We start from the raw sequence: 65,655 nt of genomic DNA, 5'->3' as shown, positions 1-65,655 counted from the left end.
ACCCCTAGATAGTGAAAATTCCGGTTTGACTCTTAATTGATCCTCGAACTCTGAATTACATTTTGAGTCATCCCTGAACTGTGAAACTCTTAATTTTCCACCTTAAAAATCCTATTTGAACTAGTTCGAGGCCTAATCGACTCAATGGTACCATTTGGGGCAATATCATCATTTAACGTATTCTCGAACTTCCTAAATATACCAACATTTATCGAGCATGTAAATGACGTTATAATTATTTTACAAAGCAGGGTTTGACATTGTATTTATTTATTTTGGTTACTCCAAGGCCATCCTTTCTGTTATTTCGAGTTTACGTCCTTCATTTTTTGGTTTGTATGCTCTGTTGTTGGTGATTTCTCCCTTTGAGTTTGGCTGGTTTGCTTTCCTGTTTTCTGTGCTTTGTGTCTTTCTATGATTTGATTTTGCATTTTTCTTCTCAAGGGTTTTCCTTCCATTTTTGACTACTATCTATCTTTTCCCAGTTTTGATTTGTCTCATTTTTTCTTCTTTTCGGCTTTCATTGTTGTTTCTTGATTCCATTATATATATAAAAAGAAATTTGATTACTCCCATTTTAGTTTGGGTATTTTTAAAAAATTATTTTTCCTTCATTCCATTATTTATTTGTATAGTTGTGTTTTTGTGTTATAGTGATAGCCATATCTCTCAGTTGTGGTGGATGAATGAGCCATTTGATGCTTTTTTTTTTTTGTTTACTATCATCTTTAATCTGTTGAGAATAAACTCTTATGGTTTTTTATTGGTTGTTTATTGACGTAATCATGAACGTAAGAATGTTGAATATGAATTACTGAACAATTTAAATGGATGTTAATTATTTATTTTATTTATATTTATTATAAGTAATTCCATTTGGATCAGTCCCTTGAAGATCTATCTTTCTCATGGAGATATTGATTTGACAGCCTTTGTGGCCTAAACTTAGAGGAGGCTCTAGCCAACGATGTATGTTCTATCCTTCAAAGAGAAGATCATAACAGAGCTGCAGAGTTTGTGGTCAAGGATGTCCAATTAATTCAGGCAAAGGTTTTTAACTTCAACTTATGTGTTTCTATATATCTTTGCTCAGTCAAATTATTTGTTTGCTGCTTGCCTAAGTGACAAACCTATTTACATTTGTTTTAGTCATTCTTTATTTTTTTGTTGACATTTACGTTTATTAGCATTTTGAATTTGATGTTCCGAATGATTGCTTGGTGATGGGCAAAGACTGGTGAAGCATTAAAGCAAACAGTTTAGTGCGAAGTAAGAGCACCCAAAAAGAATTCCAGGTAAAAGTGATTAAAATATTTCTCTTTAATCTTTATCCCACTCCTCTTAATTATAAGTTTCTATTAACTACCAAGTTACACGTCCGAAGACAAGGATTGTCACAATTTATGATAATATTTTTTATGATCACATGTTTCTGATTTCATTGTTTTTATTTATCATCAGGTTTTTATTTTTTGTCTTCGTAACAATTGCTTTTTCTCTGTTTCTTTCCTTTCTATTATTTTTGCTTGCCTTATCTTATTGTAATTTTCAATTTGTTTTGGTTCCTTATTTGTTACTCATTGATAATCATTTAGTTATTTTATGACCTTTTATTTGCGTTCATTGAGGTTTTATATTATAATCCATGGATTATTGATTGTAAAAAAAGATTTATACAACATCTTAATTTAATGAATATCATGTGCAAACCTCTCTTTAGTTTCTCCTTCTTTCTGCCATTAATAGTTTTTTTCTTCTTTTACATGCTCAGGTCAAAGCAGCTAGCACAAAAGAATCACAAACTATTTATCAGTGTGCTGCTATCCTTATTAGTCTTTTTAATATGACAACTATGTAATTATTTCTATAAATAGTTTGTAAGAAATTTATTCACAAGAGCACATGAAAGTTACAAAATTGAATCTGATATGGAGTTGCTTGATATTTTTTAATTAATTTCTATTTTGACTCCTTATGTTTATTTCTTATCTTTGTATTTGAGCAACTAAAAATTTTTGTTTTTTTTTCAATTTATTTTTTTGTATGTAACTTATTTAGATATTTATTCAATTGTGTTCGAATTTGTTAGTTTTTTTTATGAAAAATAGGTTACTTTATTCTTAATTAAGTTAATATATAACAGTAATGTTGGGAATATATTGGTCAAATCATTATACTCTACTACTCTATTAAATTTAATAGAAACTGTTGAAGTTACGAAATTACTTTAATAGCTTTTATAGTAACGATACAATATAATTCCGATTCATAACAGTTTATATTTTATCTTAATTTTTTTTCATAAGCATTAACTTTTTGTAAGTTAGTTGAAAATTAATACATAAATTTGTGAACAACCATGTAATAATTATTCGCTTTGTGGTTAACTTTACAATAATTTTTGTGTATAGATATTTTTACAAACACATATTTTAGGACAAACAATTCTAACTCAAAAGTTTCCTATCCAACGAAATAAATATTCTTTCATTTTGCCGCAACGCAAAGTAGGGGTTCAATTCTAGTTATGCTTAAAAATAAACCCAAAACAATAAAAAAAATTAATAATTTATTTGAACAACAGAAAAATATTAAATTTTATTATAAAATAATTTATGCAAAAAAAAATATTTTTACAAGTTATTTTTCTAGCAGATAATCCAACAAAGAACAAGGAAAAAAAAACAGATACACCCAAAAAAAATGTCGTCAATTTTCGTTCAAAAACTTGCCCGTCGCCCTTTGTCAACCTATCTGTCTCGTACACTCTCCAGATACTTCTCCATCGACTCGGGATCTAATAACTCAGTGGTTACTGAAAGGGCCGAATTGACTCGGGTGCCAACTCTGGTGGAGGGATGCGACTATGAGCACTGGTTCGTGGTTATGGAGGCTCCTAAGGGATACCCACTTAGAGATGAGATCGTTGACACCTACATTAAGACCCTAGCAATGGCTTTAGGAAGGTAAAAACCCTTTCTTTGTTTCCTTTTCGCAGTCCAAAAATGGTTTTTCTTGTTTCATTTCTTTGTATTAATACGCAGTGAAGAGGAAGCTAAGAAGTCTATATACTCTGTCTCCACCAAGTATTACTATGCATTTGGTTGCAAAGGCCCGGAAGATTTGACTTTTAAACTTAAATGTAAGCTTTTCAATCTTATTTTTGTGTTTACTTTCCAAATTTATTCCTTTTTAAGATTGTGAAGTAGTAATACAGAATTGTGTTGGTTGCAGCTCTGCCTAACGTGAAATGGGTTTTACCAGATTCTTATTTGGTTCACGGAGACAATAGCTATGGAGGTAATTTTTCTAGCTTTGCATTGTCTTACTTGCTCCTCATTATGCATTATTATGTTATTAAGATATTGATTAATAGATTTTTTTTAGTTCGGCTTGTGCTTGATTTCTGGATAAGAGACTAATAAGTTCATTTTGTTTCTTTTGAGGATGATAGAAAATTGTTTGAAAGATAAAAGAAAAGGCATGAGAGAGAATGCAATTAAGTATTTATGATGATGCATCTATAGTTGACTACTTCTGAACTCCTTTCTTGTATTACTACATGTTCAACAGTAGTGATATTGCTCAGTTCAGTTGTTCACATCATTAGAAGTTAGAACTTGCGTGGGCTACTGTTGTTTCTTAAACCAAAAGTTGGAATACTTTCTTTGGCTTAGGAAATTGAGACATGGAAGTGAGGTAGTTCATGTACCCTGAAGTTTCCTATTCATTAGTTTGGAAGTCAATAGTTGATGTTTATGTTATGTCTTTATATAGCTAAGCAAAACTCCTATTGTGTCATAATCCAAACTCTTCTTAGATGTTAAGCTCTGTTTTACAGCAATCAGTATCAGTAAGGAGAACTTTTCATGCAATGCACTTGATGGATCTGAATGATATTGAATTCAATCATATTTATGAAATGTGTTATTCATGAGCAATTCTTCCTCTCTTTATAACAATTGCAGCAATTCCTTTCTGCAGTTGGATACTTCTCTTAGCCAATTATCAGTTTTAGTTTGTTCTGCTAATCTGCTTGGAGTTTCTTCCTCAATTTCATGTTAATACCATTCATAAACAATTCTTCCTGCCTTCTTAACAATTGAGTGTCAAGCATTGTTGTGGTCATTTCTACGATTAGAGGCTTTTCTTAAGCAATTATGAGCTTTTCATTTTTTGTGTTAAAATCCATTTGGTTTTTCCAGGAGAACCATTCCTTGATGGGAAGGTTGTTCAGTATGATGACAAGTATCATTCTGACTGGATCCGGGTTCAAAATGATGATGAAAGTAAAGAAACTCATCCAAAAAATGAAAGGGGAAGACAAAAGAAAAAGTAGCATTATAGAAGGCATGCTGCTGTGCTTTAGCTTTCTCTTATTTGGGTGTTAGAAGCTTACCCATTATTTTAGGAGAATTAAATGAAAAGAAGCAAGCACACCAGAATCAGATGTTACTTAGACTATCTTGTCAGTGGATTCTTAGATATTTGTTTCGCTTATGCGCTGTATAGAATAGTGCCTTTGGTGCAACTCATGGTCAAAATGAATCTTTGCATTGCTGGTCAAAATTTTGTAGCATGGGCACAACGTGGGCTTGATCCTGCAATTACAAGGACCAGAGGGTCCAATCACCTGCCACTGGGTTTACATTGGCTTTTACTGAGAGGGGGAAAAAAAGGATGGGGCACTCAATAGTGGAAGCATTGCCTTATGCAACAAATGTTCAAGATTAACACCCAGTTGATATTTAGAAATTGAAAAAGCTTTCAATTGTATTTGATCCGAAGGAGAACCCTTTTAAGGTAAGACTGCTTAGTAGTTTTCTTTGCAAGATTGTAAGGAGAGAAAGAGCTTAATTTTCCAGCTATAGTTTTTCTTCCTTTTCTAACTTCATGCCAGCTGTAACTTGAATTACCATTCGACTAGATGATTGATTTTTTTCTTCTGTTATTAAGCTCCTTTTATATTTTGACATTCTTATAAGCATATTTCAGCAATGACTATTATTAGAAGAAATTCTCATACAACCTGTTAGGTATCTAATTAGAAAACTCAGAAAAAATTCAACTATATTGAGAAGAAATAATTTTTCAGTAATTGCTGAAATATGTTTATAAGAATGTCAGCCATACGTTGGAATTACATCTGCTTTGTGGAAGTTTGTATGAGAATTTTGAGAGTTGTTGTACCAATTTTTAATTTCAAAATGTCTTGAATAATGAATCATTGTTTCATCACCTATCTGATATTAATTCAATAATTGAAGCGTCCAAGCATAAGCTGTACAGTATGAATGGCTAACGGGGTGGTGTTGTGTGAGTTGAAATTCAGCATTGGCCTTTACCAATTCAACGTCGTTAACAAATTTATTTAATATGCAAAGAGTTCCTTGAGGGATTTTTATTTCGTTTCAATGTTTTCCAACACTACTGCGTCGCTTCCCCCTTATGCAAGTTGTGCAGAGTATGAACATCAAGCATCTTGAGGGTGTGCGTCTAAGCTGAAATTTGTCTTTTATTTTCGAATAAATATAGAGTTTTAACTGTTTGGGTTTGTATTGATTTCACACTAATGGTGGATAACAACTGGCGAGTCGTGCTACTAATGCTTGTTCCTGGCCTCATTTTTGCTACATGATGCCAGGAAATTCTGGTATGACTTCTGGTTCTACTAAAGAATTATAGCAATAAAGAGTTTTTAAGTTCATATAATTTCTTCTGTTGCCTAACTTTAAACCAGAAGGTGGTGTTCAAAACGGGGAAATGCTAAAAACCGTGCGCTGTATCTGGCCAGAAGGTGAGGATAAGGGGGTTGGTGGAGTGGTGGAATTGCAAAGTCTTGTGTGGTAGTCTAGCACGAAAGAATTTGTAGCTCAGCTTTTGAAACTCTGCAGCGGACTCATGGGAGGAGTCATCTCTTGGTTTGCTAATAAGACTTTGAGCATGGGAGGAGTCATCTCTTGGTTTGCTAATAAGACTTTGAGCATGTATGCCCACAAGCTTAGATTTTCCAGTTCATCTTATTATGGAATATTGACCATTCAAAAATATCACAGCAGAAGCCAATGAAGATTTAACATTCAAATCCACAAGAGTTTAGGTAAGTTTGCACTAATTAACAAGGTCCCAGGAAAATAAATTGCAGTCAATTGCCTTCAAGAAGGTTCAGGGAAAGTCAGAATTTATATCCTTTCTAACATAATTAGCATAATTGCAAGAAGGGAATTGGCTGCTGAAATTATTGTGGAAAAACTGGAAACGTATGGTTAACTTGTATTATCGTACATTATTTGTCGTCAAACCTAATCCTTGGCCCACAGCCTAGGCTAATCAAAATTTCTGGTATAATGAATGAAAAGCAAAGAGAGGGTGTGTGTTTTCAAAGCAGAAAGAAAGCATGTATTTTATAGGAAAAGCCATGGAGACACAGGAAAATTTGCATCACGGTTCCGGACGTATTTGAATCACACGTATATCCTATGGAATAAAAAAAGCAATAAGTCCAACAACAAGCAAATGGAAACTTCTAAAGAGATAGACAATGAAAGGAAGGGAAAACAAAAAATCTCATTGTACAGTCTGATTATACTAAAGTATGCTTGTCTGCCTGATTGCTTCTAGTGCTTGGGACAGTACAAACTTGTTCCAAGAGTTCTATACAAATAAGTGTCTGAATAGACAGCCCGAGACCTTGATGGTTTCACCCGACGTCTACGCCCGCGACCTTTCTGGCGCGGTAGTCGACTTTTCTCTTTCTTTTCACCCCGTTGTCCACCATTTTTTTCAATTTTTATCTCATCATCACATTGCTTTTCCTCTCTTCCTTCAATCTTCTGCACAATAGGCTCATCGTTCTTGCCTTGAGTTGGAACTATGTATACAAAGGGTCCAATCGGGATGTCAGTTAAGTCCAGGAGAGGCTCCAAGGCCTTGACCACATTGCTCATGGTTGGTCTAGATTTGGGGTGGTTGCTCAGACACTGATAAGCTAATGCGGCAGCCTTCCTAGCCCCCTCAGTTGAGTACTGTCCTTCAAGCCTTGTGTCCATTATTCCATCAAGTTTGTAAGGGTCCTTCAAAAGAGGCCGTGCCCATTCCACCAGGTTCTTCTCTCGACCAGGTCGGGCCTTGTCCACGGATCGCCTCCCCGTCAGCAGTTCTAAAAGTACTACTCCAAAGCTGAACACATCGCTCATGGTCGTCAAATGCCCTGGAAAATCAGAAATGGCATTATCTCGCGTCAACCATTATTAAATTAAGAATGATTTCAGCAAAACTAAGATAAAAGTTCTAGTACCGGTCGTTATGTATTCAGGAGCTGCGTAGCCTTCTGTGCCCATGACACAAGTGGTGACATGAGTTGCTTCTCCTTCTGGACCATCCGTTGCCAATCCAAAATCAGAGACCTTTGCGTTGTAAGCCTGACAATAAAATAAACCTTTGTTCCTTCAGTTTCTCTTCAGTCTTTACTGATATGTGAAAACGAGTTGGACAATTTAATATTCCTTTTTTGGTATTGGGTCAGGGGTGTTTTTACCAAGTCTAACAAGATGTTTGAAGTTTTGAAATCCCGGTATATGACTGGCTTCTCTTCTTCATGGAGAAAAGCTAGACCTTTTGCAGTTCCAACTGCAATTTTGAGCCTGGTTAGCCAAGGCAATGGCGGACCATATCCTGCATTGAACGCAAGAATTAAACAATTTTCAGTCATGAGTACGAAATGTTCAAAATTATATTAATTCCAAAAGAGGAGAGCAAACGAACTTTTAAAAAGTTGGTCTTCTAAGCTGCCACGCGCCATGTATTCATACACCAGAAGCCTGTGCTCCTGCTCATAGCAATATCCGATTAAGTTCACCAGGTGGGGGTGCTTTAATTGCCCCAGGAAAATAACTTCAGCCTGTACAAAATCAGAATAACTGGTCTTTTTACTATCTTCGACTCAAACCTCATCAGGAACAGAATTGAAATGGTAACATATAAATGCTCACCAGCCACTCCCTATGCCCCTGAGAGCCATCCAAATCGAGGACCTTCACAGCAACAGATTGAGCTTTGAGGCCTGGCCTGAGATTGTCATCAATGAACCCTTTGTATACAGGTCCAAACCCACCCTCACCGAGATAATTACTCTTGGAGAACTTGTGCGTTATCAATTCTAGCTCCTTGAGGGTAAAAATATGAAGGCTTATTAGGGAATTTGACAGATCGCTCAGTGACAGTGGAGAGCCAGGGTGGCTGATATCAGAGAGTGATAGCCTTTGGCTGGGACTGTGCTTGGAAGCATGAACTTTAGGCCCTGAGGATGGGTTGTTGGATTTGATGCAGCTGGGGAGGATATTTTTCCATGACAAATACCTTTTGAAGGCCATATTTTTATTGAAAGTTTTGTGTTAGGCTTCCAGTTCAAGCTCAAATGCGGTTTATATAAGGCTGAGCAGGACAGGAAACAAGGAGTAGAATATGATTGGATAAGAAGACGAAACCAAACCAAGTCTATGACCCTCCTCTTCCTTCTCGCCCAATTTTCGTATCTACTGTGCAGCAAGAAAAGTTTTATGGCTCGTGGATAGTGAAGTTGCATTTAAATAACGAGTTTGGAATCCTAAAGTCCGTATACTGGCCAGAAAGTAGTTTGACTTTGGGCCAACCTCAGGACTTGCAAAAGGTTTTATCAGCAGAAAAACTCTTGGATGGTTTCATATTATTAAAATTAAGGTCATTGGCTCTTTTCTTTTCGTCGTATGCTTAGTTTGAGCCTTCTATGTAGCTTCATAGCTGATTTCTTGGGGACTCTGAAGCGGCTGACAAACTTTTCCGAATGGTTCATATTATTATAAAATCCACTTCTGTGCCTATGTGGCTCTTCCCTGCCCTTGCGTGTGTCGGTCGTGTGGGATCATGAGTAGGAAAAAGAAAGCTTATAGAAAGATAACTGCTTCTTTAATAAGCCATAAATGATTCATTTCTTCAGTAGTGTCACACGGTTATTGCTATCAGCCAGTGGCTCAGGGGTCCAGTGGCACCGGCCTCCTCTCATACCAATTTTATTTTAAAGACAGAAAATTCATAAAATTGAAAGGAAAAGGCAATATGGTATACAAGCTATAGTAATATGCGAGCAGATTGCCTAATTGACCATGTCATTTCCATTTGCCCCATAATCATCGTTGTCTTCAAGCTTACAACCACATTTTACATTTACTTTAGCTAATGCCTAGAGTTTATAATCTTTTTCTTGATTCCTATCTACCTATACATGCTTTAAAACTCAACAATACGAAAATCCAACTTTTCAAATATATATCTCTATTTAGAATCTCAAATTCAACTCTCACGAGATTCATTGATTCTATATACTCTCCAATAATTAAAATAAATAATTGGTGCATAGAATTTTTTTAATATATTGAAAGATATGTGTACGGTTTGTGCTCGCATTCACATATGTATATTTCCTTGATCTCTACTATTATAGGTACAATTGAAATTGAAGTACAAAATCATACAAAACAAAAGTCAAAACTTCAGGATTTTTCCACAATTTTGAACACCAAAATAAATGTATATGTCAAGATTATCAATATGGAGGTATTAATGGCTATATATCAAAATCATGGAAAAATTTGCTTTTCATGAGGAAGCATGAAAGCAGAAGCAAGGTTGTTACTAGAACTAATGCATATATACATGTCTTGATCAACTACCTAATAACCTACCTAAACACTTGGAATTTTCTCTGAAAACAGTCAACAAGCACCTTGTAATTAATAATGTAATCCTCAAATCCAACACAGGCTCAAAGAAAACAACTGCAGTACTATCTCACCAGGGCCGCGGTTTCATTGAGCAGGTTTTTAAGCTGGCTAGCTATATATTTAAATCAATTGCTCATTAAACTATACATAGCCTCTCCCTTAAATCCCTGTCACCGTGAAGAAGGACAAATCCCTCTCGCTTCCAGGAGCTGGGACTGCATTCCTAAGGTAATGAAGCTGATCAACTTCAGCAACTTTGGCTATAACAACATGATGAAAGGGCCCCCCACCCCAAAGTTGTACCTTCTCCATTAATTGTTTGTTTTGCAAGTTGCTAATGAAAAGATATTCTACTTTCTCCATTTGTCTCGAGGTTACTGAGGATATTTTTTGAGTCCCACCATTTTTTTTTTTTTCAATTCCTCATGGATATGTATGACCAATATATTTCAATTCCATGACTTAATGACAATGTATAATGGAGATGATCACCACCGCAAGTTCCTGTATACCAATATATTGGGTGGAAAAGTCTCCTTGGTACTTTTTCTTTTCCCAATTACAACGATTTATGATTCAAGCACACCACCCACCCCTTTGCTTTTTCGCAAGGGGAGACGATGGCACTAAGGATGAAATGACCATTGACTGCTTTTTGGTCTCTTTAGATATCCATTTACCTTTGCTTCCATGCTTTCTTTTTCGATCCAACCTTAATTTTCTTCTGTGTAATTGCGTTTTTCATACCTATTCATCAATCTTTACCATAGAACTGATATCTAATTACAATAATAATACATTTCCAGCTAGCTGATCAGTTTTTGAGATTAAATTTTAGTTGACTTGATTAATTAATTTGAGCTCTGTTGCTTAATGTAGAAGTAAATTTTGGTTTTCTTAGCAGTACCCAGGTGAAAATTTCCAAATTTATTTATTCTGAACCTAACTTCTCAGAAAGACTTTTGGTTTGGTACATTTTTTCCATCCTAATTGAATCACTAAGTCACTCATATTAGTTAATAAATTAAGGCCACCTTTAAACGTCATAGTAGATTTTTTGTGAGCAGCACCAAAATGACTGCAATCCCAATTAAAGCAAAATTTTAGCTGTTGATATAATTGTTGGGAGTCTGTATTTTATTGACTCTGAATTCCCCACAAAGATAGCTTAGGGTCAATGAAGAAACCATTAAAACCCTTGAATGCTACAAACTTTGATAAAGCTCCTATGCTTTTTACACTTAACAACTGATTTAATTCTTTATAAATATATATATGTATATATAAGAGGGAGATATGGATCTAATAAGATTACAAAAAGAAATCTTACATGTATGGCGTTGTCCAAAAAGGTTGAGCAATTGTCGTGGAAGGGTTGAGTACCCAAGACAGAAACTAGGGCTGTTTCAAGTCAACCTAAAATTTGGAATGAAAATTCAAAAATTCTTGCTTGACGGGGTACAAAAAGAAGGGAAAGGGGAACATGTGTAGTTATCTTTTTAACATTACAGGGCTTTTCTAAATCATTCCAATCAAAGTCTTCGGTATAGATGTCAGCATGGTCCACGTGGTGACATTTCACGCTGGTGACTCCACCACTCGTTTCTACGGCTCTCGTGTTTTTGCCGATGTCTTTTAAGGAACATTCGCTCGCATCCTGGAGGAATAAAGCAGGAAGCTTCCTTAGTTTATGTCACCGCTGCACCAGGAAACAAAGTAAAACCCTTTTGGGAGGTGGGCAGTCCTTTCCTTTGCGGTCCAGGGACAATATTTATGACTGAACAATAAACCAATGCCCACTTAAAATTAAATGAAATATTTCAAATGACCCAAGACCGGTAATTAATGTACATAATTTTTCCTTTTCTCTTTTCTCTTTTGGAACTTTGATATAAAGGAAGCAATAGCATTCAAGTCAGGGTTTTTATTAGGAGAGATACTTATTTGACATTAAGAGGCAATTGCAGACTCCCAAGACAACTAAGCTTTTTCATGATGAACCAAAAGGAAATTTGGTCGAATCGTTACCATAAATTCTTTGTAATTAAACACAATTTTCACTAGGGTCATGATTAATCATGCTTTATGCATTCAAAAAGGTGAGCTTGTATGTAGGTCTAAAAATGGTTTTATTGACTATTTAATAACCATTTTAAAGCAAGGATTATTTCAGAGGTTTCAATCGATTTTACTTATTCATATTTGCCAAAATCTTTGAAGGGCGCACTCAGCCTAAGGATCCTAAATGAAGAAGGCCGTCTTGACAAATGGTGCAAGAGGATTTCGTATCAAGAAAAAGTATAACCTATTCCATTTTCATACTAAGAAAGAACATTATTGCGAATGAGAAACAATTGCTGCATCAAGATCTCCTGGTCTGTTTCCCATTCAAACCAAATCTTTTAACACATTTTTGGCCAATCTACCAACCACTTTTAACTTCTGATATTTCACACTTGACAAAGTACATTTTTGGATAGAATCATGTTGTTGTTCCCAGATACTACCGACTAAGTTTGCTTCTCCAGTCTAACTAGTCGAAAGTCACTAGATTTAAACACTAATCTCAACTTAACTGTTTTAACCCTTTTTAAACTAGAAGTTTATGAATAAACACTCCATTTTACCATTGAAATTTAGAAAATATCACAACGGAGATAGAGAAAATGAGCCACTGGGAAATATTTTTGTTAGTGAAGGTTGGTGTTGGAACATGGTCCCGCTTCTTCTTACCCTCAAAGAAAGAAATACACCCCTTACCAACATCTTGATCCCTTCACCACATTAAGGTGTAAACGTGTTGACCCTGGAAGATGTTTAATTCTATCATTTCACAATCAAATACCTCATCAAAACACAAATGATTCAAGAAATAACCACTCCATGAATCGCTTTATCACTGATTGAATAAGATTTTCAGCAAATAACTCTCATTTCTGATATAGAAATTAACTATATCATCGTCTCCGGGTCATATCAACATCTCATCTACTGAAATTGGGAGTATAATGCCAGTTTGAATTGACCATATAAACTTGCCAACAAACACGACTGTATAAAAGCAATGAACGAAACGAATGTCCTATAGTTATTTTTTTGTAATAATCTAGTCACATACACTCGATTGGAGATCTAAATGAACCAAGAAAAATGTATTATAAAATTGGAGGGGAAAAAAAAAACTATGAACAGCTCTCACAAAAACTTTCATCCTACTCAGCATGTTGAAACTGAAGGATTTAACCAAACTCGAAGATTAAAAAAAAGGCTTGCTTCCGGAAATATACAACTGTAGAATCCATAAAAGAAAATGAAAGAAATCAGCCACATATTGCCAAAACATAACCAAAGAATAATTTCTGCAACTTAAACAGGACTGGGGTTTAAAAATACCTCGTTGTCCATGGAATAGGCACACAAATGATATTTACATAAAGAAACCTGCAATATTGATTTATGATAAGCAAACATAAGCAAATTTATCTAAATGAGGGAAAACAACACAATAGCAAGATGTTAGGAACCTTTGGTGAACAATAAATGGAACGCCAAAAAACTGAAAAAATTTTGGACCATCAAACTGAAATAATCATTTGGCCATCTTGATGCTGCTATCTGAAAACAAGACTTCCATTCTGTTGGAGACGTAAATTTTCAATAAGCAACTGGTAAAATGATCTCAATGCCTTGATGTCACTACCCTGCAAATACAAATAACCAAAGCATAGAGAAAACTAAGAGCAGCTCCAGCAAAATTCATGTAATTTAAGCTTACAAATCAACTAACCAGTTACAAAATGCCAACAATTAGGATAACCAAGCCTAGGGCCATAAAAGCATGGTCGCAATGAAGCAAATTTAAATGTAATGAATTCAAGTATAGATTTTAATGAATACAATTAGTGTGACTTTGCCTTAGCATGTGCTTAAGTGTCAAGCGTTTCCATCCTTGAGATGGGTTAGAATTAACATTCTACTACTATTATAATTTTGTAAGAAGGCTTTTATCAATTCTGCAAGACATATTACCCATATCTAAGGTTCAATCCCATTCAGTATTAAAGGCAGTTAAGAGAAAAGTAACTCATTATAGTAATTTTCTGTAAGGAAAAGTTATCAGAAACCAGGTTCTCAGGCTGTCAAATGCAGGCTCTAACTTGTTGTGTCTGTCAGTTTATCATATTATCCAATAATGAATTAAACCAAAGAATATAAGTAGGAGCCATACCTACCAATAAACCAGAGAAATGATATGAATGGAAAATACATTATAAATAGATTATAGAAAATAGTACCTTCAATTTTTGACAATACTGCTCTACCAGATTTTGAGGGCAGTGTGCAGATGGAAATCCTTTTGATACAAAATGAACAAGAAAATCATCCCCAAACTTCTCATACATCACCTTCTGAGCCAACACAATTTCTCCAAATAAAATAAGCTGACAACAGAGATAAAACAAAAAAAAAAACAAGAGTAAGCATGAAGAAATGAGCATCAACCCTCAGCACATCCATTTCTGTAAGTAACATTGTCTATTCACCAAGCAAAGCAAATAACACTCATCACAGGCCATGCAGAAAGAAGATAATGATTTTTCAGCCCATATAACAGGCAATAAAAGTTCTTCTACTTTTACTTCATTGCACACCTTAGCATACTCTAATGCAGCTTTCACTTTTTACCATGCATTGTAAAACATTCAATCAAGGGTAAGTTCCTAACAACCTGAGAAAGAATGTGGATGCAAAGATGTAACGGTCCAGCATATGAAGCTTTTTTCTTTAGTAAGTAAAAACCCTCAAACCATGTTCAACTATCATGCTGGAATCTTTTTCTTTTTTTTTTTTTGTAAATATTTATTTAGATCTCCTTTATGAGATACAACAACAATGCACAACAAATATGTAAAGTAGTTCATATTGTTTTACAAGGCAGAATAAAGGTTATTACTGTAAGTCTGTAACAACATATCATACATAAACACCAACTAATGCAAAACAAAGACAAAATAAGTGAATAAAGATTATTCTTACAGTATTTGCGTCACCAAATTCGAACGATTTATCAAGCACACTGTACAAACAACAGTTTGTCGCAAAGGTCTCTATCATAAAACTTTGGAAACCAGGTACCTAAAAATATTTAACCCCTTAGAGCCATAAATATAATTAAATCCACACAATAAAGCAAAGCATGAAATTTTAGAAGGAAACAAACCTTTTCTTCACCATAAGGCCGGGCACACCAGTCTTTAATTAATCTAATAAATATCTGTACACAAGCCTATCTCACAGAAAGCAAAAACAGCAAGTTAGATCCAGTTCCTGTTCATACTAGAATTTTGGAATGTCCAACCCTTTAGGTAATGAATAATCAAAGCTATTAACGCACCTTTCTTGTATTAATATCCTTATGATGGCAAGATGTATGTAACAGCAACTGCATAATTGAAGTCAAGTAGCCCAGGCTTTTTGGGGAAAGGAAAACGGAAGACAGATCATGCGTAGTTATCACATGAAGAAAAGTATATAATGTCTTTTGAAGTTCTAGCAATTCACGAATTTCCTACAACAAAAAGAAGTTTCAATGAACACAGAGAAAGAATTGCACGTGTACCATATGCTTGCAAAGACTCATGATATGTGCTATTGCAGTGTTTCACAATTGAACTGGGAAAAAAATTCTTTACTAATCGCATAGAGAACTTTGTTAACTGTGTAAATTTGGACAACCAACATAGTAGCAAGAACATATCATGAAATGTAAATTTGAGTTGAACTCAAACCATAAAGCAATACAATGACTGCAACAGATAATGCTAAAGATAAAACTCTATAGAACAATATATCATAATTTCAAACTCAGACGTGGGCCTAGGACCCAAAAAATTAGTTAAAGTTCTGAAATTCCTACAACTGATGATTATCTACCTCAGTATTGGCTTCAGGTCCCGAAGAATCAGCAATCCTTCGGATGGCACTAAATATCCTACCAGCAATAGCCGGAAATACTTCTTCCAATATATCATGGACCAAGGTGCTGAATTTGCATATAAGTTGATTGAGCAATAAGAGGAAACCAACCATTTCCTTTGGCTGCAAAAGAACATAATCCAGAATCAAATAAATAAATATGAAACTGAAATACATCAACTTAAGCTCCTTTTTATGCATTTTTCCATGTATCAAGGTAAAAGCTTAATCATTTCCAAAAGAGCTTATGTTAACACCCAATAAGGAAAAAACAGCACATTCGCACACCCAGAGAGAGATCCCACAAAAACCCAAGTAAAAAACCCGAGTGTAAATGTTTGAAAAGTAACTCCCATTTAGATCACATTTCTTCTTGGTGTTGACAAATAAATATATAATTAATTAACAACTCGAACACAATATCAGATAATACTTTTGACGAGAAAATTCTGTGCCTATTTCCACATGCAGTAACTACACATATTCCCAACACCCATTGGAGGTTTTCTTTGATTAAGAATTAAAAGTTATTACCTCAATGATTCTCCTTTAATGGCACCTCTTTTCCTTTAAAAACCAGAAGAAAAAATAAAAAGGCTCAATTATAACTGTTATATACCTCACTTTCTGCAAGTAATTGCTCCAATGCCTTTGGAAGGTAAGGAAACACAGATGCACCTAAGGTGTCCACCATACGGTGTATGAATGATAAAACCTAAATACCATAAAGATTAGCGTTAGGCAATGTGTTTGATACCACGAAACCAAATATGTTCAATATTCGGCCTTGAACTCTTACCTTAGTCCGCAAAGGCTCCACCTTTGGAAATACAACAAGGATTTGGAGAAGAACATCCAATGTCTGGATCAAAAAGTGATAAGCTGGCTTTAATAAAATTAAAAAATAAATAAATAAAGATAACACAATGGCATGGTTTCTTTCCAGCACATCCATGTAATTAATTTATAACAAACAATCAAAAAGATACATTATTAACTACTGGATAATGATGGAAATTTCTCAACTGTGAGCATGAAAAAAGGTGCACTTAAAGTACAAATAAAATCATCTACCTTAAAAACTAACCTGCTTAAACATGTGACCAATCGCAGGGCGACTCGCAGTTGCAAGGCGCTCACTGAAACCCTGAATTACAAATAAAATTACAAGGATAAACTATGCAGGATCAAAACTCAAATTATTAACAATTAAAAGATAGCTTAGAAAGCATCCTCAATTACAAAGGACTAGGCAAATAAGGATTTTTTACATCACAATAATGAACAATATGCTATTAGTAAACGGCTCAACCATCACCGATTGGATATAAAATGAAACACAATAATGATAAGGGAAAAGCTTCTAACTCAGTAGCACATTAGAAGATCTTATGATGATAGTAAAATAACTGGTGACTGAAGATTCTTTGAAAGCAACCAATGTTTAAGGGAAAAACTCTTCACCAAAGAGCATATTAGATGATCAAAGAATAGAAGAGTAACCTTGCTTAGAGCATTAATTGCCACAATTATTTGCTGGATATTGGCAATTTTTAGAGGATACTCTTCTGGAGTCAATATTTTTGCATTCATCAGCATTGCCTCAACCTGCCATATAAACCATATGAGTAAACTGCTGCAGAACACATGAATCAAACATCAATTTGCTCATAAACGGGGCTGCATGAAGCATGCACTAGCAAGAAGACTACCAAAAAAGTTAGATTCACACTACAAATCAAAACCTGTTGACAAAGAGGAGTTAGCAATGAAGAGAGATAATCAGATTGCTTTTCCAGCGGCACATCTTCCATCCCAATCAACAGGCCAATTGCCTGTGAAAAATCACAGAAAAAAAAAAGAAAAGAAAACAAATAAAGGTCATCCCTTGCCAACACAAGGAAGGATATTTATGAATGTCTATACATGTGAATGGAAAGAGTGGGAATACACGTGTAAATGCACCAAAACAGGAGGGGTGGGTACTGGGTAGAAACATAAGAATGAGATAAATACCTCAAAAATGTGAGCACCATCTTCAGATGCAAAATTCATACTTGTAAATCGAGCAACAACATCTTGCAGGCTCTGACCATCAACAGAAGAATCCAGTTAACAATTTTAGAAATAAGGTGGCACATACACAGTCACAAACATTTACTAGGAAAACAATAAAACATGGCAACCTAAATCATGATGACAAATAGATAATTTGGTACCTGCAAAATCATCTCTATGAAAAGCAGAAGCTTCGATTTCAGCAATTTTACAACCCTCATGAACAGATAACTTGCCCTGCGACTCACATTGATGTTTGGATGGTGTATGCCTCTTTCATCATGAAAGGCAGCCAATACCAAAGGAATATATTGTGTATTCTCCTGGACAAACTTCATATACCTTGTTATCGTCTCCAAGTACACAAGGGCAACTATCCTATTGGAATGGCATGGAAATCTTGTTGATAATAGATTTGTCACCAGTTCACTCAACAGTCCAGTTCCTGCCCTCATTGCCTCATCAGTCATAGACTCTCCAAGTGCGTACAAAAGGGAAAGGGCAGCTTCTACCTCTTCCACATTCCTGTCTGACGAAGATGCAATAGCACTAGCAAATGAATTCGTGATAAAGATCTGAGTAACTTCAGGTGCTACTCGACCTACGTTCCGTAACAACACAAACAAATCCTTTCTAAACTCCACCATCCTGTCTTCTTCTTCCATCCCAATCTTATCCAATATATCAAGATTATTGCGGTACATGGGATCATAACGAATCTGTGTACGAATCACTTCCAGTATCTGACTGATGTGAAGCATTTGTTTCTCTTGCAAAGGAGAAAGGGTTTTCATGGTGGCAACATAACCTGAAAGAAATTGGACAATACTAAATGCTGCATCCATCTCACAATTTTGCATTACATAGAACACTGTTGGCAAAACTTCATCTAAAAGCTCCATCGAAACCACCTTAGCATCTTCTGAGTTCAGCCGCTTGGAACACTCTAAAACCTCCACTGCATACCCTGTTATTAAGGCTGCTACTTTCAAAACCAACTCAGAATCATTATCATCAGATATCAAACCAAAAACTCGACTTATTTGAAGACTCTTCAAAAGAGTTAGTTTTGACTGTGCATCCATTCGTTTAGAAACTACTGCCAAAACACATCCGGCAGCAGCACCACGAAGTTGTTCTGATAAACCATCAAGCAAAATCAACTCAAACAGTAGCGGAATAAACGCATCATTCACAATCAACCCAATGTCAATCCAGGAAATATACCTCCTCATACAATCCAAAACAGTAGTGCAAACTTCAGGATCAGAACTCCTATACATAGACACAATGTCATACCATGCTCTAACAATCTGAGCCACACACTGTTGCCTCATTGCATCCTTAACCCTTCCTGCAACTGCCACCTCTTCAGGTGTCCGTGGATAATCCAAACTAATCAACTCATCATCCAATGCATTCAAAAGCCGAGAAAACATATCGATCAACACAGCCCCTTTACTCAAATGAGGCAGGAAATCAACAAAAACTGATGACCAAATCAAAGGGTACTCAAAGTAAACCAAAATAACCAAAACCTGAGCAAGCTTGTTTTTAATAAATGTAGGACTTTCCAAAACAGCACACAACTTACCATCGATACGTTCTAAACACGCCATCGAAAAAACTGACTTTCTGATAAAGTTCTTCTCTTCCAAGCTCATGGACCCATATTTTACACTAATAACATCACGTAAAGTTTGTAAACACCAAAACTGAACCTGAACGAGCTTGCAAAAACACAACTTCTCAATACAAAGGCTACATATTGACGGGGTTTCTTTAATTCGCTGACAAAAGTTCACTGCCTGTGATTTTAATCCTGAATCTAAGGTAACTGATTCATCAAAGCTAATCAATATTGCCTTTTCAACATCATCCATACTGATTTTTCCTTAAAATTTCTTTTTTCGTATAGATGAATTTCCAAAGCCCAGTTTGGAACTTTATTTGATTTTACTTCTGGGGTTTTGAACAGATTTTGGAATATACAGGAAAAAAAAACGAAGGGATTTTGAGATATGGGTTATTGAGAGCTTACCTTAAAGGTGAAGAGATCAAATAAAAAGGGATGCTTTTGTTATATAATACAATGTGAAAGTGAGATTTTATAGCCAGGGTTTTTCTCTGTTCGTTTGCTGCAGAGAGAAGAATAGAGGAAGAAGAAAACCCTAGGGTGTGTTTGGATTGGGGTTTTCAATTTATACGTTTTTTAAGTTTTCTCATCAGAAGAGGAAAAAATATACATATAATTGTGAAAACGGGTAATTTACCAGGGCAGAAGGAGAGGGCGGTGGACTCTGGTGGTGATTTTAAGGGATGACAAATTGACTACTTTAACCCTGTTGGTGACAACGGGGAACATACTCTGACCTTTTTCGAGTCTTTTTCACTGGTTTTTGTCGAAGCTTGAAATTTTGTTGAGGGTATTTTGGGAAGAAAGGAGGAGACTGTGCCTACTCCTTGAAAAAATTGATAGCCTATATAGGTCGAAGAGACTTTTACTTATTAAGGAAGATGGGAGTATCTTATACTCAGATTAGGTTGTAAAATTTTTATAGTATAATATTTTAAAAAGTTTTTGAATTATTTAAAAAAATTTTTAAAAGTTTTATATTTTTATTTTGTTCAATTAAGTTTTAGTATTTATTTGAGCATTATACCAATTATTATCCATTATAGGATGGGTTGGGATAATATTTCTAAGGTACTTACTATCTAAATCTAATTATAAATAGTGATTTTTAATATTAAATTTTAATTTTTTATATATTACTTTTTGTTTATAATTCTTTTATAATTAGTGCAATATTTATTAAAATTCATGATATATAAATTTAAACTTTAATTATTTTTTATGAATTAATTTATTAATTTAATTTTTATTAATAATATACATAACAATTGATTTCAAATTTATTTTAATCGAATATTTAATGGGTATAAGTATTTAATGAGTGGTGTCTAAGATATCTAATTACGAATTCGAGTAATAATTTTAAAATTTAATTTAGTATTTATAAGATTCTGAATTCTATCAAATAATTAAGTTCGAGTTAAAGTATTTAGAAAATAATAAATACTTAACTTGTTGACTTCCTTATTTTTAAATGAGACTTTTTTTTTAAGATTAATGGGACTTATTATTAATAATATAGATAAGCCACAATTTTTTTTTTGAAAGGCGGATAAGACACTAATTTAATATATGGATTTCGATTATGTACATATATAAATGAATTAAGTAGATATTTTATGGTTAAAAGCAATTTTTAATAAAATTTTACAAAAACAAACATGCAAGGATAATAAGATAATAAAAGACAATTACATTTTACTATAGGAATTTACACCTAAGAAATTTTTATTCGTTGACATTTTTACTTTTAAATGGGACCTTTTCTTTTTGAAAGATAAATGATATTTACTATTAATAGTATAGATAAGTCACTATGTTTTTTAAAGGTGGATAAGACATTAATTTAATACATGAATTTCAATTATATATAAATATATATATAAATGAATTAAGTGGATATTTTATGGTTAAAAACCATTTTTAACATGAATTTTAAATAAATTTCATGAAAACAAACATGCAAGGTTAGTAAGATAATAAAAGAGAATTACTTGTCATACTAATTTAAACTTAGTGCCTATTTAACTTGACTTTTTTACAATTTATCTACTTTTGAAAAGCATAAAAGAGGTCAAATAGGATTTTAAAAAGTTGTTTTAATAAAAAATAATTTTTTAAAGAACAAAATTAAAAAAAAAACTTAAAGAAAAGCTTTAAAGAGGAGTTTTTTTTTTTAAAAAAAAAAGCATGTTAGCTTTTAAGAAAGACCCATTTCTTAATCAATCTCTCTTTCCTCTCTCTTTTTTTGCATGTCACCTTCTCTAACGTAAATTGTGATTTCCCCTTTTTATCTCTCTGTACAAAAATGACTAAAAAAACAAAATAGAAGACATAACAATAGAATAGCAAAATTTTAGATTTTTTGTTCTTATAAAAATTAAGGGAAAAGAAAACAAAAAAAATTTAAAATTGCATTTATATACTATTTAAAGGTTTTCTCTTTTCTTCATAAAAAAAATTTAATATCAAATACATCTTTTTTTATTTTCTCTTTTTTATTGAAAAATTGAAGCATTGTAGTTTGATTGTTTGCTATATCAACAAAAATCCAATAATATTACTACCATACAAAATTTGAAAGCTGTTTCATTTCTGCATGGATTTCTTTGATTTTAATATATGAAATTATATATAAGTTCGAAGCAGATTGATTCCGTTTTAATTTATTAGGTGATTGAAGATAGAAGAATACCCTTAATCATAATTTTAACCAAAATTAAATTTTATATAATTTATTTTACCAAACAGTTTTAATTTAATTTTAAAATTTATTATTTTTCATAAAAGTTTCATAATAGCTTTTAAGCTACAAAAAAACTAGGCCAAATAAGAATAAATTTCTAGGCAAAATATTTAAATAAATCCCTAAACTATTCATGAAAACTTAAATAAATCTTTAATCTTTTATTGCTTTCGATTAAGTCCTATGCTTTCATTTTAAATTGAATAAGTCCTTATGACTAATAATTGATTAATTGTCATAAGTCAAAATACCACTTGTCATCATATTATATCCACATGATATTGATATGGCGTTGATGTGAATGGTGAAAATTTATATAGTCATTTTATTATGTCAAATTAGTTTGTTACTTCATCATCAATTATGATATGTCAATATATCATGTCATTATCAATTATAATATGTTAGCATGTCACGTTAATGTTACGCAGTATAGAATGGTAAATAATATTTTCACTAAGGCAATCGTTAATCATAAATATTTATCTAACTAGACATAAAAAATTTAAAATAAAACTATAAGAGTTTGATTGAACGCAATAAAAGTATAAGAACTTATCTGAATTTTTATAAATAGTTTAACAATTTTTTAGATATTATATCATATTTCTATGTATAAATAAATAAAAATATCATTTTGAGTTTTATCATTGACAATTTTGTCACCAATTTACTACTCTGGTACACATATATATGACTTGGGAAATGTAATGCATTGCAAGTCAATGCTTTCTATTCAATAAAACAATAAACAAAGAGGAGTAATCCCATTAAACCTACTCTTAAATTATATTATATTATTTAGTATTGCTGTAAGTATTGTTCAAGCATGCAAGACAATGAAGAATCTACCTTGGCTGTGAGGGTAAATTTTGCAAGGGAACATGATAATAAAGTGTAGCGGCCAAAGAATATCGCTGATTCATGAATCATAGAATAAAATCTCAAAACAATGATTAACTCAAAGCAAGTGAATCGATTTTTCAAATGATGACAATGACCCTATCCCATGTTGCTTTCAGCATAGATACTCACCAATTTAAAGGAAATAAAGTGGAGCAATCCCATTTGTTTCAGAGTAAAAAGTGTTATAATGAGTTGAAATGTCTAAAAATGACATTACACAAGAAGAGTAAAGAATGAGTTTTGTTTTTTTGTTAAGTAATTATTGCCAAGACGTTTCATATTGTGAAATTTAATTTTAAAAAACTATATATGAAAAATAAATTTTAAATTTTGTTTAAAAAATTAAAATTACTTTCAACTAGAAATTAAGTAGTCATATTCTCACTATATTTTATTAATTGTACCAAATTTATATTTGGAATTTCAAAATATTTAAATAATTAAAAGAGTGATTTTATAATTTTAAAAATATATAAATGGAGTATGCATTTGGGCCTTGAACTCCTCCAAGACTAGATGGGCCTTTCAACCCATTATCTTTTAATTAAACATGGATCAGTATTGATATATATATGGAATGTGAGGAGCCTCAGCCTGAATGATAAACATATAAATGGAGTATGCATTTGGGCCTTGAACTGACTAGATGGGCCTTTCAACCCATTATCTTTTAATTGAACATGGATCAAGTATTGATATATATATTGTGAATGTGAGGAGCCTCAGCCTGAATGAACAAATACAGGAGTAGAGAGACTCAGCTTGTTCGGTTGGGAGTACGACCTAAAGTTTTAGACCCATTTGTTAAATTTGGATTTGGACCTTCTGTTTGCAAAGTGGCTCATAATGTTAGAGCAATGTTTCCATCACAGATTGATTAGAATATGGAGCCCCCCCCGTGGGTCAGAGTTAGAGCTGTGGCCGTGGCCATAATTAGATTTGATCATTTGTGTTTTTATATTTTTAATTATATTATGTAAATATAAAATATTAATAATTATATAAATAATTATGAATACAATACGATTAATTAATTATGTTATGATTTTAAACAAATATATGAATATACATAATACGATTAATAAATTTATTAAAATTTTGGAATTAAATTTTATATGATTTATAATATGTTTACAAAATTAACACATGATTAATATAATTAAAATGATTAAATTAAAATATAATTCTATTATTCAAATTTATAACAAAAAATTATAAATATTATAATATTTATCATATATAATAAAATTTAACAACAATAAATTTTAATTATCATAAAAATATTAATAAATATATGAAATAACAAATGAGTTTTAAACATGTTTACATGTGAACACTATTAAATATATGAATAATAAATAAGTCACAAGTCATACAAAAATATAATAACACCATTAATTAATTATGTCTTAAACTTATTTTAAACAAGTTAAATGGAATATGATTTGTTTGTGTCTTAAATGAATTCACACAATTAGTATATAAAACATGATTAACTTAAATCTAAATCCATTTAAATTTGTATATATTCATATTGTATTATTATGTGTATATAAAATTATCAAATCTAATTAGGTGGTGGTAGTGGTGGGGTACAAATATCGGACAGATTCCCATGGTAAGGCGTGGCCGTATGGTTGTTTCGAGATTGATTTGTTTAGGGACAGCCTGGACGCAATGGACACGACTTCTCCTCACTATTTCCAAAGCCAATGGGATTAAACTTCAAAAGTACTGTGGTGACTTTTAACAATTGACTAATAATAATGTGTTAAAAGAATATTATTATAAAAAATCAATTAATTTTAACAAGTGGTTTAAGTACAGTCATTAACAAGACTATTTTTCTTAATTTATTATTAATTATAAAATTATTATATAAATCAATAATGGATTTTTTTTAAATCTACAAACAAATCAGATGCTTTTTTTATTTTGACTAAAGATTAAAAGATTAATAATGTGTTTTATTGTAATATATTTATAAAAATTAATAACTTACTTAATTATCAAATAAATATATTATTTTATCTAAATATTTAATTTATTGATTGATGCATCATCTACTTACTTAAAAAATAACATTATTAAAGTTTTTCAATTAGTTTGTTGTGAATAAATAATAATAATCTTTATTTTAATCTTTTTATTTTTTATTTGTTTAATTAAAAAAATATTTCAACAGTGATTTTTCATTTTTTTTCCTTGCATAGACCAACTTACCCCCTCTAGTCATGGGTAGTACCAATGTCTTTATGCATATAAAAAATGTTTTTTTTTAAAGTGAAAAAAAAAACAAAAACAAATTATTTAGATAGGATTGATTAAGGCCTTTTAAAAGAGAGCATGTGCATCTAGATCATCTTTCACAAATTTTGAATATAAACCTTAATAACTTAGCACTAATGATGATCCAAATACAAATAAAATCAATACAACTTTAAAATGAATGAATCAATCAAAATTCTTTTAATAAAAATAATAATAGAGGTAATCACTGTATTTATTCAAATTCAATAATTAAAAAAAAGATATTTTTATAAAAATGAACAAAAAATTAAAAAGGAAAATTTGAAAATAAAAACAATAATTGAATCTTTTGAATTTGTTTTTGTTTAGATTTAGAAGAGTGAATAATCGGTGAGGAATCTCGATCACTTCAAGTTGGTGAAGGAATTGGAATTAAAAAAAGAAAACACTCTTTCTTGTTCGGATAGTGAGAAAGTGAGAGAGATAGTGAAAGAAAAGTAAAAAATAAATAAATTTAATTAAACAAATAAAATATAAAAAAGTTAAAATAAAATTTATTATTATCTGTTTATAAAAACTTAATTGAAACTTTTAATACCATTATCCTTGAGCTAAAAAGATTTTACATGGAAAAAAATAATTTCAGGTGCTTCCTGAGAAAAGATCCTTAGACAAAGGGTGTAGGTAGAATTTTATCAAAATAAAAATTGTCAAAACAAATGCCGTGAAATTTTTTTTTTAAATTGATTACTACTTGGCAGCTACCACAGAGTTAGGCAATTGTACGGTGCCAATTTGACTTTGACCCCATGCACAGCATTCAACCCATCACAAAAGTACAGCAGGAGACCAACAAATTAACGGTCCATGATTGCTCCTATGTTGAACACCGCTCACACGAATTTAAACCCTGGTGGAGAGCCCCTAAATTCGCGGAGCAGAGTCGACACACAAGACACCACGTGGACAGAACGAGACAGACACGGACGGTGACCGTGCCCCGAACGAACCCCTATCCCACCAAATCCTCCGTCTGCGCAATTAACACGTGTTCGCCGACTACGCTGACCATATGGCATCGGCGGCTGCTGATGACACGCCACGTGCCGCCAACGAACTGTCACGAAACTTTGTTTTTGGCACAAAAAAACAGCGCAAAGAAAAAACGAAGCGGGGAGATTCAAAGGAACTTGTGTGTGGGAAGGACCAAAGTAGGGAAGTCCTTGTCGTGGAGTAGAATGTGTTCTAGAGCTTCTCCACGAAGGTAGAGAGAATTATCTGTCCATCACCTCACTGTAGATTTCCCATTATGCCCTTTTCTGAAAATAATCAATTAATAGTATTTGCCACTAGAATTTGTTTATTTTAATTTTTTAAATCTTGCATGGACCCACTTTATTATTAAAACTAAATGCTCCCACTGTTTTAAGTATTTTTATTTTTTTCTTCTCATTTTGTTAATATTTGAATTAAATCCAAATGGCCGTTGGATTGTAGCTTCCCCTATACCCATCCTGATCCACAAGCATAGATAATTGCAAAAAACAATTAATTAATTAATTATAGAATATGACGCCATAAAATAAATATAAAAAAGATCCAATGGAATCCTCATCCATGAAGTGAGTCATGCAGCAGAACAATGATTCCCGTAAGAAAGAAAATATCAATAAAGTTGGACCCCACTCCATGTTGTTGTGCACCAAAAGCAACTAACATAAATCATGTGGGCATATTATTTTGGGATGTTTAACAATGCTTGCTTGTAAAGCTACGACACTTGACTTGAGTTCCAATGTCATTGCCTTGCCAACACTGCCTTCAAATAATAATAAATTAATTAATAGTATTGATTAAAAAGCAAATATCAAGAAGATAAGAACAAAGTGAAGTGTCATAAACATTAAATAAATATATTAATGATTTCTACTTAAACCAATTAAAATATTTAAATCAAATTTAATTTAAAAAAATGATCACATGTCGTTCTAAATAAAAAAACCTCTCTCACTTTGACTGTAATTAAGATTATCTGTTTGGTTTTTCTCCTCACTTATATCATGTTAATTATTTCAATTTTATAAATTTTTACCCTTTTTTGTCACTTTACGCTTAATTTTATCTGATCAAGAACAAAGTGTTCATATAAAACGTATTTTATATGAATATGAAATTAATTTACTTAAATTATATCAAGATATACATAAACTGAAAAATATAATTATAAATAGATAACACAATGTACTGTAATCAACTAATTTGTCAATACATAGATATAGTTTTATTAGCTTAATTTTGAAACTTTAGATCCATTGGATGCTGGTAATTTAGCCATCATGCATCTAACTTTATCCTACAAAGTTTTTGTTTGAGTCATTAATTACAAAAGGTTCTATTCGTTATTTATTTTCCTAATTAAAAATCCTTAAGAACATAGCATAATTTACTTTAATCACTAATCAGTTATTAATCAACCAAAAATCCAGATTATCCAAACGGAAAGCAAAGTTGGATCCTTGGATTTGTCTGGATTCAGTTAATCCCGTTAATGACCAAGGACACCTCTGTAATTTCGATGTTCCTCTCCCTGGCCGCAAAGCAATAACAAAATAACTCATCCCCAGAGAAAAAAGGAAAATAAAGAAAAAAGAAGAGTTCTCAAAGGAAAGATCAACGAAGGAGAAAGAAAGCTCTCTCCATCAAGCTTTCATTTCAATAATCTCATGTGTCTTTGACTCTCTCTTTTCAAAAAATAAAAAAATTGTCATTTTTCTTTGTTTCTTTTTTTCTTTAATTGTCCATTTCTAAGTAGAAAAAAATGTCTATATATTTGTAAATACTGTAGCTTAAAATTTCTTCTCTTCAAACAAACCCCTCCTTTCGATTCTTTGGTTTTTCTCTTCTGTATATATATAAATATACACGTAGAATCAAAGAAATTTCTTTGATTTCTAGTTTCTACCATTGAGATCCCATTTGGGTCTCTTTTTAGAAATTTCTTTGATTTCTAGTTTCTACTATTGAGATCCCATTTGGGTCTCTTTTTACAAAATTCATTGGTTTGTGATATTAGAAAGAAACCATGTGCTGAGTAAATTGTCGGGGTTTCTTTTTAGAGAAATTTACTGGGTTTTTTAGGGGAAAATAAAAATTTATTGTTTCATTGAAAAAATTGTTTGGGTCCTGAGAAAATTTCTGGGCTTTGTTATTTTCTCGAGAAAATTAGTGGGTTTGTCTGGGGTCTGTGAAAATCTTTGCTTTCCTGGAGGAAAGTACTGGGTTTTGATTTTTAATTAATAAAAACCATTTTTTTTTTTGTGGAGTCGATCTGGGATTTTCGTAAGCCATGGCTGTTTCAACAATAGCTCTTTACGCTAGTCCACCGAGTAGCGTGTGCTCCACGCCGCACCAGATCAACATCAATTCTCACTCTTCCTACGATTTCGACTTGAATTCAAGATCTTCATCTTCAACTTCCTCAACAACGGCTTCCTCTTCTTCACAGAGACCCATTGTCGGGGGCTTATCATGCCTCTTCTCCTCACCCTCGGTAAAATCAAGCTTTTCTAGCGGTGGAGGAGAGGATTTAGGGTCCTACAGGGGGGAGGAATTGAAAGAATTAAGCAGTTCATTTTGTTATTCATCGAGCAAATTCGGTGGTTCTTCTTTGAAAACCTCTCAGAGCCCAGTATCGGTGTTTCAGGGCCCCGTTTCGTGTAGTAGCTGCAGTCCTCCGACGAGAATTGTTCGTGAAAAGGGTGGTGACGGGAATTTCCAGGGCTCGTTACGTGGTGGGACAAATGGGTTGTTCAATGGATTCGTTAGGAGTGCGTTAGGGTCTTGTATTGATTATGATTCCCCGAGTTTTGAGGGGCAAAGTAGTGATTTGGTTGATGAATTACCGTTTACCATGGAGGATAATTTCACGGAGGAAGTGAATCCGGATCCTTATGCTAAGGAGTTGCTTTTGGGTGCGCAAATGAGGCACAAAGTCTTTTGTGAAGATTTTGTAGTAAAGGCATTTTATGAAGCCGAGAAGGCGCATAGAGGGCAGGTACAAACAGAGAAATGAATGATAACTTCGATATTTTTTTTGTTGTTTAAATTTTGTTTTAAGGTGAAGTTCTTTGTCTTGTAGATGCGCGCGAGTGGTGATCCTTATTTGCAACATTGTGTTGAAACTGCAGTGTTGTTGGCATCCATTGGTGCTAACTCCACGGTAGTTGCTGCAGGGCTTTTACATGACACCCTTGATGATTCATTTTTGAGTTATGACTATATTTTTAGGACATTTGGTGCCGGGGTTGCTGATTTAGTTGAAGGGGTAAGAGATACGAATTTCTATTCTTTATTGTGTTGCTTGATGTTTATGCTCGCACATTGCTGTTGCTGTTAAGATTGTTTCTTTTGCTTTGGAATTTGGCATTTGACGCAGCTTTCTCCAGATCTAAAATCATCCTAACTTCTAAAAGTGTTCTAAGAATTATGGAATTTTTGGTATATTCAGTTAGCAAAGTGCACGAATGAATGAAGTATTTCTGATGTCATATTTAGTTAATTGGGCAAATTGCTGTAGCTTGTTGGAATTTAGTTGCTGTAGATAAATAATTGTGGATGAGTTTGTAATTACAAATTACATGGTATATTCAATTAGCAATATGATCCAATGGTGCACGAATGAATGAAGTATTTCTGTTGTCATATTAGTTAATTGGGCAAATTGCTGTAGCTTTTTGGAATTGGTTGTTGTAGATAAATAATTGTGGATGAGTTTGTAATGACAAATTACAAGGCGCTTGTGTAGTCTTTGTGGTATATGTTCTTAGTCCTTGGTATTTTAATCAACATATTCCCCTGATGTTATAGTTTTAACTTCATTTTCATATTTAAAAAATCTAGGTATAAGCTTCCCCAAATTAGTGCATTATGGACATCATATTGATGGCTGCTACTTGGTTGTTATAGGATCTTTGTAATTTTCTTGCATTATATCAATCAACATTTCTTTGATAAAAGATTTGAGTTATTTGCTTCTAATTATTTAATTGTGGCATTCACATAGGTTTCCAAGCTTAGCCAATTGAGTAAGCTAGCACGTGAAAACAATACTGCAAGCAAAACTGTTGAGGCAGATCGCCTGCACACCATGTTTCTTGGCATGGCAGATGCAAGAGCAGTTCTCATTAAATTGGCAGATCGATTGCATAACATGATGACACTAGATGCATTGCCTTCTCTCAAGCAACAGAGATTTGCTAAGGAGACTTTGGAAATATTTGCACCTTTGGCCAATCGTTTAGGAATTTCTAGTTGGAAGGAGCAACTGGAGAATCTATGTTTCAAGCATCTCAATCCAGATCAGCACAAAGAACTGTCCTCTAGGCTTGTGGACTCCTTTGCTGAGGCGATGATTACTTCTGCTATAGAGAAACTTGAGAGGGCTCTTAAGGATAAAGAAATTCCATATCATGTTCTCTCTGGACGACATAAAAGCTTATATAGCATTTATTCGAAGATGTTGAAGTAAGATCTCTCTTTCTTGCTTGCTCTTGTATACACAGACACACACAGTCCTGCTCCCAAGCATGACTTAAGTTCACTGTGACATGCCCAAACTCGCACACATGTTGGTGTGTGCTATCTAAAAATGTAATCTTTTTGTCAGAAGAAAGACTAAGCAAGTTTTCTTGGAAACCTCTTTCTAGAATTCTTTTGACTAACTGATTAAACAAAGTTTGTAGGAGTAGGCAGTAATAGTCTAGATGTTAGTGTGGGAGTGAATTGTAATTTGAAGCAGTAAATTTCCCTTGTTTATGATCCTATAAGGCTGTAAGTCATATATTTAATGACATCTGTTTAAGTATCTAATGAAGTGTTAGTACTGATGTGTATTTATTGTAGCAACATATTTATGTGTTCTTATCTGCCTGTATGGGAGAGCTAAATGATCTTATGATAGCACTATTTCTTGTTTTTCTCATGTTATTTAATCTTTAAAAAGTTACATTATTTTATTTTTTGCAGGAAAAAGTTGAGTATGGATGAAATCCATGATATTCATGGACTTCGTGTCATTGTTGAAAATGAGGAAGACTGTTACGAGGCATTGAGAGTAGTTCACCAGATATGGTCTGAAGTACCTGGAAAGCTCAAGGATTATATAACTCAGCCCAAGTTTAATGGGTAGGTTAAAGTTTATATGCTTTGGTATTGTCCTTGGATGAAATTTAAAAATTCTGAAGTTCCTTCTAATTTGAATGTGCAGGTATCAGTCCTTGCACACAGTAGTGATTGGCGAAGGCACAGTTCCACTTGAAGTTCAGATTCGAACAAAGGAGATGCATTTGCAGGCTGAATTTGGATTTGCAGCTCATTGGAGATACAAAGAGGGTGACTGTAAGCACTCTGCATTTGTACTTCAGATGGTTGAGTGGGCTCGATGGGTTGTGACTTGGCACTGTGAAACAATGAGCAAGGACCAATCGTCAATTGGCTCTGCCGATTCCATCAGGCCACCCTGCACATTTCCTACTCATTCGGATGATTGCCCATTTTCTTATAAGCCTCACTGCTGCCAGGATGGACCTGTCTTCATCATTATGATTGAAAATGATAAGGTATGTTCCCTAAATGAGGCTTTATTGCTGTAATGTTGGCATGGCCATTGTGCGCCACATACCTATATGCTATCTTTCCTTTCGAACGGAAGGCAAATGTGAAGTGAACCCATGCTTTTAAGTAAACATGGTAGTTGACCCTGTGCCACTGTGCTTTGGGAAGGTTTCATTTTACTACAGAAAGAACAGTTCATCTAGCAGTGTTCCCAAGTTTTTATATGATCTGAAGTTTGGTCTGAATATTTTTGGTTTGTGAATATTGCAGATGTCAGTGCAAGAGTTTCCCGCAAACTCGACAATGATGGATTTGCTGGAAAGAACTGGGCGGGGTAACTCAAGATGGTCTCCATATGGGTTTCCTGTCAAGGAAGAATTGAGGCCAAGGCTGAACCATGAGCCAGTGAGCGATCCTACATGCAGGCTGAAGATGGGTGATGTGGTGGAGCTAACACCAGCCATTCCTGACAAGTCTTTGACGGTGTACAGGGAAGAGATACAGCGCATGTATGACCGAGGTCTCCCTGTTTCCAGTGCTGGGCGTCCGGCTAGTAGCATGGTTGGCTCAAGAAGTTGACCCTGTTTGATTGTTTCTTTATGATAAACCCAAAAAAGAAAAAAAAAAAGCAATGGGTTTTCCTTGTATATAAATGATGAATATTTGTACGGAACATGCTCTATGGTTCTGTTACTAGGAAACATTAGCTAACTGGATTCAACAAAGATTAAAACGATTGATTTCTCATAGTTTCCGCCATTAATGCAATTGCATGTTAGATTTTCATAATCGCAAAACAGCTTTGGTTTCTGTCCATGTTTAACAACAGAAAATCTCATTTGTCTGATGGATACTTGGGGATTTGGCTTTCGAGACGCTGGTTTTGGTACTTAATGCAATTGTTTCACACATTATAATTTGAGTAAAAGGCTCCTTTCGACAGCAAAAATTGAACCAACCGCAAAAACACCTTGGGTGGGGCTTGCTTTTACCGCTCCCAATCTATAATTTGGGAGGAAATGATGAATTTCCCATCCTATTTTGTAATATGGCAAAAAATATTCTCTGTGTTCTATTTCGAATATTTTTGAAGTATATATTATCATATTTTGAACTTAAACTGAACATATACATCGAGGGAACATAACTCTGTTAAGCTTGAAGTAATTTAAATTTATTTTAAAAAATCTAACAATTATATTTTTTTATAAATTTTTAAAATTAAATTTCATATCTTAATTTGTTCAAGTATTGTTGAAAACATCATGATCATTCATTCAAAAATCTCAAATCACAATTTTTTAGGGTAAATTTTCACGTAATTTTCCACAACCATTTCTCACATCATTTTTCCCAAACCTATTTTTTTGCAAAACTCCCAACAGCAACCCCAAACTAGGCCTAATATAGTTTTAGTGTGTGGCAAAGACCTATATTGCTCCCCAACCTTCAAAGCCACATTCAGTTTATAAGCATACAGAGAACATAGCAGTGCCCAAATTTCCAAGGTGGAATGTAACTAGGAGTGAATCACATTTAGATTGAAATGATCAATTACATACCATCATGATAACCGATGAACAACCTTTTCTCTTTAGTAATGATACAACTTCATGTATAATATCCTTCATGAAGGGGTTGCTGAAACATCTCACAAAGCTAACCAATTGAATCCTTACTTTGAGCGCTTAGCTAGGGGAAATGATACTCTTTGAGAAGTTGGCTGCGGCATATCTGTCTTCTGCTCTTGGGAGGGATTAGGATCAACACTTTCTTCATCCTCTTCTGTCTCTTCCACTGCCTGCTTCCTAGGGATAGCAAATTGGTAGTTTGTGTTGATCAACGTATCCTGGTCAGGTGGGATGGCGATACCAGGTGCCGGTATGGCCTTTGGCAATGGAACTTTGTTCCGATTTCTTGCTAACTCCAATAGCACCTAACAAGAGGAAAGATCGAATATTTTTCACAATTTGCATTTATACAAACAAAAAGAAACTATCAATGAAAAGGAGGTGAAATCCACGGTCATTAAAAAAGAGAACGTTATCAATCGATCAAAAGCTATAACATTAAAACTTTTGTTGTTGAGCATCAAGTAGGGAAAGAGTGAAAGCAAAATTACCTCTCGCGGTGGGGGTTGTGAGAAGCTGAAATTGACTTTGGATTGAATAGCAAGCTTGACATCATCGCAGTCGATGGTTTGCTTCCCAGCATGCTCCGAGTAGACCTGCGCATCTGTCAACACGTCGACAACATAACGATACCACAGCTCAAGAAACTGATGAATAACGCGAGGTTCATAGTCCTCGACACCCATTGATTTCAGCAACGACTTCACAATCTTAGCATCCCTTGGCAGGTCCTCTTCCCCTTCTGCCATTACCCCCTTAGCTACTTCACCCATATCAGAAAGGTAATGTTAGAAAAATCGCAGATTCGTTCGCAATCCAATTCGCACAGTATAAAGGGCCCATGAAACCTCTTAAGCTTTTAAACAAGTAAGATTAACGAAACAAACAAGAAAAGGATTCAAAATCGGAAACCCTAGGTGGATTGGATGGAGAAAGAATCGGTGGAATTACCTTGCCGAGAGATCGATGGCAGCAGAAATTGCAAGAGTTGCCGCTGCAGAGGGTGAGATCGAGATGGAAAGGGTTAGACTGAGAGATTCGAAAGCCTTGAAGTTGAAACTTGGAAGCCGATTGCTGGAGGGAGAAAATGCAGAGGACTTGTTCGGGTCGGGCCTAAAAGAAAAACAAAATTTTGTTACATTTAAGCATAATAAATGAGACTACTATGATAATAAATGAGATTTTGTTACATTTAAGCATAATAAAATATGAAACTACTATGATATTATAAATATATGTATTCAATAAAATAAATACTAGTTATTATTTATATACTAACGGTGAATTTTCGCCTTGCAATTAGGTCTATTTTTTTGTCCTTCACAAGCTCGTAGGCTTAAAACAGTCAATTTAACATAATGTTCAAAGAAAGAACTTAAAATAGGATGAACAAAAAAAAAAATATTGAATAAATAAAAATTAACTGCAACCTATTCTTTCCAACTACACTATTTTCATAGAAATTTACAATGTATTTTGACATAATAACTTAAAAAAACTCTTAAATTATTTAAAAAAAATTTAAATAAGTCTTTAATCTTCTAATATGTTTAATCAAATTTTTGTATTTCTATTTTAAATAAAATAAGTCTTTATAATTAATAGTTGACTAATTGTTATTAATTAAAATGTCAATTGTTATTTTATTCTCACCTCATGCTAATGTGACATTAATGTAGAGAGTGAAAATATCATATGATCATGTTATTATGTTACATCAATATATTACATTATCATCTATTATAACATTGCAACATATCATGTCAATTACAACATGACAACATATTATATCAATATTATGTAATATAGAATGATAAGTGACATTTTGACTAATGACACATAGTTGACAGGATATTCACATGGAGGATGGAAATGACACATACTTATGTCATTATATCATATCAGTATATCATGTCGTCATCTATTATGACATAACAATATGATATAACAATGTGCCATGCTAGTGTCACGTGAAATAGAATGATAAATGAAATCTTGACTAATAACACCTTATGCTAACGTGATATCGAAAAGACATTGATATAGAGAGTGAAAATATTATATGATCACGTCATTATATAACATCAATATGTTATGTTATCATTTATTATGACATGTCAACATATCATATTAGCATAACGTAATATAAAATGATAAGTAATATTTTAACTAATAATAATTAGTAAACTAATAGTTATTAAGAACTTATTTTGATTTAAAATAAAAATATAAAAATTTAATTAAAAATAATACAAAAATAAAAATTTATTTAAATTTTGTTTAAAATTTACAATTTTCACTATGCTCCATCGGTGGTCCAACCCAATTGTTGCCTACCAACTAGCATCCTAATTGTTTTTATAAAGAGAGATTCGAAATTAATTTTATTGAATCAAATACTTAGTGTACCGTAAATGTGGGAAGTGAAAGATTTGGCCATAAAATGGCATAAACCAATTCTTGGATCGAAGGATATGGCTATATTTATCCATTTGGTGTATATCATAAAGTTCAATTGTGGTTTGCCAGAAGAATTGGCGCGCATAATCTTTGTTACTTGTATAGTATGAGACTGTTGAATAAAATCCCGGGTTCAGAATAAAACAGCACTGGAACGCCGAGCCAACTTTACTAATGCAACTTGCTACTTTTTATTTTTTAATTTTTCTTGTAATATTACACATCCTTTGCCTTATTTGTTAAAAACCAGCAAAAACAATAAAAATGAAGTAGAATATGCTAAGGATAAGCAATAAGTCATCTATCTCCAAAAGAATTCTTGGACAGATTCTTGCCATGACAGCACAAGCATAAGCATCACCAAGATACCAGCTAGTCCCCATGATGAACCCCCGATTCTGAGCACCCACGATGGATCTGGAGATGGAATGATCGAAGCTCTAGCTCCACTTTGCATCGATGAAGATGATGATGTAGTCCTAATGGCAGCGATAAGCCCCGCCAGAACCATCGGCAGAACGAATCCGGAGCTCAATTTCATCTCATAATAACGCGTCTCGTTTTTCCCCCTAACGTTCAATGGAGATAGAACCACTGCTGTAATCAGAGCCAATGCCATGGCTACTCCTCTTTGAGATGTGTTGTTTCCGCTTGCGTAAGTGTATGTAGCCATTGCCAGACTCTCGTCTCTCTCTCTCTCTCTCTCTCGCAAAAGAAATAAACCAAATTAATCTGCAATAAGATTGATGGAGGCCGTGATTGAGTTTATAGGAGGAAGAAGATAATACGAGTGAAGGAATCTAGTTGGAAAGCTTGTAATTGGATGACAAAAAGTGATAAACAGCCGTCCAAAAAGTGAAAAAGAAGAAAGGTGAATGGACTGAATTTTGAGTAAAAATTGAGGAAAAGGTGAAAAAGGGTGGTGAAGGAAAGAAAGAGATTTCAAACACTTGGAAGTAAGGCATCTTTTTATTTAAATTAGGCTGTGTTCATACATGGCCATAAGCAATGCTAGCTGTACTGATTCTTCATTGGAATGCAGCTGTTTATGATTCACATCCCTCTCTAACATAAAGTTATATATATATATATACACACACACACGATAGAATTTCTAGGGCTAATGGGATCTTCCAGTAGTGTCTAGTCAAAAAGACAGTATCTTAATACCCTAATCAGGATCTTCTTTCATGCTTCTTTTGATATGAAGATGGAACAAAAACCCTCTCTGGTCTCAAAATGTCTTAAACCAGTGGTTACAATTGCTGCTTCCTTCGAACTGATATCGTGAAGAAATTTTGCACATATTTCACTATGATTGCTTAGGTACGTGCAACTCATGTGACAAAAGGCCTGAATTTAGCAATTTTTTTATGAGATGATAACTGCAAAGTATTCTTTTCTATATATTCCCTTGGTTTTGAGAAAGATATATACCAACCATAATTTAGGCAGTAAATAACCCTATGCTACAGCCAAGTGAGATTTAATTTTGATATATATAATCCAATTTTTCCGAGGTTATTCTTGAAAGGCAAAATGACAAAATAAGTTCTCAATCTATACTAAAATTCACATTCAATAAGCTTCTACTTTTTTACTTTTAATAAACAAGCTTTTATGTTATTATTTTTTCTAATTAAAATTGAATTTGGATGAAAAATGATGACATAGTAACTATTTTGTTAACTTATCCATGTTGACATAAATGTGACATATATATATATATATGGAAAAACTTTGGATGATGTGATAATTACTTTGTTAAATAAAAATATTTAAAAATCAATTAACTTTGATTATAAATAAAACAATTATAATATTTTAATTGTTATCAAAGTTAATTGATTTTTAAAGGCAAAAGGAGGGAAGTAAGTGTGAGTTTTCCTCAAAAATCATTTCATTCGATAAAAGAATTTCACTTTGTTGGTCTAATTTTCTTAATTTCAAATCCCTTTCCCCCCATTGATCGTGCTTTTCGCAATTTTGGTTTTCCAAATGTCGTTTAAGTCAAGACAATCCGATTCCTATAAATCGCGAAGCCACTTCAGTATATGATGATGCGTCATTTTGTCGTAATATTTGACCTGAAATTGCTAGTAATAATTGAAGAAAGAAGATTGACAAAGTTAGGGAAGGGAGAGAGTAGAGTGTATTAATTACAGAGTAAAGACTTGATGTGGTCGCATTAATTAATTGTCCTCTTAGTGATTAAATTATGCTTACTTTGTCAACTTGTTGGACTAATCGGCCATCATCCCCATAGATACCCACCACCTCCCTTAATTTCTTGGACCATTGCATTTTCCCCTAATTAATTGCTGCAACTCCTATGCCATGATATTATCGCCTATTTTTGGCCAAAAGTGCTCAGAGCCTTCTTTTCTTGCCTTAACAAAACGTTGTAAGTGGAGATAAGCCGTAAGTTACTCAATTCTTCCAAATAAGGACAAAATATGTCCGGTCGTCACTTTACGGATTGACATAAACATTCAAAATTAGCAGTAACTAATCAAAATTAGAAAATTTTATATTCAAAGTCACTTATTGTCGATAACTTATCAATTACATAATTCTGTTTTTAAAATATATATTTAACTTTTCTTCAATTTCATATATTATATATTATATTAACTGACTGAAAATTTTAAAAGTGATAATAGAAAACGAAATTTTTTATGATATTGTCTTTCTATCTAATCTTACGGCTTTATTTTTAATTTTTTTTGTTGGATGGAGGAAGGTTTGAAATTTAGTTTTCTAAATAGAAAATATATGTATAATGTGTTTATATTGAATCAAGTTTTCGACTGCTCTGACATTACATCTCCAAAGAGAATAAGAAATTGTTAGTTTTATACGTTTAATGCCTGTTAAACAATGTATTGAATCTAGCAAATGGATACGGACCAGCTCTTCCCTTATGCTACTGGCTGCTGCTTATTTTCTTAATGGTTTTTCTTGATATAAATATGTTTAATTAGGTCATAATAATTCAATTAATGCATATTTGGCTGGGCATTGACAAGTTATTTATTTATTTATTAGTTTTTGCTTTTGCGTGTAAAACTAAGATTAAGGTTACGTTTTAGACAAAATATTTTGACATGAAGGTTTCTTTGGTTTTAAGGAGTGCATGAAAAACTATAATTTTATATCTTTTGATTTAAATTGAAACTATTACGTGTGGATACTCAGGACCAAAACTCCCAAACCCTCCTAGTGATGAACACTGAGAGCAAAGCAGTGCACGTGTAGCAGATTAGGCCTCATGAATTATCCAAAAATAGTATGACCTTCCTGTAAATTACAGGATGTATAGGTCAATGGTGTATAAAATCGAAATTATCAGCGTATCTAGCAAAAAAATTGAGGTGATATGACTTACCGAGAAGCCTTCCATTAGTTCGAGTATTGATTTGATACACCATATTTAATACGTCCGAACATCGTTTCTGAAATCTGATTCCCAAGCAAAATCAGCAATGGCATCCACAAAGCTCTGGCATGTCATCTCCTTCTATATCTCAACCGCCCTCGCCATCTTCCGCAACCTACTTCTTTACACCCTCAACTTAAACCAGTCTCCTTTCCTGACCAAATTCATGGACACGATCTTATCTCTTTATTTTCGTTTTTGTGATCTGTCTCCCTGCGCCATTGATTTGGATGACCAAACCACCGTCCATTTCTGGGTCGCCAATCACCGGCGTTTTAACAAGCCATCTCTTGTCATGGTCCATGGCTACGGAGGCAATTCACTCTGGCAGTTTCTTCATCAAATTGGTCCTCTGTCTAGAAAATTCAATGCATATGTCCCGGATTTGTTGTTCTTCGGAAAATCTCACTCGAAAAGCCTGGACAGGTCTGATTTGTTCCAGGCTAAGTGCTTGGCAGATGCGTTGAAGAGGCTTGGAGTTGACAGGTTCTCTGTTTATGCAATTAGTTATGGAGGATTCGTTGCGTATCGGATCGCTGAGATGTACCCTGATGCGGTGGAGAAGGTCGTGATCATGAGCAGTGGAATACTGTATACTGATGATCAGAGGGCAGAGCAGTTGAGGAGAATTGGAAGGCATCCCTCTGAGATTCTTGTTCCCAAGAACCCGGATGATTTAAGGTTACTCGTGAATCTGTCAATGTACAAGCAGAATTCTCTCCACTGGCTTCCTGATTTTTTACTTCGCGAGTTCGTAACTGTGAGTTTACTGTCTTTGGATTTGGCATTTTGACCGTTTATGTTTGCTCTTGCCTCAATTAAACAAACCTTGCTTGTCATCTCAAAGAATGAGAAAATCAAATTTGAGTCTTTCAGATGATGTATGATCATTGTCGGAAGGAGAAGATTGAGCTTGCAGAGCACTTAGTGGAGAAGAAAGCAGATACCAACCTTCCTGTTCTAACTCAGGTTGCTTGACTAAAACCATCTTTTTCTCATTTCTAGTAAAATAACCTGTCTGTTCTGAATCTAATAGATTGGGATTGTGTTTGGGTGAAGGAAACACTTATAATTTGGGGGGATCAGGATAAGGTTTTCCCATTAGAACTTGCACATCAGTTGCAAAGGTAAACAGTAGCAACTCTTTTCCGTATCTTTTAAGTAGTTGCCATAATTCTAAACTTTATTTCAAATCTGAAGGTTGGTGTGATAATTTCATGGATACAGGCACTTGGGTTCAAAATCAAGGTTGGAGATTATCAAGGACACAGGGCATGCTGCTAATATGGAGTCGCCTGATGAGGTTAATAAGTTGGTTATATCGTTTGTTTCAGGTTGCTCCTAGCAGGATCAAATGAATACGATAAGATTGTACTTCAAACATATTATATCAGTGACAGTATCCTTTTTCTCTTTTTAATTTTGAGCATATTGACAATCAGATGAAATGCTAATGCTTGTCTAAAGGAGAAGAGAACACAGGCAAGCATGTTAGTATAATCATACCCCTAGTCAGTTCCAAGTAATTTATGACTCGCACGGAAGGCCTGGAAGGCCTCAAAGATTGCTAAGGCTGCTGCCCCTGGATTGGAATTGGATTATGAGTTTTGGTCTTAAAAAGAATTTAAATCTCCATTTGCTATTCTTATCCACCGCAGCCATTATAACTGTTCACATCATATTTGAATTTCTACTCAATTGTGGAAATGGTGGATGCCATTGGAAAGTGGTGCATGTTTTCATTCACATGGACTGCAATCTGAATGAAGTCAAGCTTGACTGATTCAGATTCTACCTTGCTACATGTTTTTCCCCTTTTGAAGGAAGCGGGAAAGCCAGCTACAAGGAAAAACCAAACCAAACTACCAGAAAAGAGACAGAGAGCAAAGAAACTAAGTAATATTTGATACGAGGGAAGTAAGAACACATTTTTTATAATGTGTTTAATTAAATTACATTATAATATTTATTTTACAACAAATCACTGTAATGTAATTTTACAATGCAATTACATTACAACTAAGGAATATAATACAATTACAGTTCAAAACTAATGTAATCACATTACATTACACTTTATAATATTATTAAAGACATTTTTACCTTTCAATTTTATTACTTTGTTAGAAATATATTGTAATGCTATAAGTAAATAAAAATATTAAAATAAAATACATAATATAAGAATTAGAAATTAAAATAAAATAAAATGTAAAAAATTAAAATTTATATAATATAGGTAAAAGAAATTAAAATAAAATACATAATATAAAAAATTTTATTAAAGAAATAAAAATAAAATATAAAAGATTATAATGAGAGATGAAAATAAAATATATAACATTAAAAATATATTTAAGAGATGATATTATATAAAAATTAATAATATAAAATACAAGTATATTAAACTTACATTTTAGTAAATAAGGATAATTTTGAAAATTAACATTATATTCTCAATAAAATATTTATAAACCAAACGTTATAATGTTATTTTTTTTATATTTTAATAATTATTTTACTTGTACACTAAATATTATTTTTTTTACAATTATATTACTTGTAATTACGTCACTTGCAATCATTACATTGTAAAGCACAAAACATTTTAAAGTAAACAGACTAATGCTAATGCTTCTGAATACCATCCTCGATTCCCCAGCGTTGACGAGATGTATTACTTCTAACATTCGAGACAGAATAGTTGAATATATAGATACGTAGAGAAATCAACTGGAGCAGGTGCTGGTGTTGTTTATTGGGCCTTCCATCCTAATTTGTGAGATGAGATGAGTTCTACTCATTGCCATAGCTTTAATTTATGTCAGTAATTTTAACTGCTTATGTTTATTTATTTATTGTCAATATATATATATATATATATACAAACATATTGAGTCTTATGTTAAATAAGAAGAAATTGCATTAAAAGCTTATGAAGTTTGATTGTTGCGTTTAGCTTATTTTATTTTGATTTTGATTCAACTAGGTGAAATTATTAAATTTAGGTATAATATTTAATTTTTTTTTAAAATTTTAAATAAGTTTATATGCTTTTATTACTTTTAATCAAGTTTTTGTATTTTTATTTTTAGTTAAATAAACCTTTATTTTGAGTTAAATAAGTCATTATGACTAATAATTAATTTAGTCAAAATGTCATTTGTCATTATATGTCGCATGATACTAACGTGATATGTTAACATATTATAATTGATAATGATAAAGTATGTTAACATATTATAATTGATGATAATGTGATATATTAATTTGGCATGACAATATGAGCATATGATATTTTTCACCATCTATATCAACATTATGTGAATATAAAATGATAAATGGCAATAATTAGTCATAAAGACTAATTTGATCTAAAATTAAAGTTTAAGTACTTAATTAAAGGAAATAAAAGAGTAACACCTTATTTGAATTTTCTTAAATAATTTAAAGATTTATTTGAGCATTATGTCTTAAATTTAAAAAATAATTTCTAGATAATATTTTTAAAATAAATTAATTTTTATTTAAAGATTCAAATGCTATTTTCTAACTAAAAGATGTAGACATGGATTACACAAAATGTTCAATTGTTGAGTATTATTTTATTTAAAGGTAAAATACACTGATTTTCTTAATTTTTGACCATAATTATATATGGGTTCATTAGTATTCAAAATGAATAGTTTACTTTAAACTTGTAAAAAATGTTAATGCCTAAACGTGAAATGTTTAAAATACTCTTCTTTTTTCTCCATTCTTTTCCTTTCTTTTATGTTGGTTGGTGTACGTAGAATGTTAGATTCAATTGGATCTTTTTAAGGGAGTGCGAGATTTGGTCACGTACTCTAGATCTCGTGCTCCCCTGATCTAGTAGGATCTGGCATTCCTCGGCGAGATCCAACCTCAATGTGGCCAATTGGGGGAGAATTTTTTTTTAATAAGAAAAAAATTTTAAAAATAAAAAATTATAATTTAAATAATAGTGATCTTTAAAATTAATTAAAGGTAAAATTGTCTTAAAAATATTATCATGTCATCAAATTAATGAAAACATTGACGATTAACTACCGACAAGACTTATATATCTCACAAAAGATTTTTTTTGAACGGATTATCTATTTTGAATACTAATGCGTCCATGTGTAATTATGATCAAAAGTTAGAGAATCAGTGCATTATACCTTTTATTTAATTACTTTTTTTTGAAAATATAATACTTTATATTATTTTTCAAACAATAAGATAGTAAAAAAGTACTAAAAAGAGTGTGAAATTAAGACTTTATTTTGAAAATTAAAAAGTTCAATGCTCAAATTGGGACTAAACATTTGGATAATTTTTTAATTAAGAACCAAACGTTTCAATTGTAATAATTAAGGATCAAACGTTTTCAATTCTTTACCATTAAAAGCTAAGTTGATAGGTGGATAGAGTGTGTGTCACACGTGATAAAAAATCATGTGAGCTAATTGGCAGCTAAATTAGCATGTTATCCAAATGAAGTCATGTTGAAAATTTAGTTGTTATACTTCATGTTGAAAATAATTGTTACATGTTATGTTAAAAATATAGTTATTATACGTCATATTAAAAATTTAAATATTACATATTATATTAAAAAATATAATTATTACATATTATTTAAAAATTTAGTTATTACAAGCCATGACGAAAAAATTATTATACACTACGTTATAATTTAAACTGTTGTGATTTGACAAAAAAGACCTTTCAACAAAATTACTTTTTCGTCAAGGTAAAAATCTAAGTCAACGTCTACTGTCAAACACTTTTCACTTTAGCTCTTAATTGTAAGGAATTAAAAACGTTTGGTTTTGATTATTACAATTAAAACTTTAACCCTAAATTGACAAAAACCCAAAAATTTGAACCCCAAATTGAACATTTCATCAAAATAAAAATATACTTTATTTAAATTCCCTTTCGGTTGAAATCCGACCCGCCTAACCATGCCCGTACAAATAAAAATCACTTAATAGAAAAGTGCCATGTCACCACAGCCTCGTGATTATCATTAATTGACCAAAAAACCCTCATTTCTCACTCATATTAACCAACCACCCCATCACAAAATCCAAAACCGCCCACTTAGCAAACAGTTAGCACCCACCCTTCTCTCTCTCTCTCTCTCTCTCGCGCTCAAGCAGACTCTCCTCATTGAGATCACCTCTGGACATCGGTTCCCTCTGTCCCGCCGCCGATTTCGTGACCTCCGATGTAAAAGATAACTAAATTACGAATATGTCCTCTCACGAGCAAGCCCTAGCGTCCTTAATCTCACAACTAGCCCTCTCCTTCGACGGCGCCGTTTTAGGCGTCGCCCTAGCCTACGCCGCCGTCCGCACAATATTCAGGTTCAAGTCAACCTCCACTGCCCTCCGTAAAATTCGTGTTTCACCGTCCCTTGGAGTGGCCGACCTCCGTTCCCTCCTCGAAGAGGACCAGTCGGATTCCACCGAAGAACCTATCGTCGTAATTCGCGGCGCCGTCGAGGCGAGATCGGCCGGCGATGGACGGAGCTGGAAGAGCCTTAGGAGTAATGTGCTTGTCTCTCAAGAGTCCGGTGATAAAGCTGTTATTATCCAAAGAACACAAACAGTACGGTCCATTAATATAAAAATATTTTTATATAATATGATTTTTCTAATTTTAATTTTGATTAATTAATAATTGGATTAACATTTTTCTTTCTTTTAAATGAAGTATATTTATCATGAATGGAGGGGATTTTTTGGATGGACTTCTGATTTACGTGCTATTATCGGAAGGTCTTGGAATAAAAAAGAGTCCACTTCAATGAGAAAGGTTAGTTAAAAAATTTCCCCTTTCCCTTAGGTTAAAAAATAAATAAATATTTTTTATGCTCAATTGTTTTAGTTGTGTAATGCTTTTCATTAGAAGTTTTTCTTTTTGTGTTTGTTTTGTTCAAGCATTGGATTTTGTTCTGTTTTTGTTATAATATTCTTTCTGGTCCCTTTTTTGGGTATTAATGTTTTTCAGGTTCCTTTCATTCTGGTTGAAGGAGGTCAATGGCCCCAATCTGATTGTGTCATTGTGAACATGGATGGCTCAAAGCATCCCCTGCCCCTAACTACAGTTTATCATCAATTGCAGCCTATCAATGCTTCTCCTTATACATTCCTTCAGGCTTTGTTTGGTCATGAATACCCTGTGAGTTAAGAAAGATGTAAAATTTATATTACTTCTTTGAAGCTAAAAGTTTATATTGATTACGGATTGCAGTCTTGCATCATTTGACGTATTACACATGCTCAACTTTGTTGAAATCATAGTTTTATTTGTTTTTAAGGTTGGTCTGCTTGATGAAGAGAAAATTCTTCCCTTGGGAAAGGAAATCACTGCTGTTGGCATTTGCAGTTTCAATAATGGAGTGCCTGAAATCAAGTCATGCAAGGAGCTTCCTTATTTTCTGTAAGGGGGTTTGCTCTAGACAGTATACTGTTAGCTTTTCATGTATTTACTTTTGGGGCTTGCAAATTTTCATGCTTGTAATGTGAAATCCAAAACTCTAGCTGTGCCTAAAAATTTTTGTTTCTTATTTGGGCTTGGCTGATTTAAATTTTCATGCTTCTAATGTGAAATAGAAAAGCATAGCTGTGTTGCAAGATTTGTTTTTTATTAGGACTTGACTATACCTTAAGTACTAATTTAGTTGCTTTTTTTCTCAAAGTTTCTTGTTTCATTCTCAGTTTCATTATTGACTTAACAAGTTTAAAAAGAGCAATGACATTATAATTGGCCATAGCCCAGATTAACCTGAAATTTATAGCTCTTGCTTCAAACATATATATATATTGTTTTTCAAAAGCTTGCTTCAACATCTTACAAACCTCTTCATGCATGCAACTGCAGTTCTGACAAGACAAAGGATCAGATGTTGTTAGATCTTGCCTTCAAGACAAAAATACTATTGTGGAGTGGTATCGTCCTTGGTTCACTGTCTATTGGTATCCTTGGCTATGCTTTTGTGAGGTATTTTGTTTTAGTCTAATGATCTTCTTTTTGCTTCTCTTACTACTGAAAGTTTCATTCTTGGATTTATCTCCTATAAAAACCTGTAGAACATTTCAATTATAATGCAGTTATGCACATTCTTTTCTTAACTTTGTGACTACACAATTGCCTTGTTCACTTTGTTTAAGATAAACATTATTTGGTTGATGAATTGCCTTCAGGAATTGGAATAAATGGAAAGAATGGAGGTTAAGACGGTTTCAGCAATCAGCTCATGCTGCCCCTGATGATGCCACCTCTCAGATTGCTGGGGATGAGGAGGCAGGTGATGTTCCAGATGGAGAGTTGTGCGTGATCTGCTTGATGAGGAGAAGACGGTCTGCATTTATTCCATGTGGTCACCTTGTTTGTTGCCAACATTGTGCTGTATCAGTTGAACGAGAAGTGGTGCCAAAATGCCCTGTTTGCCGCATGGCAATCCGTAGTTCAGTGCGTATATATTCATCTTAAAGAGAAAATGGTTGCTGTATTTAATTTTTTAATCATGGCACAAGATATTGACATCAGGATGGCATGGAAAATCATCAGGTATAGTTCTAAGGCATTGCCTGCCGTTGAAGCCATAACTATAGCTTTTCTAACTGATTTCCATAGCATTGAAAGGGGTTGGAGTTATTTGGAGTTGACTTAGCTGCATAGCATGGTTGGGGTGATATGAAGGGAATTAAGTCAAACTATTGATTCTTGTGCTTAATATTTTTTATGGAAGAAACTTACAACCCTGTTAAGTTCTGATTTTGAATTTAATTTCATTCTGTCCACTTTATATAGATCCTTGAACTAAAGTTTGTGTATATCCCTAGTAAAGAGTTGAAGCAAAATGTATATTCCATTTCCTACCTATGCCTATAATCTAATTTTGAAGCATTGAGATTGGTGGTAGAATTCTTCAATTAAGTTAATGGTACTACTTGGATGAAAGAATAGGATAATATGATAAAATGTCATGTAGATGGAATGAAGAATAGCCAATAATGAATATTTGTATGATGTTAATTGGACCGTCAAGGTTGTTAGCTATGTAGTCAATATTTGTTCTTATTTGCTTGGGTATGTCGTACGAGTATTTGTTGGTATGCTTGGTGGGATAAGGATTATTGTAAGATTACGGGTTCAGCTTTTCTTGAGGGAGCATTCCAGAACTTTGTATCCATTTAGTTAGGAAATCTTATGATGGATAACTTTTAAACGGGTATGGAGTTGATCAAATTTCAGTTCATGCCTCTTACTCGCCAAAAATTGAAATAGAAAGAGGAGAATAAGCTGCAAAAATTGCTTACTAGTCTACTAATCTTAAGAGCAAAACTGCACTACGGTTGAGTTTGCATTTAAAATCCAAATATCTACCTGGATTTATTATGCTTATTCTTGATATTATTGTCAAAAGAATAATTTTTTTTTTAGAATTTTAGGAGATAATATTGAACTGTTTACAATGTCCTTGAAATGAATGGTATGTCCATATTTCAAAAAATTCGATATGCTTGCCAATGGAAAAACTTGATTCTATCTCTCAGATTGAATCAACTCAAGGCATATGCAGCTTGCCGCTTGAGAGTGTACCTTGTAGCTAATTGTGTCCCTTACAGCTGCTTTTTCTGCTTGAATTAACTCCTGACGACAAACGGGGGTATTCGTGATGGTAGTTCCCTCGTTGGCCTAGGTTTTCATTGTTTAGAAAAAAAAAAAAGAAGAAGAAGAAAGGATTCACTGTACGGTGACGCAGAGCTAGCAATTGAGTTTCGTAGATAGAAATTTTCTAGTTACGAGAAAAGTACTGTTGCCTCTTAATGTATAGTGGAGATCTTGGATGTAACCATTGTCTCCATTTTTCAAAAGATTGAAAGTAGGCAGAAGAATTGCAGTGTTGTTCTATGCCAAAACTGATTGAACACTAGACTGCAAACCATCCTTCACACACAGTTTTATAATTACGAACTTAATAGCAAGCATTATAAGCGAGAATAAAGAAAATAAAATCAACAACAGCTTTTAACTCTCTTCTACCTTGATATCTAGCTTCCACAACGAACAAAAAGAAACAGGCTGCCCTCTCCACCATAATCCAACGCAACCGTTCTTCTCTTCAACTCTCATCTCCCAGTTACTATCATACTTCCTCAACAATGCTCGAGCTCCATCTATGGCATCCTCCCCGAACACTTCTCCAACAAACCCCACACCTCTCATCCTCTCACACCATTTCTCTTTCCCTTCATTCATCTCTCCTTGGTTTGTCAAAGCCTTCGCTGCCTCTCCTTCCATTACTCTTCTTTCTTCGCTCTCTCGTCCTTTAAATGCTGAGCTTGTTGAGTCCAAAAACTTCCATAGGTACTCCACTCTCCGTGAGAATCCTGTTGTGAAATCTCCACAGTTGCTGCAGCTACAGTCCATGTTGTTCTCGCTTAGAATCACCCCTTTTGGCTCTAAACTTCTTAGTACTTTCAAGAACTCCGTTCTTTGATCAGGCGTGTTGTGATTTAGATGATGCAGTCTGAATTGGGCGCAAACGATTAAGGTTTCTCCAGGTGAGTTGTCAATAATTTTTGTATTAAGGTTTTGCAACGGATGGTTCTCGAGTCTATTTATTTGCAAACTGATGTTCATGGACTTGGCGAAACCAGGAAGTCGAGAGTAGAAATCATGATCTGGTGGACCAATAGAAAATGGGGTGTCCATGATTTGACTCTTTTCAGCTGTGGCTGCAACGACGGTGATGCGAACCAGAGGAGGAGGCCCTCCAGAGCGCCGAGTCAAGGCCTCAAGAAGTGTAGGCCATTGCACACCATGAGATACCCCAATATCAAGAATGTGAAGATTACGAGTCTTATCAGGCTCTTGAGCAAGAATCTGGAGTATGGAAGCGTTTGCTACGTTATTAGGGAATGCAAACCAAGGACTAACCTCATAGAATTTGAGTAAAGATCGTTGAAAGAACTTTGGCTCCGTGGAAGCAAAAGTAACTGGCCCTGCGGAAGCAGAGGAAGAGGATAGGTGGTGCGTCAGGGCTCGTAGGCCATGGTCTGCAAGGCGGTGGTTGGAATCTCCGGTGGATGAGGCGAGCTCATTGAGAACATACAATAGATGTTGTACACGAGTCAGGTTACCGGCAGTTATGGCTGTGGCACAAGGGTTCAGTAACTGTTCTGCCCATCTTCCTTCCTTGTTATTACCGTTATTACAGTTATTTCCTGAAGACTTGTTTGAATTTTTCTTGTTTCCAGCTGACCTTTTATTTGCCACCACCTCTTCAAGTCCTGCCTTTCCTTTTTCGTTTTCGTTGATCTTACTGCTCTGATTCTTCTTCTGTTGACGATTCTGGGCTGCCCTTGGAACCTGGTCGTCAGAGGGTTTCCTTTTCTTGGATGAATTGGGTGGCAAGCCAGGATTAGGAAAGGAGGAATCAGACTGTATCAGGCTACCGTTAGTAGTATTTGCAACAGCAGCAGCAGCAGTTATGGGGCTATCGATTGCAGTAGCGCCTATGTTAATCAGATCTTGACCTATATCTTGATCCTGATCCCACCATTGGTAGCTATTGATCTCGCCTGTGCTGTAAGGATCATCCAAGAAAGATGGAAGGAATGATACCGAATCCTCGAGCCAGTCTAGGATATGATCCGGGGTTGGATTTGGTTCTGCTTCTTCCAGTGTCATGATCGTTGATTGAAAACTGTGTTTGAAACAGAGAAAAAAGGTAAAAAGAGAGAAGGGTTGAGAAATATAGAGTTGTTTGATCATTGACCAAAAGAAAGAGAGAGGACAAGTGCTTGGAGACTTCTTTTTGGAGATTGTTAAAACATAAAATAATATATGGGGCAGTGATGCAGCTTGGAAGTAGACGGTAGAGGGAATATTGAAGCTGTTGGTGCGCTGTTCATTTGGAAGATGCGATGTTTTTATTAAGGTTTCTTTAAGCCTGTAGGAAAAGGAAGAAGCTTTTGTCTCTTTCAGGTTTTAGGTATTAACTTATTCGTTTGGTTGAGATGTACAAATGACGATTGGAGAGAAGTTGTCTCGAAGTTTAAGGGATTGAGATGAAGCTGAATTTGGGGTTTGAAGAGACGGCAAACTCTGGTTTTGCTAATTGAAATGTGGGGGTGTCTTCTTGTGTTGGCTGGGCAGTGTAGGAGGCTGTTCTTGTTTTTTACTCCCTGGATCTATTCCACTTTAGATACTCCTTTTCGATTCGTGTGCTTTACAATTCTATCATAGATGTGTGATTTCATACGGTCTTATGATTAAATCTTATGTTTGAGATTGTCATGACCCATCCTATTCTCAAAGAGTTGACCAGCCCAAATCCTATTTGTAGTAAAAAGAATTGAAAAAATATGATTGGGACACATCTCACATGTCATGGGTTTTTTTTTTTTTGAAATGGTAAGAGGATTGTTTGAATAGAGTTGCACAAAAGTGCTATTACAAATTAAAGGAGGTGCTATAAAACTTCGGCTCCTAAGCAGAAACAGCTTTGAGACAATATAATGCAAGGCCATAACATAGAGACACTCAAAAGATAAACAACTACTCAATACATTAAACGGGGACCACTAACGAAAGCAAAACTAAATGATACATAAAGAACCTGGAAATCAGCAGGACACAACAAACTTCCGATGCAATTTCGCAGCGAGTTACTTGCTATGAATCGTAAAATCATAACACAGCAATAACACAAAGGGCCAGAAAGATAGATGAAAGTTAGTGGCCAAACCTGGTAAAGGTTACAAGAGGGCTGAGAGATGGTCAGACGTGATTGCTCCGGCTTATGCAAGTCCATCAGCCAAGCTATTTGCCTCCTTAATGATGTGGGTAAAAGAAGTTAGATATGTTGTTCATGCGGTAAGAAATCGAATTATGGTCTAAAATTTATCGGCATTTTTAGAATCACTTTCAATGACAGGTCAATTTTATTATTTTTAATTTAAAAAAATTAATGAAACTATTTAAAATTGACAGATAAAATTGGCATTTTAGTAAAAGTTGCAATTGCATTTTACTAAATTACTGTAGTAAGGCTTTCACATGGCTTCCTTTTAGTTTAGTTATTTATTTTGAGAACCACTTAATAAAGAACTATATGATTATATTATAGTGCTAAAATGTTAGGTAAGTAGGATCTATAAAATACATATGTCTAGTCAAGACCCTTTTTTTTTTTTGGAAAGGCCGTCAAGACCATTTTAATTATATTTCTAGCGTTTGAGAAAATTAATTACTCTTATACATTATATAAAATTGATACTTTTTTATGCAGATTTTCACTAACGAATTTTTAATCTCTTTGTCAGCTTTGATTTTTTTATAAATTATTTTACAGAAATTCAATTAAAATATGTTTTCTAGTTTATAGATAAGATTTTATGATGCAACTTCGATAATCAATTATAAAACCAAAATTATAAAGGTTGAATACTTATTTTTTTATTATTAAATTTTCATTTTATTAGACAATAGTTAACGTTAAAAGTCTCGAGTTAATACTAATTCAAGAAGAGTCATCTTTGCCCCATTCTGTGCTGGACTATCACAAAATACCATGTGTTTTTTTTTTAATTACTTAATAATACATGTTTGGGTTTAACGTTTTTCTCTTCTTTCTCTCTCATATTTTTTCCCCTTTGGCAGATGGTGGGTATTCTCTCTTCTTCTGCTTCTTGTTGTTCCAGCAAGAAAAGCAGATGAATCATGACCTTGGGTTGGTAAAGGAATCAAAGCGAAGAGAAAGGCAGATGAATCTTCTTCTGCTTGTTGTTGTCTTTGCGACTCATTTGCTTTACAATTCTCTGATCAGAAGTGCGATTTCATACGTCTTATGATTAAATCTTATGTTTAAGATTGTCAACAACCACTCTCTCCTCAAAGAGTTTTTTTTTTTTAATTTGAAAAATGAATATAGAATTAATACGAAATAGTACTCTCAATTAAGTTTGGAGAGCCAGGGTTTGATGATTTTCTCCTCGAGCTCGAGGGCCACTTTTCTTAGCTTTTCTTGGGGGCAAGCTTGTTTTTGGTTTTGTTGACTTCCTTGGTGCCAATTTGGAAGGTCCTGGTCAAGGCATTGTCTGGCACCGGGGGTGTTGAGGTAAACAATGTTGCAGCGATAAATTGAGTTCCAGGCAGTTGGCTGTTGAATCCTGCGATCACGGAAGCTGGCTTGGCACCATTGTTCTTCAGGAAATGAACAAGACCCTTGGCGAAGACAAAAATGTCGCCTTTCTTGATGGATTTGGAGATCAACTTGTTTGCTGTAGTGATGAATCCTATATCCAATTCACCATCAAGAACAAAGATGACTTCAGTGGCACGGGTGTGAGTGTGGGGTGGGTTGAGGCCACCAGCTTCATAGTCTATGCGGGCAAGTGACGCCTAGGGTGTTAAGCCCTGGAATTTTGTCAACGTTGGCTCCTGTTACAACTGATCCGATGGAATTATTAATTGCCCCTGGATTGGCTAGACCGGCAAAGAAAAAATCAGCTTCCGTTACATTTGCTTTGTCCTTGCATGGAAATCCATTTACCTTTATTCCTGCTGCTTTGTTAGCTACACAGAGATCCCGGAGATGATCGGGTTCAGATGCAACCACGCCGAAGAGGGCAATAAGGATGAAGAGATATGAAAAAACCTTGGCTGCAGCCATGAAGATGACAATCAAGAGAAGCAAGGGGGCAATAATGGATAAGAGAAAAAGCTGAGACAAGTTTTTGTTTTGATTGTTGGAAGAGAAAGGGGCTGTCTGCTTCATACATAGAGAGAAATGGTTATGGATTGGGTGGTATAGATGTGACGTAGAAGTTTGGAAACAGGCTTCATCTTAAAAACAAAGCAATTTGTATAAATGCAGGAAAGCACTCTACCATCTTTGACCCCATAGCATTCTGGACTTTTCAAAGGGACAAAATGTAAAGAAGAAGGAATTAGCTAAAAGATTTTAATGCACGAACAAAGAGAGGGAAAAATAAATAAATGGACCTTGGAAGCCACATCGTTAAATGATCAAACGTGATAATAAATTAAAGAGAACAAGTTGAAGTGGAAAGAAGAGCAATTAATCAAAGTCTGGTGGCGATAATGTTTTCTGGCATTTGGGAAGGAAAACGGGCTATTTGGGATGGGACCGGGCTACTAACGCTTTCGCTTTGCATTTTTTTGTGTCTCAAAGGCCCAAATCCTATTTGTAATAACGCTTTCCACATGGTTTACCCTTTTTGTTTACATATTTATTTTGAGAACCACTTAATAAAGAACTATATATATAATTATATTCAAGTGTTAAAATGTTAGGTAATTAGGATCTCTGAAATACATAGATTTAGTCAAAACCATTTTATACTTCTGATCTTTGAGAAAATATAAATTAAATAAAATTGATTAGTTGTGTGCAGATTTTCACTAATAAATTTTTAACATCTTTACTAGCCATTCATTTCATTTCTTTATAAGAATTATTTATCATTTTACAAAAATTCAACTCAATTATGTTTTGTGTATTTAACTTTTAAGAGTTTTTGATAAGGTTTTGGTGTACAATATCGATGTCCAATTATAAAACTAAAATTAAAAAGGTTGAACATTTTAATTTTTTTTTAATATTAAATTTTCTTTTTATCATACAATATTTAACTTGAAAAGTTTCTTCAAGTTAATACTAATCAAAGAAGAACCATCTTAACCTTTTTTCTTTTTTTGGTTCATATTTTTCAAATTAGATCTATAGTACTAAGTACATGCAAAATAACCAAAAAGAAAATGCTAACTTATTTAGGTGTACATCCCAAGTCTGTTTATTTGAAACTGAAAAAGGACAAATAAAGAAAACGAAATGAAATGTTGTAAAGAAAGAGGACCCGAAAACAAGCCGGATTTCATGAGGATGGAAATGGATGCTTACACATGCATCAAAGTATCTAAGCCAAGTAATAAGCCAATCGCTCAAGCTTATCCCAATCCCAGCTAGGCTTGAAGGCGACTTTCTCAAGTCTTTCAGGTAAATCCACCAAATTGATTTTCCTAGTCAAACCAAGATGTGCCATGAGAAGGGCGACATGGGTTAGCAATTCCTCACCTTGCTGAAGTTGCCTTGTGTGCTCTTTCCACGAGCATTGACTGGCAGCATAAATCAACATGTCCAGCCACACGTCACCAATAAGCTCCCATTTCTCTTGGTGATCCCATCGGAATTGCGATACCAAAACTTGCAATTGAGACGCAATATCACATCCTTCAAAGAATACTGACTTCCTCCGGCTTCCCATCTCAATAAAGAAGGATCGAGATTCGACGTCTATGCCAAACATTCCATTAACAGCGTCCTCGATTTTTGTATCTTTATGGCAAAAATTTTGTGCTTCAATGCAGGTATGATGGTGCCTTACATTACCAATACCTTCAGGAAGCATTGCTGGACACAGAAAGAGGAGATACATCATGTAATCAGATAAAAGCTTACTGAGTTGGCAATATGGACCGAGGTTACCGACTCGATGTCTTTGACGATCATCAGAGAAAACGAGATCTGTAGCAATATGCCATAAGAGGAGACTGTGGGTAAATTCTGCATCATTTACACTCCAACCATAGTCACCCACAATTTTTTTTTTTTCAAGCACATCGTAACCTCTGTTATCCAACAAATCTGACAGATTTTTGTACATAAAATTATTGTCCTTATGTTGCTTTTGTCTTTTTAGGAGATGATCGTAAATGAGTTTTTTCAAATCAGGAGTCACATCCTTCCAGTTAGTATGGAAGTACTTTTCCAAATTGTCCTCCTGATCAAATATGTTGAAGACTGCAGCAAGCTTGATTTTCCTAGGCTGGAGGCAGTAATGTAGTAGGCTATGCTGTGCCATGCTTTGTATTCCTTTCTTCGCTTTAGTCATAAAAACTAACTTAGAACCAATGGCCTTAAGAAATCTGTTATTTCGACGTGTAAACCAAAGAATACCGTGGTCTGAGCTAAGATGAAGAATGGCTGAATAGATTTCAATAAAGATAGCTCCAACCATTAACAAGTAGGATATGCCAATGTCAACTTTGGAGTAGCCATGCTTACCAACGATGATCAAGAAGGAAATTAGTGTGGAAACGGTCAATGATAAACAAATGCAGCGGAGAGTCACACCAATTGGAGAAATAACTATAGGAATCTTTGTGTAGAGCAAATCATACAAGAAACCAAGTTCAATCTGTACCATTTTGAAGGCTTCTTCTGCAGACACGCTCCCCAACTCAAAAATGTAACTTAAAGGATTGTAAATTCTTAGCTTGAGGTCCGAAAATAAGGGCCTGAACACCTGAAATAACAAAAAAGCTCGATGAAGACTCTTGTATCTCCCTTTTATCTGTTTGTGCTTTAAATAATCCTCCAGCTTCATGTCCCCCTGTGAAGGCTCTTGTAGAAGGTCATTTTCAAACTCGAAGGTGTTGGCATCGGGAGCCGAGAACACAGACTTCCTAAATCGCTTGCTACTGGCTAAGAAGAGAGCCCAAACCCTCTCTCCGTACTTGATAATTCCAACAATGAATATTGGAATGGCCATAAAGGTAAGCACAGTTACGGTTAGGGTCCAAAACTTGACATAGACATAGAGAGCAACTCCAACCTGGAAGCATAGCCCGAAGAAATGTCTAGGCCACAGCTCATTGTCTGACAATGAGTAAGCAGTGATGGTATCAGGGCCACCAAGATGCAAGAGCAGGAATGGGGTCCAAAATATAACTAGTGGGCTAGTTATTTGTTCCCGTCTGCTCCTAAGGAGGGTACTCAGGGCAACCGTTGCCAACCAATCTGCAAACAGGTACATCGTCCAAACAAGGAATGAGACGAGTTTTAAACTTTTACCGCTGAATTGTCGTCGATTCCCATATCTTATCAGTATGAGTTGAACAGTTAGGCTGAGTACAACCATTGCTCGGAGTTCCCATTTGAGCCAAAGGGATAGCATGACCTCTGACAACGTTTTCAGAAATGCTGCATCCTTGATCTCTACGAAGAGCAGAGCGATTGCAACTGCAAATTAAAACAAATGTTAAAGCTAAATGGATATCTTTTTTACGTTCTTGAGCACTAATGCGTTGGGCAGGGACACAATGTATTTATTGTAAAGTGGTAGGGTTAGTCATGGAAAGGTCTGTTATGGTGTTTTTGGCCATCTACAGGGAACTTTGGAAACTTTTGTCAATTGTACAGGTCTTTTTGAGATGATTATAAGTTGTTATGCTCAAACATAGAGCACAACAGATCATAATCAACTTGTTTTTGTTCCCCAGGTGTGAACAATTGTTCCCCCTGTGATTTATATATACAATGAATTTACATTTCAATTAATTATGGTAATTAACAAAAAGAATTGGCTAAAACTAATTGATTTCCAAGTGAGATATTTCGCTTAACCAGAGGGGATTATACAAGCTTACTGAGATACCATGATAGATGCAAAAAACATAAGACCTCCAACAGTATTATTGAAATGTTCAAGAAGCACATTTAGCCGAAAAAAAAAAGAGAAAATTGTGGGAAATGATATTTCTTGATAAAAATATTTTAAAAGTAACTATCAAAATAAATTTAACTGTTTTTAGTCATATTTAGTCATGACTTGATGAAAATACCCTTTAAACTATTTCAAATAAATTAAACCATTCATCATAATTTCTCTCCATTTCTCCTTATTTGTGCTTCGGATTTCTCTCTCACCATCCCAGTCTCTCAAATTTTATCGATTTCTCTGTTCGACATTCGTCTGTTATGCTTTCGATTTCTCTCTTTCAAGTTTTCAGATTTCTCTTTTTACGCTTTCAAGACACCTAGCAATAGTTTTGACGTGCTTGGATAGGAGGGTGGTTGTTTGGGAAATTCAATTTTTAGGTATTTTGGATAAAACTAAAACGGTAGAAATAATCACAAATGTATAAAATAGCTTTTAATTGAATCAATTCGGGACCTAAATATCAATAAACTCAAAATTTTGAAATTTATAAATCTAAGTTTTCAAAGAATTTTTTTTTATTTTAGTCAAAGTAGGTGTTTTAGATAAAAAAATATTTGTATTTTGATTTATGGAAACATGTTAGAAACACTTTAATCTGTACCAAATTGTCAAAAAAAAAAAAAGTTGAGAGGATTTGAAGTTTCACAGTTTTTGTACATGACATGTCACNATGCCATGTCCCAAATCTCTGAAAAACCATCTCATGCAACATTATTTTGCTTTACACAAGCTTCGTGAAAAAAAAAATGGATGTTTTGCACAAAATTAGATGTTCGCAAATTCTTTGTATATTTATTTTTCCATTTTCCACCTGTTTGAGAGTGTGCGTTAACGAAGATGGCTCATTAAGGGCATTTTTGTCTCCAAATCTATTCTTGTGGCTAAAAACAGTTAAAATTATTTGGAGGCTTATTTACAAAAGCACGTTATTTTTAAGGGTTAAAAAAAATTTTCTCCTAATGAGAAAATTTTTATGGTTAGTAGTTCTTTTTCTAATTACAACAAAATTGCTAATAGCAAGACCAAATATCCATTTCGAAATGGAGATTGCATTTAATATTTTGATTCAATATGTATTACATAGGACCCCTGCTAGCTTTAACAAATTTTCCTTCAAGTATAGATATAATTGATTAGAATTAAGTGCAATAAATAACACAAGATAGCGTAATAGCAACAAGCAAGACTCAGCTAGAAAAAGATAAGCAACCTCTTGTTCAAAGACCACATAAAGCATAAACTCAACTTATTAAGCCACTCTTTGGCTGAAATTTCAAAATCTTATTTCAGTAAAGCATGATCACATTGTTCCATCAAAATGGGCTCAAGGATTGACATGACACAATCTTTATTTTCTTTGCTTTGAATGCCAAACCAATTGCCATATTGGTACATCCGATGAATACATCGTGTCATTTCGATAGCTACTTTGACAATGTCGGGTGCTCGAAGAGAATCCTTAACTATTACTTTGTTCAATTTTTTCAACAAGTTTCCTATTAAGCCTTTCACATGATCACGTGCTTCTTCTACCGAAACACCTTCTTAAGTCATGTAAATATGGATGAAATTCATCGATTCTCCTCTTTTTATTTCAACCTTCAAAAGATAAGCAATATGTGACTTAACAAAAAAATAATTTTATTATTTTATAAAATAATAAAAATAATTCCCTTGCAAATCTGCAACATGATTAAATCAATAAAGAGATTTTGATTACATTTATGATTCGTTTTTGGAGTGGAAAAAGAGATTTTGTCAGCAAGTGTCAGCAGCTGACAACAATAAAGCAATAGCAACGCATGTAAAAAACAAACCTCGGTAGTGTTTAAATCATCAATGAGTCGAATAATGCCTATCCGCTGTGAAACCATCTTGCTTCTTTGAGATATCCTTTAACATAACACAACCACTACAAAAACTGAATGTCACCTTGTCAGCATAAATTATAATTAATAAATAAAGTTCTCATTATGTATGTACTGCCTGTATAATTTTCATTTTTTCTTTATGTATCTTTCTTTAAAATTAAGTCATATTTTTAAATATCTAATATTCTTTTTATATTTTATAAATTATTATTATGATTTGCTTTTACTCCTCAGCATTAAAAATTGTAAAACATCAAGTAATTTACAAAATTGTTTTGAAATTATTTTAACAAATAGACTAAAACTAAAGGTTTTTTTTTCTTCATTTCCATAAAAGTTCAAGAAAAACAAATAAATAATATTTTATTTGGCCATTCGATTATGTACCATAACTTTTACATTTTTTTTTAATGAACGTACCGTTTCCTTAATATAGGGTAAAATATCCATGCCATAACCTTTCAAGGCATCTTGGACCATTTCACTAACATGGTTGTAAATGGCTGAGAAGGATACTTTCATGTACTTTGGAAGTTCCTCCATTGCCTTATTAAGATCCCATCTTATGGTTGTAAACGGTTGTAAATGGCAATTTGGGAAAAGTTTGTCATTTTTACCTGAAATGTTGTCCAAGAATGAACACAAAATTTCGAAAGTTTTAAATAGAAGTTGCTAAAATCTAAACTTCTCACGTATTGACTGCATCCGTGTACTTCTCAAGCTCATCAAGTGAGCCAAGGATCCAAATTTCGCGAGGTTCCTCCTCAATATGGGTAATTGGGGCCTCGGAGGGCAACTCCCCAGTGCCCAAAAATAACACTCAGTTAGCCAATCCGAAGCAAAAGGTAGCCTTTCCTTAAAGTTCAAGTCCTTCCACCACCTGCTCAATCAATTGAAAAAATGTCAAAAATTTGACATACAGAAATCAACTTAATTCAAGTTGTAGGCTTTATTACAATTTACAAGAGAGACAATACTACCTATTTGAGATTTAGGAACATTTTCCATTAAATCATATATATATATATATATATATATATCCATTTAACAGCAATGCTATTTTGTAAGAATTTAAATTATTTAAGTTGATGCCAAAATTAAATTTCTTAACTGTCGCATTTTCATCTTTAAAATCTTACTTATTTTCAATCTAATTTAACTAATGATATCTTGTAATAGTAATTTAAAAATCTGATTTCTTACCAATGTAATTTAACTAATTAATTATATGAAGTAATAGTAATTTAAAAATCTGATAACAATATTAACTTAACAGTTTATTATTCATTTCTTTTTAAGTTTATTTATTTTAATTGATCTTACTACACTAGTTCCTGCAGCTCCTTCAGATAAACAGATTGCATGATATCGAAGTTCAACTTGGGAAGCTCCAGCAAAATCCAGGGCCTCATCTAGAACATCTTCTTCTGGCATCCCAAGGTAAGAAGCTTTGTATAAACTCAATAGCCCAATAACATCTTCTCATAAGCTGTCCACGAATTTTCCGTCTCTCTCCATGAACTTGTTAAACACATCTGTACATGTAATTTAGATGAATATTTAATGGGCTTCCACGTGGACTCAAGTGTTGAAAGAAGCTAGCTACAACCACAAAAGGATTAAAGAAGTATTGCAAAGTTCAATTTGTAACCAAACACTTGAAACAATATTAAAAGGAGAGAAACACATTTTCTGCTATTTGAAATCAGAGCTCTAATATCATGTCACTACAATAAAATTGAGTTTTAATCACATTTCTTTAGGTAACATATTTTTTTCATAGTGAAAGATTTAAAAGTACAACTATTTAAATTTTTAGTTTCACTTTTTTCACATTTAGCAACAACATTAAAAAGTACAGCTCTCACTAGTATATACAATTTTTATTATTACATTTTATTCATAATGCATCTAAAAATTTATATAATGAATTTAAATATACAAAAATGTTCTAAAAGTATACAAAAGTGTTATTAAAAATATTTATAATAGCCCATTTTAAAAATGTATTGTCTTAAAGTCAAATTTGTGGTAGTGATATAATTATATTTTATTTAAAAGTAATTAACTTTACACTTTGAAAGATTTTCAAAAAAAAAACTTTACACTTTAAAAATATTTTTATGTTATACAATTATTATTTAAATAAAATAAAAAAATAAATATTTAAATGCAATATACATAATAATAAATAATACTAATTCATCAAAAAAATTCTAATAAAATTAAGAGTAGATAAATCATTTAAACTTTGAAGCAGAATGTAGATGTACATAGCTATTTCACACATCTTGTCTAAAATCTGATATTTTGAATAGCATCGTTAAAAGTCCACCTATGTTTAAATCCTAAACCTCAAGGCAACAATTAGCCAATTGAAGCATTGAACCAGTCTCTGGTTTGTGAAAAAGAGTTTAAAGTTACTATAAATTAATCTAGATGCCATGTTAATTTCTTCTAGGAACAAATGATTAGAACAGTACTAATAAACATTAATTGTAGTAAAGGAGGCATTCTTGATCTTCTCAGCCTCAAGATGAAAAGACAATCACTTCTTGCTGATTGAAAGTTATTCGTGCAACGTTGTTAAATGGATTAACGATCCAATGAGTGAATCATGAAGGTTGAGATATTCGATGATTAGACATTCATTGAAAAAGGCAAATCAAGAAACCGACACATTGGCTAAAACTACCATCCATCTTTAGAGTGAGATTTTAATAGTGTACTAATTCCCTTTTCAATCTTGGTTAGGTGGTGGTGAGGTTCGATTGTGTCTAATCTTTGATTTGAGTCAGGTTAGGGCTTATATGGTGAATGAGTCCTGTTTCTTTGGATTTGTGTTTTTGTTTAAGTTATGTAATGATCCTCCCCTTGTTTCTACTAGATTGGGAGAGCAGGTCTCGTTTGATGCAAGGATGTACAGACAAGTTCTTGAGTGTCTACAGCCTCCATGGGATTTTTTGTTTAGGAAGGGTGATTGCAGTGGTTGTTAGTGCATTTTCAAAATCAAAAGTTATAATACAAAATGAAAAGCTATCTTAACTTAAAGGTTATATCACATTAAATGACATAGTGTGACTATTGGATTGTAGGTAAGTTTTCATGTGAATGGTTATGTCTCTTTGTAAAATGACATTCAAAGGTTATGAGATAAATTGAAAAAACACCATAGTTAAAAAATTTAAATACGAAAAATTATTGTTTCAAATTATAACTCAAAAATTATGTTTTATGAAAAGAATGGTTGTCTTTTTATAAGATGATTATTGAAATAATATTTTTATCCAAAGGCTGCGTCTTACAAAATGTAAAGATATCTTTTAAACAAAATGGTCCTTAATGAAAAGACACTTGCAAGCTTGTATAAAGGACTTGTTGCTAACCATTTTGACACGTCAAAATCAAAACAAAACAAGAGCAAGAAAAGTGTTGTGTTCTATTAACATAAACACTTAAGTTCCCATCAACTACAAAAGCGTTTAAATTCCTTATAATCTATTTGTTGTAAAAAGTAAGTTCTAAGGCCAAACAACTTTGCAAATCATCGAGTATATCTAACGGTCTACTATCATAAAGTGCAAGACGAAGTTAGACATTAGCTTCATTATATCTCTAAGGCTATTCGCATTATTCCCCTTTGCATACTGAGTGGTGAGGGTGAAATAAGTCTTAAAGATAACGTCTATTAAAAGGCTCGTCTTGAAATCAATTTTGTCGATTTCTTAAATTCCATCTAAACCTTAATTGTACATTTCTTGAATTCCATGTAAACTTCATTTGCATTAACGGTGGTTTTCTTTGATGTTTTTGGTTTTTGGTCTTGGTTTGTACAGGGGTAAGGTTCCGCTTTGTTTCTTGGAAGAGGTTTTGGAAAAGTATATCAAGTAAATAGGACTGAGATATGATCCAAAACTATCTAACATTTTGTTCTTTGCAATGGTGGAGGGGTTTTTTCCCCTTTTTATGAATGAATTTGATGCTTTAAAAAAAAACATTAATGAATGGCCCATAGCGTTCTGGACTTTTCAAGGGGACAATATGTGAAGAAGAAGGAAGCTAAAAGATTTTGATGCATGAATATAGAAGGGGATGGGACGAGGCTATCAACGCTTTCGCTTTCTAATTTTTTTTTGTCTCGAAGACTTGTTATCCCAAATTCTATTTGTGTTAATGCTTTTCACATGTTTTACCCTTTTTATTTACTTATTTATTTTGAGAATCACTTAATTGTCGTAATGTGCGGGTCTAGGAACCTGATTGCTAGAAGTGAAAAATTCAAGAGTCGCCACTAATTTTTTTTTTTATCTAGGTGCAATTGGTCACCCATTAAATTTGTTCTATTCGACGGAGTCCTAAATTAATTTTAGGTCTGTGTAAAGAGCAATAAATTTGTCTACGAATTTTTAGAATTAGGTTCGGGAGTACGATTATGCATGGGGAAAGATTAGCACTCTTGTGACACTCGTTCCACGAACGGTACCATTTAATCATATGTTATCTTAAACCATTGATTTTATTCTTATGTTTCCTTAATTATGGTTTATTTATTTTATCTTTTATTCTATTAACAAATTGAAATATTTTATTTGATTTTACGGGGTGTGACATGCACATAATGCAATTATGAAATGCATTGCATAAAAGATCGAATAATACCAAACAAAAACCTTTTATTGAGGATACTTTCTGAATCCGCCCATCATATTAGTGGGATCCAGAAATACTCTTTCACCTAGGGAAATACTCAAGAAACTCGCATTTGTAAATTTACTAGGTAAATCCCATCGTTGGGATAGTCGTTTATTGGTAACAATAATATTTTCGTGAATGCCGTCCCTAACACGAGCAAAAGCCTTTTATTAAAAACCTTCTCTGAGTCTTCCCATCGTACTGGTGGGACTCGAAGATATCTTTTCACCTAGAGAATTTTTTTAAGAAACTCACCTTCGCAAGCTTTATCGAAAAGTCCCATCATTAGGGCTTTGATTCGTGTACACAATACATCTACATGCCATGACTTTCAACAATGCAATAATGATGTGTGGTATGCCCATAAATTTCAATATTTGTTTCTTCATCTTCCTACAACTCTTTTGTTATTTCTTTGAAATTTCTTTTTATTGTTCTTCTTTGTATGCATATATATCATGGATAAATATGTTATATTTATTATTTTTATTTAACTATATTTTTATTTCATTTTATTGTGATTTTTTTTACATTTAAGTATTTATCTATTTTTGCTGTATAAATTTTCCTTTTTACCTAAATACTATTTCTTTTTAAACCAAAAATCTCATTTCATAATTATTATTTATGTATAGATTTTATAAATCAATTTCTTCCCTATTTTTTATTAACCTAACCTATTTTCTTTTTAACTAACTATTTTTTATCTTTTCTCATAAATCTATTTTATATTTGCCTTTTTATATTTTAGTTGTATGGATTGTTGTGAATTTACATTTTTTTGAAAATTTTATTTTTACTATTTATTTATCATTACGAATATCATCATTTTTCATAGCCCTATATATTTTAAAACAACACATTTCATTTATTTCTTCTTGTATTTATTATTGTCATTATTATATTATTTTTTATATTTTTGCTTGATTAGTAATTAAGTTAATAAGTTTTTCACTTATATAGAATTTCAAATATCAAGATTCAAAATTAAAAACCTCCCATCATATTGGTGAGGTTTTAATAAAAATCTCTAACCTAAGAAAATTCATTCGAAATTGTGACTTCTCGCGTTCCAAATGGACATCCCATCGTCGATATAATAATGTAATTTTCGTAATCATTAATATTATAACATTTAAAAAAAAAACACCAAACTTGGATACTTTCCTAACTATACATACTTTATTAATATTTCTCTACCTTTTCATTTTTTGAATTCAAGTGTTTATCTATTTTTATATAAAATGTTCGCTTTTTATCCACATCCATTTTTAACCCAAATATTCCATTCTGTTGTTGCCATCATTATTTATTTATATATTTTTTACCCAATCTATTTCTTATTAGTAAATACTTTTTCTATTTTTAATTATTTTTTATCCTATTTTTACTAACTTACTTAACCTATTTTCCATGACCATATGTTTTATTATTATTTTTACTTCTTTCCTAACCTATTTTCCTTATGACTGAATATATATTTTTTATATTTTCTATATCTACTTGATATATTTTAACATTTCTTATTATTTTTATTATTATTATTTTTTTATTTTTCCCATTTATTTTAACTTCTTGTCTTTGAGGTGTCATATAATATTTTTTGTAATATTTTCTAGAATCATTTGAAACTATCTAAATTAATTCCACATAAACAATATATTTTCAACCAATTACAAAAAAAAAAAGAAAAAAAAAAAAATTGGGTATACTTCAATATGCCCAAACCAAACAAATCCACAAATAAAAAGGAAGGGCTTTACCTTATTGGGCTAGGAATGCCCCACGTTAACTGGCCTGTAGAGGAAAAGCCAAATCTGCTGCAGCAGGCCACCACCCTTACTCAAACTTCTCCCCTCTCAAAACACGTCGTTTAGGCCAAAACCTATTCTCTCTTCACTCACCTAAACGACATTGTTTGGCACCTATCCCTATGTATAAAAGCTTATTTTTCTCTCTTTTCTCTCATTTTCCCTCCTCCGTTTCTGTCACGACCCAAAACCTCCCTCAGGCCCATGACAAACGCCGCGACGTCCCGATTAACACTCATTACCCAAAATGCCAA

The 65,655-nt window shown here is 33.4% G+C and overlaps 9 protein-coding genes and 1 pseudogene across 15 annotated transcripts in view; 4 read left to right on the top strand and 6 right to left on the bottom strand.

The window, feature by feature from the left end:
• LOC18596232 (multiple organellar RNA editing factor 7, mitochondrial) overlaps positions 1 to 4,951 on the top strand; it is a 7,356-nt gene extending 2,405 nt beyond the window's left edge. The window contains exons 1-7 of one of the 5 annotated variants that reach the window (XM_018123873.1): positions 267 to 332; positions 930 to 1,050; positions 1,188 to 1,295; positions 2,656 to 2,966; positions 3,045 to 3,142; positions 3,235 to 3,300; positions 4,206 to 4,951. In XM_018123873.1, coding sequence (XP_017979362.1) covers positions 2,704 to 2,966; positions 3,045 to 3,142; positions 3,235 to 3,300; positions 4,206 to 4,339 — 561 coding nt within the window. In that variant the 5' untranslated portion in view covers positions 267 to 332; positions 930 to 1,050; positions 1,188 to 1,295; positions 2,656 to 2,703 and the 3' untranslated portion in view covers positions 4,340 to 4,951. Of the gene's footprint in view, positions 1 to 266; positions 1,051 to 1,187; positions 1,296 to 2,655; positions 2,967 to 3,044; positions 3,143 to 3,234; positions 3,301 to 4,205 lie in introns of those variants that run through there. The other 4 variants (XM_018123874.1, XM_018123875.1, XM_018123872.1 and 1 more) reach the window with 4 other exon arrangements.
• Positions 6,457 to 8,611, bottom strand: LOC18596231 (putative receptor-like protein kinase At1g72540). The gene is made up of 5 exons (XM_018122529.1): positions 7,992 to 8,611; positions 7,765 to 7,900; positions 7,538 to 7,674; positions 7,298 to 7,421; positions 6,457 to 7,210 (listed from the first exon to the last, which is right to left on the bottom strand). Exons 1-5 carry the CDS (start codon positions 8,370 to 8,372, stop codon positions 6,618 to 6,620), a joined length of 1,371 nt encoding a protein of 456 aa, XP_017978018.1. The 5' UTR covers positions 8,373 to 8,611; the 3' UTR covers positions 6,457 to 6,617.
• Positions 12,756 to 20,012, bottom strand: LOC18596229 (exportin-T). Of its 2 annotated transcripts, XR_001928559.1 has the most exons (15): positions 17,954 to 20,012; positions 17,751 to 17,822; positions 17,480 to 17,569; positions 17,238 to 17,342; positions 16,822 to 16,881; positions 16,534 to 16,596; positions 16,354 to 16,449; positions 15,693 to 15,857; positions 15,154 to 15,327; positions 14,980 to 15,045; positions 14,796 to 14,894; positions 14,054 to 14,200; positions 13,283 to 13,459; positions 13,152 to 13,199; positions 12,756 to 13,047 (listed from the first exon to the last, which is right to left on the bottom strand). XR_001928559.1 is itself a non-coding variant. In XM_018123794.1 (13 exons), the coding sequence occupies exons 1-13, from the start codon at positions 19,673 to 19,675 to the stop codon at positions 13,370 to 13,372; spliced, it is 2,949 nt and encodes a 982-aa protein (XP_017979283.1). In that variant the 5' UTR covers positions 19,676 to 20,012; the 3' UTR covers positions 13,088 to 13,369. The 2 variants fall into 2 exon arrangements, 1 of the variants encoding a protein (XP_017979283.1); XM_018123794.1 differs by lacking the exon at positions 12,756 to 13,047 and having other exon boundaries at positions 13,088 to 13,459.
• LOC18596228 (probable GTP diphosphokinase RSH2, chloroplastic) lies at positions 28,103 to 32,725 on the top strand. The gene is made up of 6 exons (XM_007024572.2): positions 28,103 to 29,384; positions 29,469 to 29,654; positions 30,393 to 30,853; positions 31,355 to 31,513; positions 31,596 to 31,947; positions 32,213 to 32,725. The coding sequence occupies exons 1-6, from the start codon at positions 28,677 to 28,679 to the stop codon at positions 32,519 to 32,521; spliced, it is 2,175 nt and encodes a 724-aa protein (XP_007024634.2). The 5' UTR covers positions 28,103 to 28,676; the 3' UTR covers positions 32,522 to 32,725.
• Positions 33,443 to 34,746, bottom strand: LOC18596227 (transcription initiation factor TFIID subunit 9). 2 transcript variants are annotated; one of them, XM_007024571.2, is made up of 3 exons: positions 34,525 to 34,746; positions 34,065 to 34,336; positions 33,443 to 33,878 (listed from the first exon to the last, which is right to left on the bottom strand). In XM_007024571.2, the coding sequence occupies exons 2-3, from the start codon at positions 34,320 to 34,322 to the stop codon at positions 33,618 to 33,620; spliced, it is 519 nt and encodes a 172-aa protein (XP_007024633.1). In that variant the 5' UTR covers positions 34,323 to 34,336; positions 34,525 to 34,746; the 3' UTR covers positions 33,443 to 33,617. The 2 variants fall into 2 exon arrangements, with proteins under 2 accessions (XP_007024633.1, XP_017978066.1); XM_018122577.1 differs by having other exon boundaries at positions 34,065 to 34,333; positions 34,525 to 34,723.
• LOC18596225 (2-hydroxy-6-oxo-6-phenylhexa-2,4-dienoate hydrolase) lies at positions 39,414 to 40,892 on the top strand. The gene is made up of 4 exons (XM_007024568.2): positions 39,414 to 40,232; positions 40,349 to 40,441; positions 40,532 to 40,599; positions 40,700 to 40,892. The coding sequence occupies exons 1-4, from the start codon at positions 39,519 to 39,521 to the stop codon at positions 40,815 to 40,817; spliced, it is 993 nt and encodes a 330-aa protein (XP_007024630.2). The 5' UTR covers positions 39,414 to 39,518; the 3' UTR covers positions 40,818 to 40,892.
• LOC18596224 (E3 ubiquitin-protein ligase SPL2) lies at positions 44,571 to 47,374 on the top strand. Its single transcript, XM_007024566.2, has 6 exons — positions 44,571 to 45,094; positions 45,200 to 45,301; positions 45,497 to 45,667; positions 45,807 to 45,928; positions 46,370 to 46,489; positions 46,693 to 47,374. The coding sequence occupies exons 1-6, from the start codon at positions 44,738 to 44,740 to the stop codon at positions 46,979 to 46,981; spliced, it is 1,161 nt and encodes a 386-aa protein (XP_007024628.2). The 5' UTR covers positions 44,571 to 44,737; the 3' UTR covers positions 46,982 to 47,374.
• LOC18596223 (nodulation-signaling pathway 1 protein) lies at positions 48,319 to 50,712 on the bottom strand. The gene has a single exon (XM_007024565.2). It carries the CDS (start codon positions 50,270 to 50,272, stop codon positions 48,524 to 48,526), a length of 1,749 nt encoding a protein of 582 aa, XP_007024627.2. The 5' UTR covers positions 50,273 to 50,712; the 3' UTR covers positions 48,319 to 48,523.
• LOC18596222 lies at positions 52,479 to 53,228 on the bottom strand (annotated as a pseudogene).
• LOC18596221 lies at positions 54,272 to 60,310 on the bottom strand. Its single transcript, XM_018122833.1, has 4 exons — positions 60,225 to 60,310; positions 59,612 to 59,778; positions 59,357 to 59,515; positions 54,272 to 56,546 (listed from the first exon to the last, which is right to left on the bottom strand). Exons 1-4 carry the CDS (start codon positions 60,308 to 60,310, stop codon positions 54,442 to 54,444), a joined length of 2,517 nt encoding a protein of 838 aa, XP_017978322.1. The 3' UTR covers positions 54,272 to 54,441.

Source organism: Theobroma cacao, chromosome 6, assembly GCF_000208745.1.
Source record: "Theobroma cacao cultivar B97-61/B2 chromosome 6, Criollo_cocoa_genome_V2, whole genome shotgun sequence".
NCBI classification, from domain to species: domain Eukaryota; kingdom Viridiplantae; phylum Streptophyta; class Magnoliopsida; order Malvales; family Malvaceae; genus Theobroma; species Theobroma cacao.
Note: the sequence above shows the minus strand (reverse complement) of the source record. Positions and strands in the feature narration are given on the sequence as shown.

Bases quoted from the DNA above. Each gene is read 5' to 3' on its own strand.
- LOC18596227 (XM_007024571.2), bottom strand. From the start codon at position 34,322: ATGGCAGAAGGGGAAGAGGACCTGCCAAGGGATGCTAAGATTGTGAAG. The intron at 33,879-34,064 runs GTAATTTTGCTT...TCCTCTTGTTAG, and splicing joins CACAACCCCCACCGCGAGAG to GTGCTATTGGAGTTAGCAAG.
- LOC18596224 (XM_007024566.2), top strand. From the start codon at position 44,738: ATGTCCTCTCACGAGCAAGCCCTAGCGTCCTTAATCTCACAACTAGCC. The intron at 45,302-45,496 runs GTTAGTTAAAAA...AATGTTTTTCAG, and splicing joins AGTCCACTTCAATGAGAAAG to GTTCCTTTCATTCTGGTTGA. The intron at 45,929-46,369 runs GTAAGGGGGTTT...ATGCAACTGCAG, and splicing joins AAGGAGCTTCCTTATTTTCT to TTCTGACAAGACAAAGGATC.
- LOC18596231 (XM_018122529.1), bottom strand. From the start codon at position 8,372: ATGGCCTTCAAAAGGTATTTGTCATGGAAAAATATCCTCCCCAGCTGC. The intron at 7,675-7,764 runs GTTCGTTTGCTC...CGTTCAATGCAG, and splicing joins AGAAGACCAACTTTTTAAAA to GATATGGTCCGCCATTGCCT. The intron at 7,211-7,297 runs GTACTAGAACTT...CTGATTTTCCAG, and splicing joins TCCTGAATACATAACGACCG to GGCATTTGACGACCATGAGC.
- LOC18596221 (XM_018122833.1), bottom strand. From the start codon at position 60,310: ATGAGGCCCTGGATTTTGCTGGAGCTTCCCAAGTTGAACTTCGATATC. The intron at 59,779-60,224 runs GTAGTAAGATCA...TTGATTGAGCAG, and splicing joins AAGGAGCTGCAGGAACTAGT to GTGGTGGAAGGACTTGAACT. The intron at 59,516-59,611 runs GTACACGGATGC...ACAACATTTCAG, and splicing joins TCACTTGATGAGCTTGAGAA to GTAAAAATGACAAACTTTTC.
- LOC18596228 (XM_007024572.2), top strand. From the start codon at position 28,677: ATGGCTGTTTCAACAATAGCTCTTTACGCTAGTCCACCGAGTAGCGTG. The intron at 29,655-30,392 runs GTAAGAGATACG...GCATTCACATAG, and splicing joins TTGCTGATTTAGTTGAAGGG to GTTTCCAAGCTTAGCCAATT. The intron at 31,948-32,212 runs GTATGTTCCCTA...TGAATATTGCAG, and splicing joins TTATGATTGAAAATGATAAG to ATGTCAGTGCAAGAGTTTCC.
- LOC18596225 (XM_007024568.2), top strand. From the start codon at position 39,519: ATGGCATCCACAAAGCTCTGGCATGTCATCTCCTTCTATATCTCAACC. The intron at 40,233-40,348 runs GTGAGTTTACTG...TGAGTCTTTCAG, and splicing joins TACTTCGCGAGTTCGTAACT to ATGATGTATGATCATTGTCG. The intron at 40,442-40,531 runs GTTGCTTGACTA...GTTTGGGTGAAG, and splicing joins ACCTTCCTGTTCTAACTCAG to GAAACACTTATAATTTGGGG.
- LOC18596229 (XM_018123794.1), bottom strand. From the start codon at position 19,675: ATGGATGATGTTGAAAAGGCAATATTGATTAGCTTTGATGAATCAGTT. The intron at 16,882-17,237 runs GTTACTCTTCTA...TTTGTAATTCAG, and splicing joins CAATTAATGCTCTAAGCAAG to GGTTTCAGTGAGCGCCTTGC. The intron at 15,858-16,353 runs GTATATAACAGT...GTTCTTTTGCAG, and splicing joins AATTACTTGCAGAAAGTGAG to CCAAAGGAAATGGTTGGTTT.
- LOC18596223 (XM_007024565.2), bottom strand. From the start codon at position 50,272: ATGATCAAACAACTCTATATTTCTCAACCCTTCTCTCTTTTTACCTTT.